The following is a 72089-nucleotide window of genomic DNA, read 5'->3' as shown; positions in this document are numbered from 1 at the left end:
AGGAGATCAAACAGAAGCAGCATGAATAGAAGAGTCATTAATTTATTTTCTGTGTTTTAAAACACAAACCCCAAAACTAAACAAACAGTATTTCTTACAGTTTCAAGAATATATTTTTAAGGTAAATAAATGAAGAAGATCACACAAGGTAATTCAGTTGCCAAAATTTCTTTAACTGTAATTCTATTGTGTTTGAAGGGAGCCTCCTCTGAACCCAAACATGATCAAAAATTATCAAATAGCTCTGAAAGTGATGAAGTTAGTTCAATTTTCCTATAAAATATGTAAGAAAATACCAGTAATCTGTGTAAACAATGACACCTTTTTTCCTTAATTAACCATTCATTTCACAAAGCTGATCTTGGAGGAGCCCTGACATGACACGACGACAGAGAGGAAATCTGGTCTGTTCGAGCATGTGTGCATTAACACAAGTGTCTTTTCAACATGCAAAAGCATAGGAGGTTGTCAGCGTGTAATACTTTACCTGTACTACCTGGAACAACTGAGATAATAAAACAGAAAATATAACATTTTCTTCCACACTGGATCTTTATATGGTGTAAGACACATGGGTGTGCAAAGAAACCAGAGGGGGATGATCGATTGATTGATTCAGTCGTAGCCCTTTTGAAGCTTAGAGTTTCAAGTCAGGCTGCTGTGAGCTGTGCTGTACTTCTGAGCTGGCTTTGTGTTCTGTCAACAGCACAGGGAGAGAAGAGACTGCACTGTAGAAAAAAATAAAATAAAATAAAAAAAAAAAACCAACCAAAACCAGGAAACCTTAAATAATAACCACTAAAAGGAACTTCCCATCTTTTCAACTTGTTGTTTTCTCTGTTCTGGTTTAAAACATCTTCGAATGCTCTCAATTTTCTGTGTCGTTATTCATATCATCATTCACATGCTCTGTACAGCAAAGATTATGCCAGATCTTATGTTTTTAAAATATTGTTAATCTTTAAATAGTCAGCCTTGAAAATTCATTTCAGGGAAGGGCTTTGCTTAAATGATCTTAGCTTAGAAGGTTAAAACCTGTTGCCTAATTGTTGCATCCTCTCTCCCCTCAGGATATTCAGCCACACACACTTAGCTGATAGAAAGCATTAGGTTTACTATTTTTTAATATTTTACAGATATAAGAGGAGAGAAATTAGAAACAATGTTAAACATAAGAACTGCAAGTCTTCCTTCCAAATTTTATGCTTAGCTCCTTCTAATCTTTCCAGTCAAAACATAGGGACTATAATTTACCTTCTTTTTTTTATTGTTATTATTTTTTCCCAGAATGGCTGTTTAATATAACCTCAATCATTTAGCTGAGTATCTGATAATTGTTATACTTGCCCCACAGCATTGGCATCTGTTCCTCTCCAGAATTTTTGCACTGCTTTATATTTGGCAGTATATCTTGGTAGCTAAATAATTTCAGCATTGGAACTACTTCAGTGCCTATGCAAACTTCTTGTTAAAAGGAAGAAGGTGATGTCTGAAAAGAAGTATAGTAGATTTGTTTCCTCATCTGAATGTTGCTACAGGAGAAGAATTCTTCCTCACCTGACACATAGCATAAACAGCAGTGTCAAAACTATTTCTGTCATGTTATGCTAAGCATGTTCTGCAGAATGGGTAGTTAACTTTTTCTCAGCCTGTTAAATAAGACTGCTCACTCACCTCATTTGAGTTTGGGTTTCACATGCCTTTAAGAAAAGGTTGCCTCTCTAAGAAAAGGCAAACTGTGCTCATTACATCATTTCTGAGTTTATGTTCCAGAAGAAAGTAAGAAAATATTTTCCCAAATATGTCCCTGTCTACAACACAATCTGTTAGCAGATTTATTTCTTTATTGTCAGGTTGTGATCAACAGATAGATGCCCCTGGATGGAAGCAGCGATGCTGCTGAGAAAGAGAGGGAAGGCAAATGTCTCTCTGGAAGAGGCCCTTCCAGCTATAAGAAGTATTGAACAGGAAGAAAATCTCAGGTATAAGCTTGGTACCTATAGACAAGGACCTTGGAAAAGGGATTGGAGCTGCAGCTTGGAGGCGATGAAATGACCTCTTCTTCGGGGGGTAAGGTATCACTGAGAAGGCTTTTTGTAATCTGAGAGTTTTTGGGTATTAAGTCTGAAAGCAACAACCTGGCTTGGAAAAAGAAAGCACTAAGTAAAAGAGTGGCTTACAAGTTTTCTTTTTCAAATTTTCTGCTCTCCCTCACCTACATGTTTTGATTTTTCTCAGTGTAAGAATTTAATTATTCCATCTTATATCCTAATGAGACCTTGTTTATTTACAGCTCTTCGTTGTTCTGTCACAAAATTCTTCTAAGGAGAAAGGCCAGGAGGATAAATTACAAAGTCAGTTAAATGTTCTGAAGCAATCTCTGTTCATCAGTGCTTATTCTTATCTAGAACCTATCTTAACATATTTTACCAATCTATATGTGTATACATTCAAAGTACTTAATTTCCATCCATGGTCTCTAAAAGAACATTCACAATTGGGAAAGTTCTGTGTGAACACCTCTACAGGTCTTGTTCTGGAAAGAAGGTCTTAACATTTTCTATTAGAAATGTTTGTTTTCTCTATTTTAACTATTCCTTTCTAAACATTTGTTCATATTGCACATTTTCTCAGCACTCAATGTGACAGGTTCCCAACTTGGACTCTTAAAGGCTATTTATATTTTGAAGTAACAATAAGTATAATAAATATTTTGTTGAAGTTAAACAAAAAAGTAATTTAATAAATATTCATTGCATTTTATCTTCATTATAACTTGTGCTGATGAAAAAACAGTCTTCCATATTTGCAAATAAAATGAAGATTTTGTGGGGCTTCTCACCAGGTCTACACCTCTCACAAATGTTACACATTTTTTTCCAAAACAATAGGATAGGGCAGTGTCATAGAACAGAGAAGTATCTTTTAAAACTTCCAACCTTCCTATCACACACAGTCTATCCATATTAAAAAATGTTTTCCTTCCTTCCCACATAATTTCTTTGAGCAGGAATAAGGATATTTCATGACAAAAAGTCTAAGACCATGAATGATCAAGAATTGTGAGTCTCTGAACTTGAGCTTATGAATATCTAGTCAAGGTTACACTGGTATTTGTTGGATAGATATGAGTTAGATTGCCCATAAAAGTCACTGTGAAAAGTCAGTGGATGTATTGTACTTCATTCTTTTACTCAAATAAGCACGGACATAATAATTTCCTTAAAGTTGTTCTTGTTTGACCACTTTGATATTATTCACAGAACAGTAGAAATGTCTGAAAAAGGTCAGGAAATCAGCCAGATTCCCCACAACATTAAAAGCATCTACAGGAAGCTGCCCGGTTTGTATGAGCAAAATGTTTCTGGCTCTCAGCTCCAAATGAAATCATCCTGAGTTTGACATCAGCTTCTGCTGCAAACTGTACAAATGCACTATTTAGCAAAATTTTCACTAATTTGAAATAGCCAACCAAAATTAGCAGGGAGACAAACAAAGGAAAATCTCTTTTTCTTTGTCACTATTTTTCTTGAAGACATTCTGTTCTTATGTTATATAAAATTTAGAGGTTAATTTTGGCTCAATCATTTTGAAGAAGGTACAAGTCTAAAAATACCTGATTAAGAATTATTGTGTCAGGTGAAGAACATGGCAACAACTATCCTTTATTTAGTTCTCCTCTGTCCTTTCTCATATTCAAGAAGAGAAGCAAAAGTTAGGTCGGATCAAGGAAAAAGGTGGAAGGAAGGGAAAAACACATGCTGTAAGTAAAAGAAAATTAAAACAAAAAAAATCAGCTGTAACTGTTCTCTGGCTTTGGACAACTTTACAAAAAGCTAATTCCTTTATTTATTCAAGGATATGAGCTAATTCCAAGCAATTGAATTGTGCAGTGTATAGTCCAAATATTTTAACTATTTCAGGTCTTCTTTCCTATCTCAAAAGGATTCTAGAAATTCCCTTTCTGCTCTGATGATTTCCAGAAGGAGAGGGATCTTTTACTCCTTATTAGCTGGTATCTTACCTCCTCTCTGTTCCTGACCTTTCTGAGTGCGATGATTTATGGAGCAGAGAGAGGGTAAGAAAAGAATGCCAAGCACTACTCAAACACCAGACACAAACTTCAGCTGACCTTTCCTGTAACTGGGTAATGTGAGGATGGCTCCTTTCTTTCAGTTCACATACAAGAAAACTGGTAAAATCTAATTTTTTAATAATCTGTCATCTCCAGCGTGAAAAGCCCTAAGTTTGGGTAGCATTTTAAGATTGCAAATAACATGTGTCTCTGCAGGTGATGTGATTTCATAGCTACATAAAATGTAGTTAGATAATGTAACATAACTTCCTTACTTTGTCAAATGCAAAAGGCTAACATATTCTCCTCAGACATAACTGCCTCAGACCAGCATATCACCTGAAATGAAAAGCATCATTACCTGTCTTGTCCAGCTATAATATTTCTATCTGCTGAGGTCTTACCTTTGTATGAGGAAGCTGAAGTCATCAGCATCCATTACTAGAGTGGATGATAGGAAATTTATCTCCACCAAAATTTGGGGCCATTGAAGAAACTTGATAGGATAAATTAACCTGGGATTTGACAGGGATCACTTGTCCTGGTGGAGAAAATGGGTCTTTGGGCATAAGATACCAGTACTGATCCCTAAAGTGGGCTTTAAACTAGGCACAGTGGGGGAAGGCAATACCAACAGGGTTGCAGCAGGTAAGCCAATGGTTGGCATCACATTGCCTGGGTGTGCCAATGCTAGTGGGAATATTTTCAATGCCCTCAGGAGCACTGAGGCCTCAGAAGCATACCTGAAGTGCTTGTACACTGATGCAGTCAGCATCAGAAAAAGACAGGATTAACTGTAAGCGTTGGTAAACTCCCAGAGCTACAATACACTAGGTCTTAGTGAGACTTGGTGGAAGGGATGCCAGGACTGGAGAGGTGGGATGAGGGGCTGTGGCCTCTTCAGGAGAGATAGGCAGGGCAGGTAAGGTGGAGGTATCACACTATACTTAAGGGAGAAGTTTGATTACACCACCCTTACAGTTACTGAGGATGTGGTTGAGATCCTCTGGGTGAGGATTAGGAGGATGGAAAACAAAGGATATGTTGTAGTGGGTGTCTGCTACTGATTCTCCAGACAGGATGTAAGCACTGATGAGATATATTTTAGGCAACTGGAAACCAAATGCATTTTCTGCATCTGAAACATGAACAAAGGGAAATGTGCCCTCTTTTCCTACATACTCTCTTTAAAATGACTTGGTCTCATTTTGAGTGCAATGGCTGTAGTTGCTGTAGTATGCAAAAGATTAGATAATCATTGTAGGTCCTTTTCAATTCAAATGGTCTGTTCTAACTTTTCTGTTGATATTTAGCTGAAAATATTTCGCCTGGACTAGATTATTCCTTACCCCTTCATTCCAATCCAGTATCTCTCTGACTACACTTCCTTGTGGTCTTTCAGTGGGGCAGATGACCATACAGCAGAATAGAACGTAGTTGCCCAAAACATACTATCAGAGCAATTCATGTTCCTGCATTTCCTCACTTTTACCTTCCCATCAATAAAGATGGGCTTCATTGCTCCAACTGTATATTGTTCCCACTTTTGCTCTCTAGTCACAGACATTCTAGGAAAGCAACCTCAGAAAATATGCAATTTCCCATCAGGTAGCAAAGGAAAAGTAAGGAAGAGAGCGGGGAAATGGAATGAAGACATTGAAAGTTCTCAGAAAAACTTGGCTTTAATGATTTGTGTTCACTGTAATAAGCAAGAAAAATGGCTGTGGAAACAGAAGAACTGGCTTTGTTCTGTTTTCCACTGCTACAAAGTAGGAGCAATGTGGGTGGTCACAGGTTTGCAGAAGAGAGTTCACAGTGGTTACAGAATTTATCGTTATCTACCAAGATGTAATAGGTCAACCAATCTTTTTCTTATCATTGACTCTGATAAGACTCTGTGGGGTTCCTTTTCATCTTCAATTCTCAGGTACATCAAGAAATCTATGTCTACCACATGTATTAGGTCATTACTCTGTTAATTTTGTAATGAGGAAGCAACAGATCAGGTGGAATAATTTGCTCAGATCCATTTCTCTTGATTTATATACCTTGACCAATGCATCTGTTTGGATCCACATTCAATTAACCAAATTTCTAAAACTGAATATTCCTATTAGGCCTTCAAACTTTCAAAAATTTTATGCTGGAAATATTCAGTTTGCAATTAATTTTTCCCATTTATTATTCTACTATTAAATATTTAATACAGCAACAAAACATAAAAAAAAAAGCCAAATATCACTCACTGAATTAAATAGCATTTATTACACAATGCAACAAACAATAAACTTCATCCTGGAAAGAAAACCTGGTAATATTTTTGCTAGCCATTTGTGAGCTAAACAAGAAACATAAATGTGAAAATCTGATTTTAATCAATAGCCATACTTACATTAAACATCAGCTATGTATCTGAATTTGTTGAGTGCTATCCCAGAAGACTTATTTCCTTCCTCATATAAAATTTGCTGATTTTTTTCTGAAGAAATATTGCTAGCTTAATATCTTAAACACACACTGTTTCTTTATTTTCCAGATGCCATGGGAAGTTTTACAAAATGTTTAAAAATTTAAATGTACACTTAAAAATTCCAGCAGATTTTGGAGAGCATTAAAAATTCAAAAAGAACACCCAATTTGAAATTTATAGATGAGACAGGCTATGACTCTTAAACTGCTTGACATTTCTTAGTCACCCCATCTCCTCTCTGGGGGAGGTACAAGGTATCATGGCTCAGTCATGGGTCTGAGAACATTTCCTGAAGTATTAAGCCTCACGCATCCCCAGATATATCAGGATTTAAGGTTGGCAACCTGAACCTTTTTTCTGATATGACAGTGTTGCATAAAAATATAATCTCTACTCTTTTTTTCTTCTTCTCCCCCACACCCCCCAGTATGGTTCCTTCTTAACCTGTCAGCTTTTAAGGCGGAGACAATGAATCAGCTCAGAAAGCATGAAGGAGTAGGAAATTCTTTCCTAAAGTTCATATTATCTTAGTTCATATTATCATATTATCTTTTTGGCCACCTGGCTCAAAATTCAGACAGAACAGTATTTTAAAGCTAACCCCACTGTTACTTCAAGGTAATGTAAGACTGTTTTTAACTTTTGGGAGGAGATAAAGTGTAAATTCATCATAGTTAAAACTCTAAAAACAGACTTCCTCTGACCTTGAGTACACATTGAATTAGCCATGAATTATTTTCAGTTCAGATGCCCTTTCATATCAAAGTACCAGTTGATAATGCTCTTTCCTCCCTTCTTTTTCCTGGGAAAAAAATTGCACTTGTTATTTCTTGCTAACTGTGACTTTAGGGAATCACTTTTTACATGGAAGTGGATTAAAAGTAAACATTTAGTTTCATAAGAGAAGAAAAAGGACTTAGACTCCTCCAAATTCTTGCTTTGATAAATTGTAGCTTTGCCATGAGAAACATGAAACTATGATTGTTTAATTACACATTACATGGTGTTACTTCTTCTGTAGTTTGGCTGCAAAGACTTCAGTGGAATTCATATTGATTTCCCCACTGTACAGCAAGGAGAATAGTTCTATAATTATATTATTTCTTAGATAGATTTGGGATTCGGGGAGGGGTTTAATTTCTCCTACATTCAAATAAAGGCAGGATTATATTTCCATCCTCTGTGCCTGGATGAGTAAAATATTATATTTAAATGTTATATAAGAGTCTAAGCTGATACCTCTTGCAGTGTAGAAAATGGAAAATAAAGAATGTTAAAAAAAAGTGATTTTAATAATTTTGATGGCTTTTGAATATGCCTTCATTCAAATGACATTATCAGAACCATATAGGATACATGGCAATCTATGAATGTTCCTTATTTTCTGAGAAACATAGTCCCTCATATTTTATGTCTTTCATCATGAAGACTAAAAGTGAGCATGCAAGGAATATAAGTGTCAATTCCGTATGAATTATATATATATTTTCACATATGTCTATAACTTAATGTAGATATAAAATATCTGACTGCTTTTCTATTGAAGTAATTTAAAAAAAAAAAAAAGAGGCAGAATTAAAATTGGCACTAAAATGTGTATAGTGATAAAAAGATGTATTGATTCAATATTGTTGCAACTGCACACACAACTTACTGGAAAATAAATATTGAAAAAAATGATGAGATATATAATGAAATATGAAAGAAATATTAGAGTGTGGTATGCTTTTAAGGTACTTAGCAAAATCAGATAGATTATTCAAGGCTCAGGTAAATAATATTAACTATCTTAACAAATGTTTTCTTTAATTTTGATGACTGAGCATGATCAAGATAAATGTAACTAGCTAACTGCCAAGAGAGAAATATGCAGAGTGGAGGATCTGCTTTGCTTCTTGTATATTCAAACACTTTGGCTAGTATTTGTCTAAAATGCAGTACTAACTTGTTACATTTTTTACAAGTGAAAACCACAGAGAAACATGGGGATATGAACCCAGCTGGAAAATTTTCATTTTGCGCCATGAAAGTTAAGAAGAAAAAAGGTACAGGCTAAAGAATACCTTCTTGGCGAGATTCATCAACTATTCTGTACTTTGCTCTACTTTGATTTGAGTATACATGACTTTCTTTTATTTTTAGAACACTAGAGGAGGCTCAGGAGTCAGGATTGTTTCTTTTTTTAACAGAATGAACAAATTAGAAAAGCAACTACTGTATGGTGTACTTAAGAATGCACTCATTGTTTCTTGATGCAACTTTAAGGCCTTCATCTTAGCTACATCAAGATTACTTCTGATCTTAGAGGACTGTGCTTATGTACCTAAAAAAATGCTCTGTAATAATTTTCATTCACTTGAAAAATGCACTCCTTTGCTTTTTCTCTTTCTGCCCCAGAAGGCTTAGGACATGCTTGGCATTGGTTTAGGTTTGTTTTAATTTTTCTTGTATCATTTAGTTTAACACTTTTGGCTATGGCTCTGTAATTTAGATTCTTTTATCACCCTAAATCCTTGCTATGGCTGCTATTTCTAAATTTCTTAGTATTCTGTTTATAATGTATATAGTAAAGTCTTATTAAAAAATCATACAGGTATTTGAAAAAATATATTCTATACAGGCACTAGCTTCTAGATGGTCAGCATTCTGAAAGAGCTTAGCAGAGTTTAATATCACAGATTTAATGCTGTCTAGGGATCTAATTGTTAAAGCGATGCATTCTGCTCAAAAGAATCACGATATATTTTCTATTAACTGTTAAATATAGAGGAGATCAATTTTACAACAGAATTAAAGTAAATCCTTGTCACTATGAACACAATTCCCACCACCACTGTTTTGCACCAAACATAAAATTTGTCTTAAGCATTTCTACAGAATCATAGTAAAGTATAAGTTGAAAGGGATCTCCAGAGACCATTCAGCTGCTTTTCACCCAAGGTTGATGTGAAAACACTCTGATCAGGTTGCTCAGGCTAGTGTCCAGCTGAGTTTAAGTGTCTCCGAGAAATCCTGCAGATCCTTGAGGCACCTGGTCTACGTGATTGACCACTGTTAAACGAAAATATTTCCTTTGTACCTAGGAAGAATTTCCCCATGTTCCAGCTTGCATCCATTGCTTCTCCTGCCTCCACTGTGCACTTCTGAGAAGAGTCTGGCTTCATCTTTCTGTATTGTCCCAGAGGTAACTCAGTGTTTTGTACTGAAAATCCCCAAGCCGAATTCAATACTTCATATTTGATCTCACAAGAATTGAGGGGGGCACAAAATCCACTGCTTGAAGTGTTGGTTGTCCCATTGTTAATCCACCCAAGCATGTGGATGGCCTTTATTGCTGCAAGGGTGCACTGCTGACTCCTCCAGTTCAGCTGGTTTTCCACACAGAAACCCAGGTCCTGCATTCTGCGAAGCTGCATTCTACCCAGGAAACACCAAGATTGTAGTCCTTCATTAATTTAGTCCATCCCAGATGCAGAAATCTGTTTACCAAAGCTGAACTTTATTCAGTTCTTGCCACCCCCTTTGTTCATGTGTTCCCTTGAAGTGTACTCCCATCCTCCAGCCTTTCTTTATGCCACTGTTGTCCAGAAATGTATGGGGCATGCACTCTGTAAGCACCCAGTTTGTTATGGAGGATTTCTCAGGACATGAGGTGAGGCTGATAAGCCTGTAGTTTTGTAGATCATCCTTCTTTCTCATCTTCAAGATGGTGGTATTGTCTCCCTTTTCCAAATTATCTGCAGCACCCTTGTGTTCATTCTGTCTGTCCCCTTGACCTTGTGTTTGTCTGTATGACTTAACTGCATCTTCACTTGATCTTACCTCTGTTGTTGGTAATGTTACCCAACCAATATTGGGTACCTTGCCTCTCTGCATATCATTTGTCACTATCTTTCCATCTCTGCTGAGTAGTCCTGTATTTATTTCATCTTCCTTTGGTGCCACTGTACTCATAGAAGCCTTTCTGGCTGTCTTTCACATCCCTCATAAGTTCCAGTTCCAGCTGAGCTTCCAGCTCCATCTCTGCAGGTTTGGGTAGTGCTTCTGTACTGTTTCCTTATCCCTGTTTCCAGCTTTGTGCTCTTCCTTTGTGTGGTTGAGGTCAATCAGGAGTTCCTTGCTGATCCATGCTGGCCTTCTGCCATGCTTGCTATGATAGTCCTTGAAATATAAGCTCTCACATTGGACCAGATTCTCTGCAATTTTTGAAATTTTAGCTCTTGATATCAGTTCAATTTTTAAAAAAATTAAATGTCAGTTAATTGAATTTAGCTACAGAGCTAGCTACAGGGAAATCAAAAGTTACACAACTGTGAAGCAGGAGTAAAACTGGAACAAGATGTCTTAGCACCACTTCTTATAATTACCTGACACTTCTCCTGGCCTCCTGCTTAGCAAAAGAGAACTTTGCTAAACCACCAATGTTTCAACTTCTGGTAAAAGTTTTGGATATACTTCACTTGTCTGTTTCTAAGAATAAGACTAAGGAGAGAGCCCAAACGCCAAAATCAAAAAACCCAACTTTTCCTTAAAAGGAAATCCATGCAAACTTTCCTTTGAAAAGCTTAGCACCACTGTGGTTGTATATACAACTGGCTTATCAGACATCAGTTTTACTTCTCTCTGCAAAATCCATTCAGACACTGTGAAGAGTGAAAAAATAGCCAGTGACTCAGTGGTATATACTGCAACACATAACTCAGGCTGTCCCTTTCATTGTTAATACTTAGCAAAAGCTAAGAAATCGAGACAAGGAAAAGGTGGAGAGAGGTATGTTTTTCTGAACACGTTGGTGCTAACATCTAGCACAGAAGCAAAGTATAGTTACCCAGTATCTCCTTCTGCAAAGCAAGGGCCCATGAAAGAAGACAGTTCCCTCTGGCTAATTGCCCTGTGAGATGTGAGCTACCACGTCCAGCAATGATGCATCAGGATCCTGTTTCTCTTAGGTTCTGCTTGCCAGCTGAACTGGTCATTCTGCAGTGCCTGGTGGATCTCAAGGGAAGCAATTGTTTTACCCTTTGTGAAGTTGAGGCTCTGGCTAGAATCCCTGTTTTAAAATATAATCATTTCACAGTAGCGGAAAGAGTCTTACCTTTATTTAAAAAAAAACAACAAAAACAACCAAACAAAACAAAACAAAACAAATCAGCACTGCTGATGTCATTATAATATTAAATTATATACATGTCAAAATGTACATAATTTAATCTTTTTTAATCTTTAATATTTTAAAGAATATTTTAAAGTCACCCCAATGTTTCATGATGCAATATTTCTTGAATGGGGTAAAATTTGCTTGACCACTGCCAGGAGGATTGGTACCATCCTGAGGAACAAAAAAAAACCCCAAAAAGGTTCATCTAGGTACTGGGCCTTTAAGAGAATGAATAGTTTGGTATAATATTAATATTAAAATATCTGAGGTACTTCATTGCAGCGTGCTTGAACCATGGTTCAGCATAAACACACACAGATGCCTAACTTGAACGCATCACGGCTTATTAGCAGCATCAGTGAGGTATTGTTAGACTACTTCACCACGCAGGTGGAGGGTGTAATTTTGAAGGCTACTGAGCACTGTGAATCTCCCAATGTATCACAATTACAGAAACACCTGTGTTAAATAACTTTGCGTTGATTCCTATGAAAATGCATGGTGTTCAACAGTCCTCAGAATTAAATGCCTTGCCAACAAGCCACAGGTGTACACCACAGGAGAACATGATAATGTAATTGTGAAGGATGTGATGACAGCTCTCCATTTATAATACCACCTTCCCAAGATGCACTCATGCATCTATTTTATATTTAGGTATTTTCTAACTGTAGTTTCAGAGTCATCTAAGCAAGCAGTATCAATTCCAAAAGTAGCACTATCTAGGAAAGAAAAAAAAAAAACAACAAACCCAAAACAACAACAACAACAAAAAAACAATCCAAGAAACCAAAACCAAAACCAAAACACCCTCATGTAATTCAGGTTTAAAAGTGTTTGAATCCAGTCCAGAAAAAGACCAACTGCAACCACCACCCACTCGCTCCTGAAAGACCCCCACAAAAAATACATGCTAATACTTTAAATAGACTAACTTTGATCCTGTAAAAACTGAGGGCCTGCCAAAAACCTTCCTTACAGAAATTGTTACTACAGAAACTACCCACAAAATAAATACTTCAAATCTGCTGAAATCTTTATAGAAATTGTATTAATCCCATAAGATCTACAGGTTAGTTTAAAAATTCTATGGCCATTGTACATTTCTATTGCAGAAAAATATGTACTGATTTTTAAATAAATATTTGGATTCTGCAGACACTGCTTTATGTCAGTCTTATTCTATGAAATAGAATTTGCTCAAGGACTGACTACCACTGAAAAAATTAAGGTGTTGCATGATGGGAAAATTACAGGAACATTTGTATATTTTGATCAAACATCTGTGAGAATTCTAAAGAAAATAACTAAGCATGGCTAGTAGGGAAGTTTCTTCCAAATTATTTCACAGTTACAAAAAAAAAAAAAAAAGGATGTATTATATGTGAAGGTTTCTGATCAGTAAAGATCTCAGAAACTTACAGTGTCCTAAAAGATTCTATAAAATGATAAAACTATTTGTGGCAATTTGCTAAGCAGTGATCTATCCATATTCACAAATGAGTACTGTCCTTTGTTTTATTGTTCTTTGTGGAGATCGTGGCCTAAAAGTTCAGTCAGAGAGACTTTCTCATGATTAAAATTAAGAGATCCTGAACTGCCAGAGTGGATGAAAGGACAAAAGCAGTCTGTAACTGTATGACTGGGGAATAGATGTGAGCTTGGCTAGATGTGAGCTCTAGTAAAATGAAGAGTGAAGCAAATGGACTGTATCCTCTTGCTGGTCTCTGCTTTTGGTGTTGCCTTTGGTTTGAATCTTTTTAACAGGCTTAGTCAGATCATGGCTACACTTACCTGTATAGAAATTTGTGTAGCAGTGAAACTGTATCAAATCTGAGCTCATGAGTTTTCATTTTGTTTTAATTACAGAAATTGAGAGCAGCCTCACTCCAAGTAGCTACAAATCTGTGAAAAATTCAGTGCAAGATCTTGCCATTACAGTTGAAACTTTGCCTTAGTTTCCTCCCTTGGTTTTGCTTATTTTCAGTAAGGATGGCATTCACTCACCTTTTACCCACTGCCTAATTGTTAAAATGTTGAGTAGAAATTCTTGGGGAATAAGAATGAGCAAATCTGTCATCCTCCAATCTGCAAATATGCTAAAAGAATGAATCATAGAATCACAGAAGAAACTTTTTCCATCCACAAGAGTTGCTGTGTATCAGATTAGTGCTATTTAATTACCTTAAATATGAGTCAGTAACTTCTTCCATTAACTTCTGTCTGATTTTTCACTGAATTCTGGTACAAACTCTTTCCTCAAAGTGCTGAGCACTGAGTAGGGGCAAGATTTTCTCTCACATTACTGCTCTGTAAATGCCTCCCTTTCCACTTTCCTCTCTCATACATGAAGGGCAGTTAGAGACTCAGTCCTTTTTAACTGCCCTCTCATCCTCTATCCCTCTCCCTCCCTATCTCTATCTCTCAAGGGGTGGGGGGTGGATGTGTGTCTTCTCAACAGAGTTCAGAGTGAAGCTTTAGAAAGAAGCATCTATTATGTCACAGCCTTTAAGGTATTATGATTTTAACAGCTATCAACATGATTGATGATTGATGATTGATATCAGCAAGGAAGATTTCAGGGGATTAAGCTATGAGACTGAAGTTGAAAATCTCTAGTAAAGCTACAATAAAAGTCACACTCTCTTTGATGGCTACAGGGATCAGATAGCACACACTGACCAATGGACTATGCAACTGCCACCTAATTTCTGTAGATTTGTTCAGAAAATTCAAAACACACAAAATATATTTTTCCTTATATTCAACTCCACACATGGTTGATTCATTATCTCTCCCCTGGATAAGCAAAAATGAATTAATGCCTGTGCCCAGAGGGTGGTGTAAATGGAGTTAAATCCAGCTGGTGGCTGGTTATAAGTGGGGTTTCCCAGGACTCTGTACTGGGGACAGTCCTGTTTAACAACTTTATTAATGATTTAGATGATGGGATTGAGGACATCTCTAGTAACAGACAATACCAACTTGGGTGGAAGTGTTGTTCTGCTGGAGAGTGGGAAAGCTACAGAGGACTCTGGGCAGGCTGGATCCCTGGGCTGAGGCCAGTGGAATGAGATTTAATGACGCCCAGTGTCAAGTCCTGCACTTGGGTCACAATTTCATGCAATGCTCCAGGCTGGGGGAAGAGTGGCTGGAAAGCTGCCCATTGGAAAAGGAGGCAGGGGGTGTTGGTCAACAGGCAGCTGAATGTGAGCCAGCTGTGCCCAGGTGGCCAAGGAGGCCAATGGCATCCTGGCCTGGATCAGCAATAGTGTGATCAATGGGACCAGAGCAGGGATTTTCCCCCTGTACTCATCACTGCTTGGGCTGCACCTCAAATCCTGTGTCCAGTTTTGGGCTCCTCACTACAAAAAGGACACTGAGGTGCTGGAGCATGTCCAGAGAAGGGCAAAGGAGTTGTAAAGGGTATGGAGCACAAGTCATAGAGTAGATGAGGGAGTTTGGATCTTTTGGCCTGGAGAAAAGGAGGCTCAGGGGAGACCTCTCTGCAGTGCCTCAAAGGAGGGTGTAGCCAGGTGAAGGTCGGTCTGTTTTCTGAGGTAACAAGTGACAGGAAGAGAGAAAAAGGCAACAAGCTTAGCCAGGGGAGGTTTAAGTCTTATACCAGGAAACATTTCTTCACAGAAAGATTTCAAATATTGGAACAGGCTGTCAAAGGGAAGTAGTGGAGTCACCATCCCTGGAGGTAATTGGAAGACATGTAGGTGTGGATTTTAGGAACATGGTTTATTTGTGGACTTGGTAGTGCTGGGTTACTGCTTGGACTTGATGATCTTAAAGGGTTTTTTTTTTTTTTTAAACTAAACAAATCTCTGATTCTCTGATTACCTGGTCTTTGCTTTTGCACTGTTAATATTTTCATGTAGTACACTATACTTCTCAGCCCAGCTTCTCTTCCTGTTCAATCTTGTAGTCAAACCTCAGTCCTGTTCTTTTGAACATCACAGTCTAAGGTAATTCAGTATTATGAATTCCTTTTCAAGTCACAGAAGAGGATAACACAGGTCATGAAGAAACAAATCTTTTCTGATGAGAAAATAGCTTTGATAACCTAATTTCAATCAAAACACGTGGAAATTTATTTAAGTAATATTTCATTCTTTGCTTGCATGCTTCTGATCAGTGCTTTCATAAGGTCATAGAATAATAGACCAAAGGTTCTGTCCTGGATCAGATTAAAAACAAGGCCCAAACAGAGACACAATAAATTCCCAAATTTAAATATATCTATCTTGTAGTCCCACATACTGGAAAGTCCATGGTCAAAAAGGAGACAGCTAAGCACATACCTAAGTCCTTAGAGGACCAGGGAGTCTAAATAAAAATCAATGTCTCTTTGAAGTGACTGCACTAGCATCAACTTCTACCCAAATTTTCTAAAACATAGCATTAAGAGATTCTCAAAGAGTGGTAAAGATTTTTAGAGGAATAATAATGCACCATACTCTGAAAATATTAATGGTTACCACCTATCCTGAAAAAAACCTTCCATTGTTTTGGGATCTAGTTAAGATACATTGAAGATTATAACATATAATCAGGAATACAGATGATATAGAATTAAATGGACACCTTAAACATATATGAAAACCTTATGCTGGTTAAAATATTGAGGCGTTTTAATTTCAGATATTTTATTAAGCTGACAGAATATAACACCTCAATGATGATGAGGTAAACTAGTCTTCCAGCAAATCAATTTATTCAAATGAAGCTGATTTTTATATGTTCATAATTAGAAGTTCCATCCATCCATCCATCCATCCATCCATCCATCCATCCATCCATCCACCCTTCCCTTCACCCACTCACTTTTGTTCCACTTGCTGTGGCAGAGCAGTGGGCACAAAAGTACTATTGAAATGTAAAGACATTTCCCTTTTTCTCAAAGAGATTAAAAAGAAATAGAAATATGAGAACTCACCCACCAAGTTTTTTAAAGTTTTTTTTAAAAAATTCTGTTCCACTACACATCACTATAAAAGAATCATCAATTTAAAGAGTATCGTGTGTTGCCTTCTTCTTTAAAGTATTTTTTGTCTGCATTCTTTCTTCTTTTATTCAAATGTTCTTTGGTTACAAAAAGTTTACTGGTCATTGTATTCATGGATGTTCACAGGCCTCTGCATATGTTTAAGTACAGTAGATGTTCATAATTTCTAAGTTAGGTCTGGTAAAACCCTAAAAATTGGTATCTCAGTGGATATACTTACAGAGTCAAAAGGTCCTGTGCAGCTGGACCTGTAATAATGGTAACAGTTAAAAATTAATTAATTCTGTTTACATTCTTGAAATTCATTTCACATCCAGGGACAACAGTGTTAAATGAGTTTCAAAAGATAGTTACATATTGTACTGTTAAATCATTTTAGGGAGAGACTTATCTTAAAGTAGATGGATAGTTTTGGTAATTTCTCCTGTGTATAGAAAGATAAAAGTAACTTGGATTGCACTCTGTAGTTAATTCAACGTTATATCAAACTGTTTTGATATTTTCTGAAATATTAACTCCATAAAATTAAAGATTGTTGTTTTCACATCCCCATTAATCTAAGGCTACATGCAGCTGTTTCTTGGAGGAAGAAAACATGAGCATCACACTGGTGCACAGGCTGCAAATGCCTTTATATTGGCAGCATGACCAATTTCTATCACTAATACCCAAAGCAGGGCTTATCATGATCTTCCTTCTTATCTGCTTTCTAAAGAAGTTTATGAATGCTGATATATAAAAAGAAAGCTGCATAAGAACAAGAATACACACACACTCTGGAGAATGTTAAACAGAAGATAAAAATGTTAGCTGTTACATTCTGGATATCTACATCCAGTTTCTGCCAGTGAAAATCAGTTTGATGGTTTCCTTTTGGTCTTAGATGCACAGAAGTATCACAAAATATTGATTTTAATGGCTGATTCCCTTTAACAAGAATGAATATCTTACGCATATCAGGATGGACGTATACATGCAGAACTGTGCAAAAAACTTTTGAACATTGCAATTTCTTCTATTTCATGAACACTAACCCAGTGTAAAATATTTTAAAATGTCAAATCTCAGTGAAGAAAAAAATTTCTTTCTCGTGTATCTACAGGCAGGTCTACATTCTTGTTCTCATAAAAAAAATGCTAACTACACAAGAATGATGTTTCTTCTGCAGGAAATTCTCTGCACTTTAACTTACAATGATTAAGTAGGAGAAAAACTTAAGTCTGTTCCACTTGTGAATGTGTCTCAACACTGAACTATTTCCTGCTTATAGAAACTATCAGAGAATGGATATCAGTGAACTAAGAAGGTTTATTGATACCCATCTGATTTCCCATCTTACCAAACATATCTTATGTCATCTGCTTTGAATAACCAAGATTTTATGTAAATTTATATCTGATGGGGGAGCCCGGATATGTAATTTCCTACCCTTCTACTTCTGTATCCCTGAACCTTGGTTTTAAGAGTGGAAAGGAAAGCCTGTCTATTACGACTGAAAGGGAACAGCAGTGTGCTCTGACAGCTTCCCACTATCGATCTTGTAGGAATCAAGGTCCTCACATGGGCCATGGTACACATCTGGTACTCAGCATAAACTCAATCTTTCTGTAGCTAGGCAACGATGTGCAGATGGTGATACTTGCTGAAGACAAAATTATCAATGACTGTGGAGTGTTCCAGCACCACAATAGCACAAAATTTGAGCAACTGGACTCGCTGTGATACACTTCTGTTTGGTAATGGTGCATCCAAATTTAGGTAAACTAGCTCAGTGTGCAGGCCAGCTGCCAATTTGTGATGGCAGCACAGAACATTACAGGTAGTGATGCAGGAGTTTTTTCTTCTTTTTTTGTTAGTGTGGAAGAAAACTCCTTCAAAACATATACATCTGCCTCTGTGTGTTTGTGTGTGTACATATTGATAGAAAACTATAATATGCACCTTGGTAACCTTCATGTAATCTTTACATGCTGTGAGATTTAATAGGATTTTCATGCTGATCTTGTAATTGTTTGCTTTTAAATCTTGCTGTTTTTCTTTGGGAGCAAATGGCCCATGGCTGCAAGAACCCAAAGTTAATGGCACTGGGTTATCTCTTAACCATCCTCATGTTAACTTGGGACCAGTTATCTGTGCATACCAAATTAATTACTAGGACATTACAGCTAAACAGTGTGGTTTCACTTGTTATATATGATAACCTCAAGTTACATGTCTCTAACATCCATTAAATTTTTTCAGTAAATACTGAAAGGCAAACAACCCTTGCAGACTGGGAAAAATCCATCAGGTTAAGGGTACAATTCAAGTTTTCATGGGAAAATAAATTAGATTAAACAGAAGATATAAGAATGTTAATAAATGAAAGTGTAATAGGAGTAGACATGCTAATATAGCCAATATTTACAGTGCTAAATCCAATACATAAGCAGAGAACCAAAACCCTATTCACTTTGGAAAAACAAGAAGGAATTTGCTCTCAGTGTTTCTTAGCTTCTTGACATCTCCTTTTCATCACATTACTAAAAAATGAATATGTCTATAATATCTGATAACAGCTTGGGAAAATGATATAGTAGTGAACGGAAGTCATAGGATTTTTAAGTCACTTACAAAATTATTTGAAAAAGTCAGTGTTCCAAAGACATTTTCCCTTCTGAGGTCTGATGTGACCACTGACAAAAAAAAGGACAAACAGTTTAATACAAAATTAGCAATAGAAGCAGGCAAGACCAAAAAAAAACCAAAAAAACAACTGGGAAGAAGGACCAGCATGGCAGGTGAGTATATTCTTTTGTGAAGGGTGAAAAAATACTGAATGGCCTTTTTAGGAGCCTGAAAGTTAGCTGGAGAACCTAGGAAGTGAGACAAAAGGGGCAGCAAAAAATATTCTGAGAGAAACATCAAAAAGAGAAGCTAGTAAGAAAATGCAGTTTGGAAAAGGGATTTCTTTATTCCCTAATTATTGCTGGTTCTTGAGCTTTCCTGCTTCAAAAAAGTTGGAAGTAGACATTTTCTTTCCAGATATAAGTACTGTTTTTTGTAGCTTATGCTGACTTTCTTTACTGTTGACAAGAACTTGATAACATTTATCAGCTCTCTGAGATCCTGATCCAGCACCACTTGAGTCAACAGAAGTTTGTCTAGTGACCTCAAAAGGCTGAAGATCACACAATGAATGAATGAAATATCTTCCACGTGTGTGCCAATAGTAACAAACTCATCCCAGACCCTGTGAGTATATCTGATCCAAAATCTTCCCCCTCCCCCAAGAGATAATGAAGTGAAAGAGATGAGTACAAAGGTGCAGCTGTGACATCTTAATGGATCGCATGTCAGAAGGCAATACAAAGCTATTAAAATCTCCCAGCATAAATCACTTGCTATGAAAGGAAACAGAACATCACTGCTTATACTTTCACCAAATACTATAAATAATAAAGTTGACTGTGAGACACATACCTGCCCATTTTAGGGTATTAGATTTGCCATCTTAGGAGCAAGAAAAAGAAAAAATAAACACATAAATGTTTATTAAGTGGAAAACAGCAGACAAGTTCAAAATGCTCTTCTGAGGTAATTTCCATGTGACTGCCAAATTTAAAAGAGACTATTAGGATAGTTCCTTAAGCTGGCAACTCTGTGTTAGTTTGTGCGAACCAGCATAAATTCTTTCCTTCATTTTTGCACATCAAAATTATATTTCAGATGGAAAACAACATTTTGCTCTTTAAATTGTAGATTATACCTAAAAAAGATAAATAATTCTTATTATTCGTTTTTCATACAATTCTGGTTCTATCTTACTTTGGCTAGAGCTATAATATTTTAATTTTACTTAACTTTCATTTTTACATTTAAATGCTACCTTTACAGCTATAAAGAGTTAGACCATTCACTCTGATGTCATTTGATTATTAGTCTCAATTTGAGAAATTAGAAAATAATCTCTAATAAAAAGTATCACTGTGATAAACTGTGTGATCTTATATGCAAGCTGTGTGTTAAATTCTTCACAAATATAATCACCTACATATAATACTTAACAATTGTTCATGATGCTAATAATATTCTTAATAGATACTAAATTAATTAAATAAAGCGTCTATTTAGTGACCAAACATAGGGTTATAAAAGCCTGCTACATATTTCAGAGATGAGAGATGAGTTAGCTGAAGAGGAATAAGCTGCTAATGCTGAAGATCTTAGATGATCATTAACTGTTTAATAGATTGTCCTGATTTGCACACTAGGATTTAATCTAAGGCTTTATCTTTTACCTCTTTCTAATCTTAGACAATAATAATACAGTTTGAAGTTGATTTGCAAACTGGCCACATATCAAATGCTGGGTAATAGAGCTGAAAAACTGCTAATGTATCATGACTGTAATCTAGATGCTACACTTTTTTAGAGTTTTTAGGAAGACCTTAAACTGTGAACTTCCTCAGTAGACCCAGGCTGCAGTCAGAGGCACAGGGGTGCATGTGGAGGGGTGAATATCACTCACTGCTTTCTCTCCGTTAGTATACGATAGACTGAAATAACCTTGCCCTTTAGTGTTAACTTTCTCCACAGAAGCTTTCAGGCAGGATTCTGTTTAAACAATGTATCAGGGGACAAACCTGCAGAAATTGTGTAAAAAGAAGAAATTGTCAGTGGTGAAATCTAGAGTTCATGAACTAGTCCGGAGTTGTTTTAAAAGTTCATATATAAATTTTAAAACTTGGGCCAGTGAAAAACTGAGAGGGGCAATGGATCACATAAGAGGATGTGACTTCATAGATAGTGATCCAAAATACATGTGAGATATGAAAAATGAAAGAAAAATAAGATATATTGAAGATAAAATGCACATATGCCTGCATATGATCATCTAAACATAAACACACATATTTTCAGGCACGAGAGACATTGTTTTGTTAGAACATTCCAGACATTTCACTTCTGCCCTAACCATTTGTGTATGCAGCAGTCAGATCAAAGCATCAAAATGTCACGCACTTCATGCCTGAAGTCTCCAACATGTTTTTGCTGCTGAGGGTAAACAGGCCAAGGAAAATGATATGCTAGTTAGCTTGAGAAAAAAGGAAAAAAGAAAAAGCTTTCTTTATTCACAGAACCATTGAACTGACACTGCAGTAATTAAAGAAGACAGGACTACAAAGCATATCCTTGGACTGTACCTCCTGACTCAGACTGAGTTGCATGTTAGGAAATTTTTGTATGAAAGGTCAGAGTTTAACTTGCTTTTTGTTAGTCATTTACTTCAATCTGCTGTTTATGACTATGTCTTCATGATTGTTTTGGAAGCTGAAAATATTATAAAGAATTTCATGACCTTTGTTTTGATGTACTGTTCCTACCACTTTGATTGCAGACAGAGAGGTTAGTTATTCTAGAATTTTTTTACCCAAAACAGACATCACTATTTAGTTTCCATACTATTCTTAAAATATTACTGAGGAGAAAACAATGTGAAGAACTATCTACTTTTCAATAAAGGTTAATGTAAGAAAATGCTCTCCCCGTACAGCTGCTATAGCAGGAACATGGGAATGCATGGACTCTGAAAAACTCATATTAAAGAATCTCTATTTTGCTTTCATTTCTTCCATGCCTGTGACTGCCATCCAGAGGGAGCTGGGCAGGCTGGAGAGGAGGGCCCATGCAAACCTCATGAAATTCAACAAAGTCAAGTGCAAGATGCTACACCTGGGTCAGGACAATCCCAGGAACACCCACAGGCTGGGCAGAGAAGTGTTTGGGAGCAGCCCTGAGGAGAAGGACCTGGAGGTGATGGCTGGTGAAAATCTCAGCATGAGCCAGCAGCGTGCGCTCCCAGCCCAGAAAGCCAATGGAATCCTGAGCTCCCAAAGGGACATGGCCAGCAGGTCAAAGGAGGCGATTTTCCTGCTCTACTCTGCTCTGGTGAGACCCCACTTGGAGTGTTGCATCCAGCTCTGGGGTTCCCAGAGTAAAAGGGCATGGAACAGTTGGAGCAAGTCCAGAGGAGAAACACAAAATTATTAAGAGGACTGGAGCACTTCCCCTACAAGGACAGATTGAGATGGGGCTGTTCAGCCTGGAGCAACCAGTGTCTGACTAAGATCTACCAGGAAACTGGAGAGGGACTCTTTGTCAGGAAGTGTAGTGATAAGACAAAGAGTAATGAATATAAATTGAAAGAGAGGAAATTTAGGTTATATATTAGGAAAAAAATCTTTACTATGAAGGTGGTAATATGTTGTAACAAGTTTCCCAGGAGGTTGTGGACACCCCAAACCTAGCCAGGCTAGGCAATGCCTTGAGCAACCCCGTCTAGTGGAAAATGTCCCTGGCAATGGCAGAGGGATTGGGAAGAGATGATAATTAAGGTCCTTTCCACCACTTAACACTCTATTATTCTATGTTTGTGTTCACACTAGTGATATTTGCCTCTCAAGCTGTGGACTAACACTTCACTGATTGCTAACATCTCCTGCACTAAAGAAGAAAGGTGTCTGATGCTAAAATCAACAGTTGGAAAAACTGCCCCAAATAATCAACATCCTGCTGAAAGAAGTGGTTATAAGTCCAAAAGTAAGCAGAGTACTTGATCCCTGGTCTTTCATGAAAATAAAGGTGTTTACTTTTACCATAGTAAATCATTTGTAATACAGACATGAATCAAGCTGTGTTGTTGGATGAAGTTTTAGATTTGCAATAGAAAAGAATCCAGTAAAATTTTGAGGCCTTAAAGATCCTTAAAGAAATTGAATTTTGAAGTTTTTATCCGGCTCCCTAGTTGATAGAATACTATATCTCAAAGCTTCATACATAATCGACAAAAAATTTTCTGTCAAGCTCAATTCTGCAGACTGAATTATCTCTCTCTCAAAAAGAAAAGACAATCCCTATAGATCAGGTTTGAATCATGGGTAGGATAGAGATTTTCTCAACCTCCCTGCCATCCCTTGTAAGCCCAAGGATAAATATAATACTTCAATGTCCAGTGATTTTATAATACCAAGAAATTTGCTCTATTCTTTAGGAAGGAGTAAATCCCCTTTTTAATAATGATGGAAAATGTGCAGCAAGGCCTTGGGTGTTAAAAGCAGTGTGCTAGGGAATGAAACAGTTTGCATAAGCGATAAAAATACTTTTGTAATAACATTACTTAAACTGGAATAAGTCTTCCTGAATCTAAAGGAAACTGCTTCACTCTAGGGTGATCTCAATCACTGGCAAAGGCACAGGCAACGCTTTTGCTCGTGCGCAGTTTCCTCTCTATCACAGCCAGTTTAATTCACACAGCGGTATAGGGTCCTTATCTAACGTAAGTCAGCACATTTTATTTTGTATAATCAGACTGATATACCATCAAGACCCAGGCAGGAAAAAACCCTAGGGAGCATTGCTTATCGTGCCTCACAATTTCTGGTTTAGGGATTGGATATACTCAATATACCTCTTCTACATATACCCATGTGACCACAAACGTTCCTACCTTGTCTCCCAAACCTCTACAAGAAGGTAATAGGAAGATCATTATGTAGGTACAAACACATAATCCACTGTCAAACATTATTTTACTAGGATACTAACTTTCTATCTAGTTCAGCAGTTTATCATCCTTTGCTCTTAACACATGATAATTTCAAATAATTTAATATTTTTATCTAAGGCAGTGAAATTACAGAATGGTATTTTTAGAATTCAATATAATGAAAAGAAAGTTCAGAATTAATGAGAAGAGTAAAGTGAGATATGGGAAGCAACTAAAAGCAGCTATGCAGCAAATTCAAAAAAACCCCAACAAAACAAAATTAGTTATGATCCAAGACACGGGAGGACAGCTATTAATGGCAACACGGCAAAGAGACATCAGAAAAAATGTTTTACAAATATATATGCAAACCCTTCCTAGAAACTTTTAAACTCCTAAAGTAAGAGAAACTGCAGCATCGGGGTAAGATTCAAGAAAATTGCAGATGACAATTTTTCCAGATCACTAAAACCATACACATGCAGAGGGGACAGAAAAAGAACAAAGGAAATAGTAAGAACAGAAAGATACCAGGCAGAACAAATGTCAGAAGTAAATGCACAGCAGATAAAATAAAAACCTGAACAACAGTGAAGGTCAGAGTATATATTTCTTTACGGAGCAAAAGGTGAGGGAGAAATAAATATTGAGACATAGATCAGCACAAAAATTTATATTAAATAAATATTATATTGTAATGTATTAAAGGAATTTACTGCATTAAAACTGCATTTTTAAAAAAATAATGCTGTCTCTATTAGACTACCAAGAAGTAAGAAACATGTGAAAGGTTCACCTGATTATGGAATTGGCATAGCCAGAAGGAAAGAAAGTCCATGTTTATTGTCCATAAGCAGGTATGTTCCTATGTTCAGCTTCAAAATAATTAAAATAAACCCATGAAAATTACATGGTCTTTTAAACTTTTCACTTACATTCTGCATGGGAGTGAAATGTTGCTAGTGATAAAAGCATAGACAGACAGTCTAAGGCCATGGAAATATGTGCTTGATTAGACAAATTTATTTTTTTAAATTATATTAAGCAATATTAGCATGTCTTAAATTTCATTACTATTAACAGAACTGAGGGAAACTTGAAATACTATTTTAGGTATTCCATTTTTTGACAATACACTTGTTCTTTTTCACTGTAGTAGCTCAGCTGAAAATCACTTACAGTGGTGGTGATGGCATTAATCTTATTATACCCCTTGTGGTATGACAGAAGCGCTGCCTGCAGAAGTGGAATCAAACCTGGTTTTCAGCTGACTTTGTGTCTGCTCTTTTTTTTCTGCTGGCATGAGTTCAATATATAGAAAATTTTGAATATGTGGAGGGGCTTGACATTACATCTGTAAATGGCAGCACAATACAATAGCTCTCTGCAGGCTCTGTGTGACTACCAGGAGCCATCGGAGGTCAGAAAGCTACCCCTGCTGTTAGCGTTGCAATCACCTAGGAAGAAAATAAACATTGCTATTCTCAGCTCACATCCACTTAACATCAGACTGATTTCACATGTTCTACTAAGTTGGCTACGAATCTTAAGCCTTTTCTCAAATGGCAAAAATTATTACTGTTTCTTAATGTTAAGTAGTTTAAACTTCTTATACCTTATGGGTATTGGTCCCTGCAGGTAGCTTTTTTTTTTTCAAAGTCCACATCTGTAAAAATTTCCAATATGGACTACATTTAGAGTCAAAATTTGTCTAAGGGCAAGATACAGCTGTCTTGCCTCCACTGCTAGGGAGGAACAACTTCTAGTCTGTTCCAAGCACATGGGGAGCATGCGCACAATTTACACAAAGGAGTGCACAATTGTCCCTCTTCTTGGATATTCCTCTGAGAGACACACGCTTAAGAAAAATACGAAATTTTTTTTATCATTCTACCCAAATAAGGGTTGGAGTGCTCTGATTTCTCTATTCCCTAATTCTCCTCAATCTCCTATTCTCAGAAAAGACAGAGGGAATTTGTCTATAGACTCCATAAGCACAACATGTCTGGGGAGAAGCAGCTTGGCTAACGAGGCTTCATCTTTCTAAAGAGGCTTTATGAGTTTGGATCTTGAGTTGGCTTGTGTTCTTCTACATGGGAAAGCACATGTATCATGTATCAACACGCAAAGAACTGTGCACATATACCTTTCTTTCTCATTGTTTGGTAGCTTATAAAAACATTCATGACTAGAATGACTACAACATTTGTAAGGCTGAAAAAAAAGCCTTAAAAAGTCTAATTTACTGACTTCACTGAGTGTTCCTGCATAATAGATTTACTGATTTGGTATGGCTAAACATGCAAAATTTTTAGTTAATTACTGACAGCAGAATAAACCTTACCTTCCCCTACTTGCTCCTGTGACATTAACATTTCCTTTCAGTTTTCTCTCATTGACTTGTTGATCATTGCTGAAGCTAACTTTGTTTAACTTCATCTTGAAGTTAAAATGAAAGGGTTTTCCTAAGGGAGTTGAACTGTTGTAATTATAATACCCAGCTCAGATAATGTAATTACAGCTTAGTTTCAAAGAGAGAAATGTCCATTTCAGTTGTGGTAAATTTCACGTATATTGGTTTCAGCAGAGAGGTTGAACTGAGTCATAAATCAAAAGTGCAATTGGAATGATACACGGCACCTACTCCCTTCTCCTTCATTTAAAGCATCTGCTGCTGACTGGGTTACTGCAGAGAGAAACATTAATTTTCCACTGTTGCTTCAATAACATGAAGCAAGGTGCTTCCCATAGGCCAAGATATTCTCACCCTTAAGTGCTGCTTGTGTGCTTCTAAAGCTTCATGTAGAATTGAAGGAACTGTTCAATACTGAAGATTTATCACATGCAAGTGATATTTTACTGGAAAGACTCTGAGTGAATAATTATGATTTTCTTTTTCTTGATTATTGTCAAATTTGTTGTGCTAATTCTACAGTTTAGATTATATTTTGACTTTTCTTCTAATAAAAGTCTAATGCATTAATATACTATGCTGTATAAATACACAGAAGGTTTAAGCGTGACACACATGAAAACTCCTTATGCCTTCAGCAAATGTATTTCTGAACTTTTAATAGATTTTTCCAAATCTTGCCTTTTCATTCCAGTTCATAACGAAAATGCATTTTGAAATGTATTTTGAAATGCTGAACTGGAAGCTATGAAAAAACTGAAATACAGCAATAGCTAAATGGCTGTACTTCACTGACAGTTACTTTTTGCTATTTCTGGTTTTCTTCTTGAACATTTATCAAGTGTCTGACCAGTTCTAATAAACAATGGCAGAAAGATCTCTAAAGGCTCAGAATTTCAATGGTGTTTCTGTGAGGAGCTAAAGTAATAAATTTATTTTTTCTTCCAAGAGATCTAATTTATTCAAAGAAATATTAAAGGAGTAGGCATATTATATGTTTTGTTTCTGTTTGTTCAGTTAGACTGTAACAAATAGAAATACTAGGATATCTTTTTGGGTACTGGGATATAAAAAGATCATGTTTTTATTGTCGTTTAAAAGATTATGTTTTTTATTGTCGTTTTAAAGATGTTTTTCCTGTTTTATCTAAACCAGTTTTCTTGCTTTTGTTTCTTGTCTGATTTTAGGAAACAGTAAACTTCTAGTAAACTTAGAAGCCTTCTTCACAAAAAAAAATTAACGAAATTTTAAAGAAAAAGAACGGTGAGTAACATTTAACCATTTCCCCAGTCTAAATCAGCACAAATTAAACACAAAAACACTAAATTAATACAAACCTTAATGAGTTCTGACTTGTAATCCATATGGCACCTGACGCTATAGAAAAGTGTTACCATGTAAATGTACAGAATTTAAGTTCGTTGTTTTGTTCTCTTTTGGCTCCATTTCCAATAATTCTTAGGCAAAGGATATCTACAGATGCTTTCTTAGAGACACAGTTGCTTTGAGCACCTGAAAATGAAATCCACAGTGCATCAATGCAAACTATTTCCCAAAAATGTGGCACAGCAGGGAATCATGTTCTATGTTTGACCCTATCTTCTTTTTTCTTTATTTCTATTTTCTCTGTGTGTTTTATGATTTACTTATGTGCTACATTTCTGAGGAAAACAAAACCAGTGACCTCAGGATTCCTTCTGACAGGATAATGAAAGCATATTTTAATAGCTAAAACAAAATACACACATTTGTTCCATATACTAACTAGGTCTCCTACTCTGCTACAGCAGAACAGGCACGGCATACAGGCAGCTCCCTGGTGGGATGCTCCCTGCCTGCACAGGCTGAGCTCACATAAAACCATAGGCTTCTACTTCGTCCCTTCAGGTGGAGCTTGAGGAGCAAAGACAGGGTTATCTCCCAAAAGGCACAGCCCCTGATAGTACAAGCTGCACTCAAAAGAACAAACACATGCTTTTTTTTGTTGCCTTTTCCTTGGGTTCAGATAAAAAGGCTGTCCCAATGTTAAGAGTGTCCACAGAGTAAGATCAAATGAAAAAGAGTCAAAAGGAAAAGTAGTTGTATTTTAATAACAAACTCCAGTAAAAAAGACAGAGTGCAGGCCTGCAAAACCTTGATGTGTTTTGTCATTAAATATAATCATCTGAAGTTCGAGGTGCTTATCTAAAGAACATTGTAAGACAAGATAGGCTTTCACCTTTCTTTGAGTCTTTGTGTGGTGCTGGCAGTGCTGGGCCTGTGCTCAGGCTGGGCCCGGCTGAGCCCCTCAGCCACGGGCGGGCGGGCGGGCGAGAGCCCCGGGGAAAGCCTGGCCAAGGGAGGGCAAAACGCTGCCCGGCAGCCAGGGCTGAGCCAGGGGAACCGAGCCACAAACAGCCCTGCGAGATGGGAACTCAAGAAAAGAAAGGAGAGGTTTCTCAACATCCATCTTAATTGACAAAATATTAAATTAGTTTTCCCCAAGCGAACATCTGGCAGGTCAGTCAGGTGACCTGAATTAGACATCCACATTCTTCCTCTGTTTCAGCGTTTCCTATCTGTTGGATTTGCTCCTAAGAGGTTTAGACAAAAAGAAGCACTAACGCTATGTATTTAGGCTGCCTAAGTAAAGAAGGAAAGGTTCAACCCTTCAAAGTACAAAAACGAGAGTTGCTTCCATGCCCTGTGACAATTTCATTCGATTTATACCACGTTACAACCTGCTATAGGAATTAAGAATCCTCAGACAATGTTTCACCAGCTCGAGTACAGCTCACACTGCCCTAGTTTTCGCTGATGTCAATCTATTTCCTTTGCTGATGTGCACGAGGTCATTGAGCTCTGGAAAGATTAAATCCAATGATAATATGAACTAGTCAAGTGGCTGGTAGGGCTGTTAAGTAGGTTTGTATGGCCTGCCTACAGGGATTTGAGGATCCAGTTAAAATCGGGATAAATTTTAGTTTTAATGAATCAGTAACCAGGCACTGTTCGTGATTATTAATTATTGATATTACAGCTCCATAGGTCCTAGCTAATAGGAGAGGTTCATTGTGCAGTATAACTACACCTGTCATGAGACACTCCTTCTCCTTACAGTTCAAATGGAGAGAGCTAAAGGCTAAGAGAAGAGAAAGGAGAAAAATCCCCACCACTCAAATATGAAAGTAGTTACACAAGACTGTGCTGCAAGATCAATGGCAGAAGAAGGGAGAGAAGCAGCTTTTTTATGTCTGAGCCACGTGATGTTCACACTGAGACGAAATATCCTTGCCACACATGAACAAGCAGGAACAGAGATCCCTTACTGCCTCAACCATTAGTTGTATTCTGCCCCTGAAAACTCAAATGCTTCCAAACATACTCACAGATTCTTTGCTTCCCACTCCCTCTGCTAATTCCAAGTCATTACACCACTGATGGATTTTTCCAGTAAGGAAGTGTTATCCTTCACATAAAACAAGACAGGCAAAACAGATACCTTACAGTATAAATGGAAAATAACGCAAGTGCTTCGGCAGCTCCATTTTCTGCCTGTGTCCACCAGCTCTGGAGAGGGAACAAAAGCATATGTGCCCTGCATATACTCTCTTGGTAGTGACAGCCAGAGATTGGCACAGAGGACAGGAGCTGTATCTGCATATGTCACGTTCCTCTTTAATCCTTGTAGAAGCATCTAGCCAGGTCTAAAACATGGCCAGAATGCATGATTTTATCCCATAGAGGAAGCTGCTCTGAAGTTATACACTGCATCTGTTGCCTTCTAGAGTCAGCTTTGCCAGTGACTTTTGTAAAAACTGGATCGGGTGGGGAGAAGGATGACTTAGCAGATACCACAGTGAATAGCTTTTAACCAGATACTTTGCAATTTAATAAAGAGTCTGTGCAATATTTCTAAGTTGACGAGGGCAAACCCTGTTAGGATTGAATTTTTAATTAAAATTGTTACTGCCTCTTTCCCCTTTTGGTGTCAAATAGATCATTTACATATTCAACATAATTTCCCTTAATATCTAAATAAATGTTCCACTTAATGAAAGCATTTAAGCAACTTTTTAATGAAACAGTGAAATATAATATATAGGGCTGAGACTAATTTTCTTGAATTTTAACACACACATGGAACATATTATGAACAAAGAAAAATATTTTGAACATGATGGGCTGTAAATTACAACCCTTGGTGTATATTAATTTTTAATTAATTTTCTTAGTCATCCTCCATAATCCTAATAGCTGGCTGAAAAAAACTGTAGATTCCTTGGGGTGGGTGGGGAGCAGGTTGAGAGGGGATTGTACATTTATATTTCTGAGATGTTTAATAAAAGCTTCATAGCCAACGGTAATAAATAAAAACCAAAATATTTCAAAGGTACACTCAGTAGAAAGTCTGTTCAGATTTTACTTTTATGTTAAACAAATATATTTTATTTCCCCTCCATGAATACAATTAGAGATTTATTTTTTCTTAACATCTTAAAATAAATCAGTAAAGAAATATGCACCCTTTGGTTGCATTTCTTGTTAAAAAAACCTGTGTTTAAGAAATACCACTACAGTGATTAGAGACAGAATACATTATCTACCTAAACAGGCACATTAAACCATAAGAAGAGTGGCTTAGATGGTTTAAACTATTTACATAACAAAACACCATTAGGCATAATAATGCAACTCTTTCTGCTCAGAAATTCTACCTCTACCAGAGCTTATTTAAGCTCTAAAGAGGCATACTACATAGATGCCTGATTTCTGAAGAAATCAATAGTTTTTGTTTTTCTTTTGAGACTTTTTTTACACCACTGGCTGATGTCATCTTCATCAGACTGAATGTTTTTAATAGATGTTTTTTGTCTAATTACATTTTACAAATACTGTCTCTTTAGAATTTTAATGTAAGTTATTTTATTATTTATGACAAAAATAGCTTGTGAAAGAATACAGAGGATTTTTTTTTCCACTGAAGGGTGTATACCATACAAACATTTCTAATAGACAGATTTATAAGTTATTTCCCTGTACAATATAACTTAATGTGATACATGCCTTCCAATGATCTTATTTTAGTGATCCAGAACTTGAAAGCTAGAGTTCACAACCTGTACTTTTCACCTAGCTTTTCAGCTTCACACAAATATGTTTCCAGATTAACTGCAGATCAAACAAGCTTCAGTTCATCTTGATTAGTGCAATATCACCTAGGGACCAATTAAATTGACCTCTATTGGGTAAGATTATAACCAGAGTTTCCTTTTCCTTTGACTGTAAGATAAAGATGTGAGTAGTCAAGAATCTTATTGCCATAAAAACATATACTTTGGGCATATATACAAACTATATTCATAATAAATTCAGTAACCAAGAACATCCAAGACTTCCAAGACTTAAAGGAAACAATTTTTGTGTTGAATTTTAATAAGCCTTTGTGTTGAGCAAAGTGAAAAAGTGTTTTTTTGTCCAAAACATCTTAAGCAAAGATTAAAAAAGATCCTGGGGTCAGGAACAAACAAGTTTGCTCAGCTCATCTCCAAGTGCAAATGCCATAAATGCCTGAGCAAAATCTTGTGACTTTACCTTAAGAGATGTTACCAGCCTGACTTCTGCACAAATGTAGCCTTTGTTACAAGCAATCTGCAGGATGGTTTGGATCTCAAGACCCATTCAAGTCTGACTAGCAACGATTTTTAGAGAATAAAACACACTGTGGATGGTATTTACATTCTGAGAATGTTTTCAAAAGGTTAGAGAAATGATCTTGGATGTTACAAACTTCTTTATTGAGTATCCAGAACTACAGAACAAATGTTGAAAGAAAGAATCAGTAAATGACAAGCAGAACAAAAAGCAAACATGGTTTTAGCACACATAGGTTGTGACATTTATCTGATATCTTTCTTTGAAAAAAATCAAGGACTTGGCTTTGGTAAGGATTTGCCAGGCTCAGAAAATCTATTTAACTTAGTAAGGGAACAAACTAAATGAGAGATAACAATAGCCACATTAAAAATTGGCATATGCAGTTCAAAGGCAGTTACAAATAAACTTTTTGAAGGTTGATGTTATGTTCTGACTTAAACATTCTCATTGAGGATCCTCGTACTACATTCAGCCTGATAATTCTGTTGATTATGTAAAGCAGAGGTACTGTCAGCACAGGAAAAGACCAGAATCTTACTCTGAGAAAAAGCAAAAGACCTTGAGGACTGAAACAAGGAAATGGCATGAGATTTCATAGAAAAGTGCAAGGTCATGCATTTGAGGATTAATAACAAGAATTTCCTCCTTCACATGGAAAGCCATTAGTTGGAAATGTCAGAGGAAGAGCAAGATCTAGGTGTATTAGTCAATTATAAGATTACTATGAACCATCTCTGTGAAGCAGCCATGAAAATGTCAAAAGCAATCCTAGGATTTTTCAGGCAAGGTATTTCACAAAGAAATATGGAAGTATTAATGTCATTGGAGCAGGCACTCCTAATATATCACCTGGAATGCTGCATATAATGCAGGTCCATCATGTTGTAGGAAGATGTATTGAATGTCAGGTATATTTCCACTGAATGTTAAGCCTGAACTCACTGCTAGCAAGCCTACTTACCACTGCTGTGAAGTCCACAGTCAGGAGGCACTGATATGAACTACGAGGTTGAATTTGTTATTCTCAGGATTCTCCTCCTCTTTCCCATTTATGGACATGATCTGATCAAAGTGCTGTTAACTGCAGTCAGTGTTTGGAAAATGTTGCATGAGCACAACCTGGAAGGGAAGCAGAGAAGAGCCATACTGATGATTACTGGAGTAAGGAATTTTTCTTGCAAGAGGAGCCGAAAAGATCCTGATCAAATAACCTAGAAAACCTGGTGAAGTGCTGTGATGGGATATATTAATTCCTGTCATTCATTCATTCATTCATTCATTCATTCATTCATTCATTCTTTCAAAATAATGAAGTTATCATACTTAGGGCAGAAAGCAGAATACATTTCTCTATCACTGGAGGAGGGAGGCAAGCAAACTTCAAATCTGAAAGAGGTCTTCTTTACAGATTTTGAGATTTCTGTTTTCAACCCCTTCTTTGCATATATATTTCCCCCTTCCCCACCCCATGCACATAGTTCTAGAGAACAGACACCAGGCTGCACTGTAATTTTGAATTTTAAATTTTGACATTTATAAAGCTTTGAATTGTACACTTGATTCAATGAAGTACGGTAAGAGCTGCATTTTCCAACTGAAGTTAGCAATATTGCACTGCAAAACAGCTGGCATTAAAATGTCATTGTTGTTTTTTTTATTTAGTGTCTTCTTCCAGTCTTAAGCCTACTCAAACACTCACAAAACAGGTAAATGTAAGTGTAAAATATGAAACTAGGTTTAGATTTTATTTTTGAACATATCATCTCAAGGGAATAACAGCTTCCCCATTGAAGGAATTTACAGTGTTAAAATATAACATTACATTAACTTAAATTGTTTGACTTCTGGAAGAATACCTACAAACCAAAACATTTGTCACAAATGGAGAGGTGGATGATGTGTAGTTACAAATCTGATCTTCACCACAACATAGACATGGGATGAATAAAATACCTGGGACTTGTGTCAATGTATTTCAGGCAGAATTTAAGTGAAATTACTTAGTATTTACTAACAGCAGCAGCTATATTTGATTAATTTGAAGCAACTTAAATGAAAGCTGTGAGTCTTCAAGTGAAATCCTTGTGAATTGCTCTGCTTTAGTATATCTGTGACACCAATTAGTCTCTCAAGATTTTCTAATTTAATTTTCACAAGGCATTTAAAAAAAAATCTTGGGTGAACAATTTCAGAAACACTTTTTAATTGTCTCATAAATCCTGAGCTGGAATTTGGAGGACATCTCTTCAGGCTTGCTGATAATCCTGATAGAGGCCAAAGTAACAATTGATGCTCACAGGTCCATATGACTCAACACCTTAAAGTTCCTAGACCTGAAAGTCTAGAACAATTTTTTGAAAGAAGAAAATAGCCACGTTCCCCGTGTGCTTCACTTCAATGTGAATGGCCCCAGACAGGCCCCAAACTTCTGTTCTTTATTATGTTTTTTGTCACAGCAAATTGCAGCACAAGACTTTTAAGAAGTAGAAATCACAAGTTTCATTTGCAGTATATTCTCCTGTTCTATGGACAAAATTACCAGAAAAACAGAGTTTCACAGAAGTTTAGGGAAGAATAGGGTGAAAAAGAAACAAGATCCTCTGTACCAGCATGGTTCTTCAGACTGTTTTACCATGCAGTCCCATTACTTGGTGTTTCTATTGCAGTTCCTCAAGCTGGAAACACGTATATGGCACAAATGCACATCCAGGAGGAAACTGCCTCACCACTAGGCCTGGAAATCTAGCTGGGTCAGCTGTCACTGACACTGCTCTTAGTAAGCCTAAGGAAAAAAAAGTGGTTATGCATGTAAGGACAATTTTATTCTTCGCTAGTACAGATATATATTTACCAGAAATTCCTTCCATTAACGACTCACATCAAATAATTTAGCAATACTATTTTCCATATTCCACTCTTAATTGCTATTTAATAACATCTCTTCAGATTTTCCTCAGCAAACCACTCTGTAACCTTCAAACTTCTTCTATTCTTATGACTTCTACATTCTCCAGCTGCTGACTTTACCTTTACTGCTGATATTAAAAGAGACAAAGGTAATAAGCTGTCTAATAGAAGAGTGAAGTTAGATTATTTAACTTTCTTATTGATTTTTTTTTCCTGTTGAAATTCAAGGAATACTGAGGGCTGTAATAAACAGTTTACACTGTGTAATTAGGTTTAGAATTTGCCATGGGAATATTAGATGAAAGGGGATTGGAATGCTTTCAGTAGTTTAGCTTACACCATTATCACAGAACAGAAGGTTATGTAGAATCTTCACAAGTGTGCTTCATGACTACTAGGAGAGTATTGTGTATAATCTCTGCTTCAAACTCATTAAAGAATGATACCAATAAGGTCTCAACAATTTGTGTTTTCAGTATTTTGTTTAAATTTATCTTAGTGTCATTAAATTATAGTCCCTCTCTGAGGTTAAATGATTTCTTTTTAAAATAGAGACATCTCTGTTTTAAAATGCCTAGTGGGATTATGAGTGAAAAAAAAAATTTTGCATAAAGAAATGGCATTCTGATTCTGTTACCAAATCATACTGCATACCAAACCTATTTCTGTACTCTTATCCCATTGTCATTCAATCAACAAAATAATGAAGGCTGATAAAAATAGTCTCTTCTTTTTTATTTTAAATGATCCAACCAGAGCAGCATGTATTAATGTATCAAATGCTTTGAAAAGAAAGCATAAAAAGGAAATCATCAAAGCACAGAGTACCTGCATCAAAGGTATTAAGATTATAGCAAAGCAAAATGAAGATAAATAAATGCAACTAAATCAAACCTCCAAATATCTAATTTAAAAAATAGCTTCTATTCCACAGTTTATTTTAGTTACAGTTTGACTGTCTTTGTCAAAATTACTGTTGTAATATGAGATGTGCAAAATAAGGAGGATTTCATTTTGAAGTGTACTCTTAACAGTTAATTTCACTTGAGCTCAGATAAGCTTCATCTAGGCCACTTTGGAAGATTTCTATTAAATGTCATGCATAATTACATAAAACTTGTAGAAATTTATAATCATCATACTTTTGGATGCTTTCAAGATTCTGGAGAACCTCTCAAGCAGTACTAGTCTGATACTCAGCTTTCCTGTTAAGCATCCAGCTGCCTTGAAATTCAATTTATCAAATGTTTTTCATTCATTTTCCAAGTAATCAGTTTAAACTTGAACAAAAATATTGAATTGACTGTGAAGAAATGTGGCTGTTACATTCCATAATAAAATATGGTAATTTGACATAGCCTTTTATTTGAGGTTGTTTTTCTTTAATATCATTCTGCAGAATTTTGATTTGAGAACAGGTTTCTTGTTTTTATTTTCCTTCTGTAGGAGTAAAAACCCCACTGTATCTGATTATTAAGGAAAAAATATTATTTTCAGAAAAAAAAAAAATTACCAACACTGTGATCAGTGTCATTATAGTGTTGCCACTCAATGGCTGTCTTACAAAGCAGTTAGCCCAGATTTCTCCTCTGTCCAAACTGATCAATGGCTAGCTCATCTCACGTGTAATTAATAAGCTGTATGTATGAATCCCATTTACATGGCTGAATAAAGGGCAATCAGCCTACATCTGAAAAAAAGTGTAAGGCTCAATACAGCTGGACAAAAGTACAGTACAGGCTAAAAGTACCATTTTTCCTCAAAATAGCTCATAAGGTTCCAATAGATAAGTTAAATGGTAAAGCATTGATATGATAGAGAGTATTATGAATTCTCAATAAATTAAGAAGATCGAAAACATCCTAAGTTAGTTGAAATTTTGTTTCAACATGAGTACTGTATTCATTGCATTCAACATAAGTGACTACATGTATGCCTGAAGCAGTGACCCCTATCAGTGACAGAACATCTACATTTCTGATGCTTAGATAAAAAGCAAATCATTAGTTCTGCAGATATACAAAAACCCACAAACAGAATGTCTTTTGGATAATACACAGGATGAACAGGGTCCCAATTCTGAGGGTCCTTTATTTCTGTCTATACGTCTCTAGAGCATTTTCGTCTCTAGAGCATTTTCCATATTTAAATATATCTATTTTATGAATAAACTACACTTTTACACTTTTTTTTTTTTTTTTTTTTTGTGTTGTGCTACACTTACTTGCCATAACCTAGAAGGTGACACAGTATTAGTTTGAGAAAACACACTTTCTGTAGGAATTGCATATGGAAGTTCTTTGTCTTCACCATTCCTCCTCCTGCATTTTATCTCTCAGTGGTCTGGTATAGACTTTGCAGGTGCCTTGTCTTTATCATCCATTAGGAAGCATGAGAATGTATACTGCTCACAATATGCAGATTTTCACATTATCTCACGTACTATGAAAAACTATTTCATAGGTCAGATGTGGAAGGGAAAACACTGTAAGAGGCACTACCTCCAATTTTTAAGTAGTTAATTGAAAAGACAAACAGAGCTTTGTTTCATATGGATAAGTCTTTTAACTTAAGTTTGTCACAGTTTAGCTCTATTCATGAAAAGCCTTGAATTTCATTAATTAGTGAGAAATTATATTTCTCACCATGATTTTTAAAATTAAAACAATCACTACACAGCGAGGTCCTTAGGGTTGACCATAGAGAGCTAGTTTGGGAGGGTACTGGGGAAAGGATGGTTTCTGTCTCTACAGTACAGGGCTCTATCCTAACTGCAGACCAGGACATTTTCAGTATTCACCCCTTAAAGCTGCTGCATGATGGGGGCTGCACTGCAGCCTGCTGAGTGCCCAAAGAGAAGATGTGTAACCAGGACCGTGACTGAGCTCAGAAAAAAACCTGACATTGTAGTCCTTTGTTTGAGCAATTTTGGCTGTCTGCTGCTGCCACCTAAGATCATCCTGAAGCATGTGTCAAAACATTTTGCCATGTTGTCATTTTTCTGGGTCTACATGTGCAGTACTGTTTAACCAATTCCCCTGTGTTTGTGTGCCTTGGTCATTGCCCTGTCAAGGTGCTGGGCAGTGATGCATGCAGCAGTGTTCCTTCTGTGCTAAGCATATCAGATTGGATTCTAGGAGGCTGACAATTTCCAGATCCTTTAAGCATCAGGTCAGAATCAATTACAACTTGTGCTTCACCAGAATGCCATCTTTGACTACAGGAATACCATCAAGTGCAAAACTTGATCTTCTGTTTGATTATAATGCTTTATTTGGTGTATAAAAAACAGTGAAAATGAAAACCACAGTAGAAATGTGGGGTGAGAGTGGTCTGAGCTGGGTTAGATAGATATTGCTATGTCTCTGCTGTCCCAAGGACTCATTGCTCTTCCCCTCTTGCACTCTGATTTAAAGTGCAGCTATTCCATGGATTTGTCTTAATATTATGGTAATCTGTTGTCTGATTCTGATTACAGAAAGTGCCACACGTGAGGAGTTGTTACACAGGAAGAAAGACCATTCCAGCTAGCAATGTGCTTGTTAGGAGAAAAGTTAGCTATAGAAAATGTTATATTCTGACTAAGAGAAGACTTGTTCTGAAAAGGATCCTAAATGTCCTGCTAGCTCTAGCCTAGAAACAAGGATATCTGAACACTTCCCTCCACGCTTGATTTTTGCCCCAGCATGTGCCATACAACCTAATTATCATAGATTATCACCTTATTTGGAGAGGTATAATATATCAGCAAGCAAAGGCAACCTGTTCCAAAGCAGTGGCAGCTTGCAATCACTGTATATCACTTTTTTGTGTGACGCTATTATACATAACTATGAACATACTCCCTGATGTCAGCTACAATGTGCAGGGAACTGCAGGTCCCTTTGAGCATCTGCTGACAACTAAAATATTGAATCGAAGCACAAAGCACTGACTGTTGCAGGTTGGAGCTAGTCAAACAAATCAAGTGCAAATTGAGTACATCTTGTAATTATCCCTCCTTTCAATATTCATAAGGGCGGGGGGGGGAGGGAAAAGGGAGGATTACTTTAGATTAAAGGATTTGCTTTTTTTTTTTTTTTAACAAAATATTCTTCCTCAAATGGTCTCCCAAGTTACCCAAGTGTTATTCAAATAGAGATGTCAAAAGAATTCTGACAATTTATTTTCCAATAAATATTTCACCCTATGCCTGAACCTTTGACTTTCCACCTACTTATGAAAAAAGTGGGGTTTCTTTGTTTTGTGTTGGAGGCAGCTCAGCAGCCGTACATAAGGAATAAATCTTTCTACAAATCCTGAATGACTCCCAATGCATCCAGAAAAAAATGGCCTAGGTGTTGCATTCTCCTTTCCATAAAATTAGACCATGATTTGATTTGGGACATATTGGGTATCCAAAGTTTCATTCATATCTGGTGTGTTATTTCAACACAATTTTAAATGTAGAGAGGTACTAAGGGTATGGTGGGCATAAGACACAGACCAAAGAATAAAAACTGAGACTCTTCACTTGAAAAACCCAGGATTGAAGGTACTTAGATAACCTATATAACAAGCTACAAATGAAGAAAAAAAAAGAAGATAATATATTCTGCTCCATTGACAATATTTGTCAATTGACAATTGATAAAACTGGTTGCTGGAAAACTATTTTCTCAAAATGTGTTCATTTTAAATAAAGACCAGGAATCCAAACAATGAAACATACCTCATTTTGTAGAGGTATTACAACAGTTCATTTTGATAAGGCTGAGATGTTTAATTGCACTTGTATGCATTTTCTGTTTTGCACTTGATTATGGTTTAAATTAAATATATTTTAGCATATTCTGAAATTCAGGAAGAAATTTAAGGATTTTATTGGAATAAAATGCTGTGACACAGGTAAAAAATCCCAACACCAGTATTATTTCATTACTGGTGTTTTCAAATCATGCATGCAGACTTTCCTCTAATTGAAGCAACTTAGAAGACTGAATACTGCTATTTGCAGATTTAGCAAGCAGAAGTAGTAATTACCTTGAATCTTGCTTAGAGAAATCAGCTTCAACACAGAAATAGAACCCAAATCACCACAAAATGGTGCATTGAAATTGTAGTGTATGAGAGGATGCAATTCTGTTTCATATGAAATGGCACAGATTTTAAATCTGTTTCCAAAATTTGAGAACTATCAATCTTACACAATCATAGAGACTGTAACTAGAAATGTAAACTACCTTGCTTTCAAAATTACAACTTTAACCCAAAAAATGATAATATCTGTAATATTTGTCTTTAGAGATTCCTAGAGTTACCTCTTTTAGGCTTCTTTCTTTTTCATCTACTTCATCATGGCTGTTAATATTATTAAGACTTTTTGTGTAAAAAATGTGTTTTATACCTCTATGTATTGAAACTTAAAAAAAAAAAAACAACTAAAAAAAGTCTCAACAAAACTGATATTAAAGCTGAAGATTATCTTACAGTTCCAGGATTACTAGGTCTAGATAATCATGGGGACAATATTCAAGTATGAGCATGTTTAAATATGACCACTGACCTGTAATGGCCATGAACTCAAGTGAGGCCATGTTTCTTAAACCTTTTGTGCCATTTAATCTGTCTGAGCTCTTCTACAAAGATTTTCCCTGACAGTGTGCAACAAAAGAAACAATGGCCTTTCCCTAAATAAAAAAAAGATGCAGCTTTGGGCAGCCTGCCTTTACAAGTGCAAACAACATTTCTTTCAAAGGCACCTGCTGTTACACATCAACCCTGGCCTGTAAAGGACAGCAACAATGACAGCATCCTTTTTTTCCACTCTGAGAAACTGGAGTCATGAATTGTATACTCATGGCTTTAATTTATAGCATGCAAACAAGGCTGGGTTTCTTTAACCTTCACAATCATGTATCATAAACATTTTCTAAGAGATTAAGGAGAAACAAACTCACAAAGCATTTGTTTTAGAATCATCTACTGCTTTTTCACTGTATATAACTGAGTTTGAGCTGCAGGTAAGACTCTCACACACAAAAAAACATAGATTAGCAGGCATTAAGATGTTTTCTGCTTTAGTATTTGTCCATAAACATTGAGCTTGGTTTTATGTAGGGATGAACCTGATGTGATGGTTGCAGGAGAAAAAGTATCATCACAACACCCTCATTTGAACAATGCCAATTCCCATGACAGCATGTCTGAAAAGACACTCTTGGTGAGAACACCAGGATTCATCACCACTATGCTGACAGAGTCAGGATTATTACTGGAGCTGTCAGAGATACTTTCAAGATTTTCTTTCTTTAAAAAGCCTGTCATAATGGAATCCTCCCTCCTTTTTTTATTATCCTTTTCTTTATTGTTTTACAAAATGCCCTTTTTGCAACTAAAATTGTCTAAATAAATCTATTTTCTGAAGACAAATGAGGAGTGATTTTAAATTTTGATTCTCACTGTGGTTCTCATCAAATTTGTCCTGTGATAGAAATGACAAAACCTGTATCCAAAGTTATGAGTACCTTCATAACCATGGTCTGCCTACCAGAGTTACTAAGGTGCACCTTCTGAGAAAAACTAACAAAAGAATGTAAAGTAACTAAGACAAGAAGAGCAAAGCATTCCAAACTGAAAAGTCTGACATTTACAGGTTTGAATTTCAGCTTTCCCAGTATCAGCCTTCAATGCCTGCATCATTAGCATGAGCTGAAGGACGTGGAGGAGAGGCAGTTGGTTAGAAGACGATGACTTTGATAACTGGAACTGCAGTAAGATCCGTATGTTAGGAATGTGTTCTTTGGATGTCATAATTTCTAAAGATTTTTTTTTTCTCTTATTTCTTTGTTGATTTTGAATGCTATATGTATTTTCCTGTTTTTAAATGGACTCTTAATTTCTCATGGGAGCTATTTCTTAGGTTCCCATTTCATTTGAAACACAATTGGTTCAATTTTTTTCCCCCTCATTAATACTCATATTGCTTGCAGAGGAAGCATATGCATCAGTCTCTCAAGAGTTCAAAGACTTTTTGTCCTTTGTTTTTTTGGGAAAGACAGGAAAGCTGTCTCCTAAAGCAAGAATATGTTTCAAAAGAGATCTTAGAAGGCACTTTACCTGCCATGAAGCAACTTAGGTAGGTGAAAGGGGAAAAAACATAAAGAAGAAAACCAAAAATCATGAATGCATAAGGAAAATGTTAAGCGATTCTGATCTCAGAGCTGAACAAGTTACTGATTTGATTACTACAATAAGGAATTTCTTCGAGGGTCACAATACTTTTCCACAGTTAAGATGTCAGAGGGGTAGAGCAGAGAAGGGAGAGCAAAGAAGCCATTATTGCTCTTTGTCTTATTGTGGTCCTAAGCATCATAGCTGAGGTAATCATTACATAAAACACTAGGATTTCTAGACCAGAATAAAAGTGGCCCATCAAATCTAGTCAAGTTTTTCTGGTAGTATGAAACACCATAACCTTCACATAATGATTTTACATGTGGTGTTCTATTGACAGTTATTTCCTCTTGATCCCAGCTCCTAATGAATTTATTCTCCGAAGAAATAAACTTAACTGTTATGAATTACAAGAGCAACCACAGTATTAATCAGCCTTCGTTTTCTTACTTTAGATGTGTTTTGTGTTCATCTGCACTCTTATGTGTGTATATGCAAAGAGAAGTTGACAGATTCACTGATCACTCATCATTTGTATCTTCAATTGTAACTTAAAGGGAATATTTTTTTTTTCTTTGATGAAAAAGAATACATAGTTACAAGACAGCAAGTATACAAAGAACTTCAAATTATATTATTATTATATAATTCATGCAAGTATAAGTACTCTGATTCACAATAACACATCAGCAATACAGCTGTTGGTTTTAATGTCTGAAATCCAGACTGTGGGCCTGCATGTAAAAGAGAGTTTTATATATTTATATATATATATAACTTATTTATGTATACATATATATATATATATAAATAAGTTATTTATATAAATATAAAAATAAAAGTTATTTTTTACCTGGAAAGCTGTCTTCATAGCTTTGAGCATAATATACAGCAGCTTTTGCTCAGACAAGTTTGTATTTTCAAAAGCAGAAGGTACGATTTCTTTCTAAATTTCATTGTCCTCTGGAAAAAAAAATGATAATTTTATTCCTTTAATTTCTGAATGAATTATTTGATAAGAAAATCATTCTTGCATTGGATTTTTTTTTTCAGAATCAATGTAAAGACTTTTTAATAATAGGAGAAAAAATGTTGCATAAACCGCATTCCATGTTTAGAATACTCTGGTATTGTAAAAGGCTGAAATACAAATCTTCAAAGCACTCCAGGGATGGGTTTCAGTAATGGATCATTTTACTATACCAAATAACAATTAACTTATTCATTACAAATTTAGAAACATGTCTAATTGTTTTCGTGAACATATCTAACAGTTATTAATTGAATTTCTCACTTGAGAAAAAAAAACTATTCAAGTATGAGCTGAAGTGTTTTCTTACATACTTACATCTCTCTGAAGTCACTGAAATGTAAGCAGGTGCTTTCATATGCAGAAATATTATCTTGGCCAGTGAAAATTATTCTACAGAAGATTGACACGTAAATAACTAGCGTATTCAGGGTTAAGTATCTTTAAAAACATGAAGAGGTCGACAAGAAAAAAAAGGTCTGTGCAACTTATTTTGACTTGTATATCATGGCCATTGCCTAGATCTGAACATTCATCTTCTTAGAGTGTTGAAATTAGAATCTAAATCAAGTTCATCTGAGTCAGAAACTTTATTTTTCCTTGCTAATGTAGCCTCACAGTGTGGCATTAGGAAAAAAATTACATGTGTCACCAGAGATATCAAACAGTGGAAAAATTAGCTTTTACATACTGGAGATTTTTAAGGGTTTCCATTTGGTTCCTGGTTCTTTAACTTCAGTTTCAGCTAGAACATCCCTATTTGTTACTCTGTCTTGGCTGTGCCACCACAGCTTCTGGGGATCTACAAAGTAAACGCATCTACTGAACTGACATTTGTTGAGAATAACTCAGGCATGTTGGTTCATTGATCCAGTCTGCCTCCCATCCAGTAAGGGGTAACATTCACACAGCACAGGTGTCAGGTGCTCTTTAATCTGCCTTGTCTCTCAGACATTTCCATCACTCAGGCCTGAAGGATTCATGCACTGCTCAGTCTGTCACCATTTTACTTCCATGTACTTTAAAGTGTATATTAAGAGAGATATAGCTGAGGATGAAGTGATCAAAAGAGGTGTATTCCTGTAAGTTATGGACCACAATCTGTCTTTACCTGTTGTTGTGGTTGATTGCAGTTGAATTAGTATGGATACAAACAGTAGCAGAATTTGCTCTCAGGTCATAGAGAAAAGCCCTGAAAAGTCCTGACTTGTTCCCTTTTTATGTGATAGTTCTGCATCCCTTCACTTTTGGTTTTATCTGTGGGTTATAAATATTTGGTCATTTTTACGGAGCCTCAGAGAGACACTGATCACGGCATAGCACGGATTTTATTCAGTGCAAAACAAAGAATCCTTCCAGGAAGCATAGGTTTGGGGGGAAAAAGAAACAAAACAAAATAATGAAATGTGTTTTTGGGAAGGACATCAAACATAATAAATCAATGACTTTGTTGTCATGCTCTGGCAATCTAATTTGACCGAAACAGCATTTACAAGCAGGATGCTTAAACAAACTTTAAGCCTTTCTTCTGCTATCTGAATGCCATGTAAAAAAGTATCTGTCTAAGCCCAGAGGACAAAATAGAAGTGGAGATACGATTGATGACAAAAATCGTAAAGCCTGCCATATTTTCTAGCATTCGATATTGGCAACATGGCTTTCAACCCAAATGTGTAATGCTTAAGAATCGTCCAACAGTTTGCATTTACTTGATGAGAACTGAGAAAAAAAATAGAAGACAGATGAATCCAGCCCTTGACTTTAAAATATGTCACCATTTGATATAGAAGATACTCGCAGCACTTTGAAGTGTTTTGGCAAAACTTTGTAATAGGCAAGACTCCCAGGCTGCATCTGAGCTGGCAGAAGTACATAATTTATAAAACCCAATAGAGCACTGACATTTGCATGACAGGATATTTTATAGTAGTTCAGAAATTCCACTGTATTTTATCTCTGGCATTACAACTTTTTCATTTAGACAAAAAATTGCTATGGTGGACATTATAACCAGTGCATTTTAGTGTTCACTTATTCAAGAATTGTTTTTCAGCACTTACAGACGACTCTGGGAACATTGGATCCAGTACCTTCCCTGTCATAAGAGCACTTCTTCTTTCCTCCCTGCCAAGGTTGCAGAGTAGTCAGAAGACCAAGACGTCATTTTTGAAAAATTTTTATGCGCATGTAATGAGGCTCTTACATACCATATGCAAAGAGAAATATTTATGGTCTATTTCTCTAACTATGGATTTGCTGAACCAATGCTGAAGAAGGCAACTTTTTTTCTTCTTTTTGTATAGAATTTACATTGCTTTATTTATCTTTTTTTAGTTGCTGAAAATTATATAGAGTCTGTAGCTGAGGTTTAAAATTTTGGAAATATCAGTGTCTACAGTGTGAGGGTATAAACTCTTCAAGAGCTTTTTGACATATTTTCTTTTGGCTGCAGTTGTAAGCTGAGTAGCTACTCCCATGTGGGCCCTTCTTCACTGTCCTGTTGCTAGTTGCTGTGTCCTGATTCATATACATATATATACACATATTTGCCAACAACATGATAAAGAACAGATTTAAAGGTAATTTGGAATTCTCCCTTGTAAAAATAAAAATGGGAAAATAAAAAAGAAACCTTAAAAAGTGTCTGTTTAATTATGGTGATCAGTTATTTATTTAAGAGCCAGAGAGTGTAACAGTCCTTTTTAGTTTAAACAGGTACGAGGCATCATTTTATGAAAGAAAAAAGGCTTAAAACCACAAAAAGTGATACAGTGAAATGCAAGGAGACATGACCAGATAAATATATCTCCCTGGAAAGAACACTATTGATTTTTATAGTGTTTTTTTTTTTTCTGCAGGGATTCCTTATTCAACCCTGGCAGCCTTTCAAAATCTGCATTCAAACAAATTTTTTTAAAGTGATGATCCTGATCCATTTTCTCAATGTCAAGAAATAAAAGTGTACTCTTAATCAAAAAGGCACTCTAGATATAAAATATTTAACAGATTCATGCTAGAATACTTGCTGGTTAAAAAAAATGAGGTGGGGGTGCAAAGGACACTTAATTTTTATTTTTTTTATGCCAACACCAACAAGCAATTCAGCCAAGAGGAGACTTAAAACCAGTACTTCATGACCATCCATCAGGCCCACATCTTTATTGAGAATCATGCTTGAAAATTATTGATGACTCAAGGTGCAAAGACCATTTCAAGCTTCCAGTTTCCAGCTCACACAATGAGAAAGTAACCACAAAGATGTCTGTTCATTGATTTCCTTCAACTCCTTCTTGCTTCCCCCTCCTTCCCCAGGAGCAATTTACCTGCTAGTGGTCTTTCTGTATGTCATGTACTAAACAAGTGATGATGACAGCCGGTTTTAACTGTAGAATCTTATTGTTAAAAATAATTCTTTCTCTTGGTGACAAATGTTTACACACTGCAGTGACTTTTCCAAGTGTCTCAATGTTCAGTTTACACTAAAGAAGAAAAGGGACAATACAAAATCTTCCTGCCTCTCATGGTTCCCTTCTTTCTCTCTATTTTCCTCCCTCCCTTTCTGCATATATTCTGCACATTTGGTAAGAAAGTTACAATAGTGAGATTTCCATTCTTTGCTTGTCTATTGGTCAATTCAGCAAGTTTTGAAAGTCAGAATCACATCAAATTTTTCCATGTGCTTCAAACAGGTCCACTTACTGCCCCAGACCACATTGTAACTGGGATTATGGTGAAAAAGAGAAGGAAACCTTTTCTAAGAGAAAAGATTACTTAAGATTAAAAGATAAAGAAACTACACTCTTACATTTACTAGCCCTTCCTTCCTTCCTTCCTTCCTTCCTTCCTTCCTTCCTTCCTTCCTTCCTTCCTTCCTTCCTTCCTTCCTTCCTTCCTTCCTTCCTTCCTTCCTTCCTTCCTTCCTTCCTTCCTGCCTTCCTGCCTTCCTGCCTTCCTGCCTTCCTGCCTTCCTGCCTGCCTGCCTTCCTGCCTTCCTGCCTTCCTTCCTGCCTTCCTGCCTTCCTGCCTTCCTTCCTGCCTTCCTTCCTGCCTTCCTGCCTTCCTTCCTTCCTGCCTGCCTTCCTGCCTTCCTGCCTTCCTTCCTGCCTTCCTGCCTTCCTGCCTTCCTGCCTTCCTTCCTGCCTTCCTGCCTTCCTTCCTGCCTTCCTTCCTGCCTTCCTTCCTGCCTTCCTGCCTTCCTTCCTGCCTTCCTTCCTGCCTTCCTGCCTTCCTTCCTGCCTTCCTGCCTGCCTTCCTGCCTTCCTGCCTGCCTTCCTTCCTGCCTTCCTTCCTGCCTTCCTGCCTTCCTTCCTGCCTGCCTGCCTTTCTGCCTTCCTGCCTTCCTGCCTTCCTTCCTGCCTTCCTGCCTTCCTTCCTGCTTGCCTTCCTTCCTGCCTGCCTTCCTGCCTTCCTGCCTGCCTGCCTGCCTCCTCAAGCAAGCTGAGCAAGCTGCAGACAGGAACAGAAGGCAAAAGAGGACAAGGCTGAATACAGTTTCCAATCACCTCTTCAGATCAGTGAAGGAGTTGCAAGCTACAGTAGGAAGCTAGGAAGCAGAGGGTAGGGAAATAAACAACGGAAAAAAGACTTCTTAGGCTTTAAAATTCTCCAAAAGCCTCCTGATTCTCACTCCTTCCTCACAGTCTCTTCCGATGTCTCTTTCTCCATTTTTCTCAACTACTCATGCCCTTGGCCTACTAGCCTGAAAATCTCCACTCACTCCCTTGTCACTATTCACCTCTGCTGTTAAATTGGTTTTATACATACTGTTCAATGCCCTGAGCTGCCTCGTTAGGGATCTGCCTGGAAAGGGGACTTTAAATTCTGTGTTTGCCACCATCTATTGTCAGTACAAGAGGGATCACGTTATTTTCTTCATTTCCTTCCCTAGCACTCCCTTGATGTCTTAAGTGCTTGCATTTAATCTCACTAATCTGAATTCTAGAGTACTGTATAAACATCTGTGTATGTGGAAAAGGGAGTATGAATTATGCCATGCTGAAAAAGCAAGAAAACATCCATAAGTAACATTTTATCAAAATCAAACCCACTTCCATGCAAATAAGTCCATGAAGGAACTGAATGCACCCTGGTTTATGCCTGTTAGGAATTTGTATATGTGGAGATATATTTGTGCTTTTTTGAGCTGGATTATACTTGAGATTGAGAGATGGGGAAGTAACACAAAATGAAATGAAGAAAAAGAGTTCCCACAAGATAGCAGTGTCATGTTTCCAGCTGTTGAATCAAATCTACCTTACAATGACACTTGCCCCTTTAAAAATCTCTCCCAGGAATTTAAAGACTTGAAAAGTCGTCAGGCTGAGATGCACTATGACATTCAATCCAACTACACTGAAAATCAATCCATACTGTAAAAATGTTGTAAACAATGTCAGCAGCAACTATAACAAGAAAACAAAAGATTGTACCTTTGTTAGAGGTATGTATATTTAAAAAATTATTTGGGATATATTTCTCATTACGAGTTAATGTGATAGTAGAAATCTCACTGGTGAGAGGGCTCTTGCTGTATAAATAAAATGAAATGAATATGTAAGTTTTTTTTCAAGATTAGCCTCTTTATCATGTCCAAATACTGTGGCTTTAATTATGTGGCTTTAATTGTATGATGTTGGAAAACAAATTGTTTCAAATAGCAGTGGGTAGGTAAATATGTACAGGAAAGACTTAGTTCTGTATTAGCTTAATTTTTTTCCTTAATTAAGGATTCAGGGTTTTTCTATACTAACTTAAAAAAGGGGTGCATTAGGAGATATTCATGAACACAATTTGACAATAGAGCTAAAATTCTTATTTCACAATAGGAAAATACTGTCAAATTATACACATCTTTCCTTGGGAGACTTAGAATTGTAAAGAAATGGTGAAGAAGAGAATTATTCATGGCATATTTTACAGAACACATTCTTAAGCCTGACAGCAAGCTACAGTCATTTTATTTTCCTTGAATGCCTTCCTGGAGTACAGCACAGTAGGAGATAGGACCTAAATTGTTCAGTGTCTCTTTGGCAGACAGTGCTGACAACGTGATCTTCCTCAGTGGACAGTGATTTTTATGCTATGTAATCTAATAGCGACAGCAGGCACAGTAACAGCAGGTTTTCTCTCTGGCATAAGGCAACACAAGACAGTCTGTACTGGGGATGTCTGAACTAGTCCATTAGGTCATTAAAAAGAAAGAGTAAAAGCATACTAAAAAAAAAAATCCAGACACTGAATAATGGAATAGTCTTTAAACTGGTTAGTGAGGATGGGAGCAACAGGTAACATTGTAGACTTGTATTATTAGAGAGATTCTAAAGTGCCATGGACATGAAATCATAGTAATTGCCTATGTAAATATAATAAAAAGATGGCTCATTGTTGCAAGCAGTTCAAAGATTATAGCCTACATCTATAATAGTACTTTCTGAGAAAGAGTTTTGAGAATATATGTGCTAAACAGTAAGCTTAAATCAAACCTGGAATTAAGGAGCTAAATTTTCTAAGTAATTCAGTAATACCTAAAGTTATTCCCTGAGTTACTCTCCGAAAAAATGTTATGAATTTAAAAATGAATCACATCAAGTGCATAAGCCTCATAGCATAAAAAATGCAGAGTGTAGGATACAGAAGTAGCAGCAATGCAGTCTGAAAATTACAATATTAAGTGTTATCAAAGGTTGCTAAATCTGGTTTTGATTTTTTTTAGCACCTATTTCCTTCCTTGTTAACAGGACCTTTGATGAGTGCACTTACTGAGTTATTTCACTGGTCCTCTGGACTACAAATCCAGGGTAGGAGATTTTGCCAGACTTACTCAGTGGTACATCACTGTGTTTGCCTAATTAGTTGAGTCCCCTGAACGTGCTACCTCAAAGATTAAAGTGCCTCGATGTCTTTGTAAAATACAAAGCAAAGAAGCATACCTTTTATTTTAAGTAAAGTTAATAAAGTCACAAAAGGCTTTTTTTGTCTGCCAGCTGGAAGTTTCTCCTTGAGGTGAAACATTGGAAGCAACTGAGTATAGATAAGCTCCAAATATAAAAGACAGTTTCATTCCAATATTTTCAAGGGGAAATAGAGGGTTCTGGAGCCACTGAAGTAGTCCTGATTATGCCTCTTTTATGAAGGTTCAGGTGTGTCAAGGGAATATAGATGGTGACTTTGCTATATGTATTCTTTTGGCCAACAAGTCCCTTACAAAAAATTTAAAAATTACAAAAGTAATTTTTAATTAGGATGTACTGTTGCTTAACTTGATTTGTCTGCTGTGTGACCACGGCATTTTTAGAACTGTTCAGTACTTTTGCAGAATTAGAGAACAAACAGAAATAAGTTCAAAAACTCATGTTTTGGCTCACATTTCAATGACAAACTGTACATTGGGAAATCATAAATTTCAAAACAGACAGAACACAGATCTTAATGGTGGGGGGAATCATATAAAAATATATGTCCTTATCAGAGAACTGAAAGAAATACATGAAAAAATATAAATTGAGGTCATTAAGGAAACATAATTCATTTTAGTCTTTGAGTGATGCTAGTCCAGGTTGCCACTGAGTAATTGTGCTTTGAATAAGACAAATCTCCTTCTAACATTACATTAATTTTTAGGTCAGGTAATCTGAAAGCACTGGAGTGATACCATGGAAGAAAGGCTAAAAACACTACATTTGTACACCTAACTATAAATTAATTATTCTGTTACTGTTATCCAAAAGTTAAAAATAATTTTGTAGGATGTTTTTTTGATTGTTAACAGGTAGACAAATGTTACAAAAGTGATTCCTTCCTTCTGTCAGGGTTAAACAGACAGGAAAATGTCCAGGAAGTGCACTTTGATGCTTGCATTAAAAGGTTCTCCAAGGCAGTGCTTAATAGGAAATGAATCTTTATGCTTTTTAATATGTTAGTCTTAAACAACCATAATTGAAATCTTCTGTCTGGAATAAAAACAGCCTGTGTTTTACTTCACTAAGCAGACATGATTACAGCTGCTCTGTCGAAGCCCTGTTGCTTAACTGTCTCGGGCTTTCAAATCAAATTATACATCCTCTCCCTCCACTGCATTGAAAGACGATAAAATAAACAAGGCAGTCGCAAAACATTCTCATTTTTTCCCCACTGGTCTAGTAGAATCCAAAAGAGAATGAGGTTGAAAAAGAGAGTGTATTAATCCCCTCTGGACCCTCTGTATTAGATAAAGCAGGCTAACAGAGAGAGGAGTGATCACTTTACAGCAGAAATTAACTTCTCACAGGAAGTTTGATAAATTGACATCATTCCAGGCAATTTGAGGTAATACAATCTTCATGTCTGAACAGTGTAATTACTAGATATGTTTCCAGCATTTGAAAACACTCTGTATCAATCACCACCGACAGTTTAAGCAACAATTTCTTCCAACAGAAAAAAAAAAAAAAATAGGAAGAGAGGGAAAATAGAAAAAGACAGGTGAAAAAATGCTAAACAGCAATTTAGATATTTTTAAAGGTAAACAAAATATTAGAGCTGGAGGAAATATATGCCACCTCAATTTGAGGCAATGATGTGAAGACCTGATGGAAGTGAGATGGTCTCAGAAGGGAGGCAGCCTATCTGATGCCTGGTAGATGGCTGTGCTCTAGAATAATCTAGCCTCATCTCCTCAGTGAACCTGCAGCAACTTTGATGCTGTCAGTATGATCCTAGACTAATTCTCCTATCAATCTCTGTATATCCTGTGGTTGGCACATAAGCATTTTGCCCCATGATGTGTGATGTATCAATAGTGTCCCGTTTTCAAGGGAAATGTGACAGTAGAAAAAGAGCAAAACAACACAGAAACAGTAGGTGAAATAAATCCATTGTGTGTTTACACCACAAACTGAGTATGAGAAGGTCATTTCTGACATCTACTCCAAAGAGAGAGATAAGGCTGTTTGTAGGGTGGAACTGTAATAAATGGAAGCAGCTCAGCTACTGGCCTCTTTCTCCCATCAGTCATTAAGAAAATGTTTGACCCACTGACATTTTAGATTAATTCCCAGCAGCATTTTTTCATATAACTCTTCTTTACTCAGTTTCATATGGGGTGCATGAGGTTAATTTTTCAAGCAAGATGTAAGGTTGCAATTAGTCATTTTTCATTTATAATGACATTTATAAAAGTGGCGAGAACCACCAATAAAACATGTACTAATTGACTTGTATTTGTAATGTCAGATAAGAGGGAAGCAACAAAAAAAATGAACGACTGTGCCATATAGGCCATGAAGAATATGTTTATATGAAGACAATTCATTGTAATTGCTCTGAATATTACACTGGTTAGCATGAATAGGTTCTGAACAGACATTCAAAAAGATTGTCTGGACTATGCTCCAGCTGTTTTAAATTCTTAAAAAATTGGAACAGGTCTAAGGTTCCTGTTCCTTCCTGTTGAATTCACAATGCTCCACTCTGTACAGCCTGCTACTGTGTAATATTATGTGTGTTATACGATGCATTGTGTATTATATGAAGAGGCTGGAGTTTGGCTTGACCATATCTGTAATTTGCCAAAAACGTTACTTTAAAAAATGAATCACTTTTGAAGATAAAGGTACATCGTCATGTAAGAGTCATTCTTTGCTACATTGACATTGGCAGGTGTTTTCCACTAATATTACTCCTAAAAGAAAGTTATTTAGCTTATAAAAAAGAAGAAATCCATGTCTTGACAAATACATCTTACCTCTCCATTAAAGACAGAAGTGTAGCTCAGTTCTGGGCTCAGTGTTAAATTCCAAGGTTTACACGTAAACAATTGTGGATCGTAGTCCTCTGAGCAGAAAATTATAAAAACTGAGATATAGTGCTCAAGTCAGATTTTTTTTTTCAAACTTATATCTGGTAATGACGGAAACTTTAGGTCCCCAACAGTGAAGTGACAGGTACTTCTGATTTCAAGGCAGGTATCATCAGTCTTACCCAAAATAAGCATCTACAACCAACCAGAACAAGTGGAGGCCATGCCCTTTTTCACTGTTCCTTTTTGTAATGAGCCTTACTGACTCAGAATGAATATGGTAGGGATCACTTTGAGTTCTACAGACTCTTTTCTAAGGCAAAGCAATGAGACTTCCTATTTTATAAAGTGTATTCTTCTAGTGCAAGCTAATCTAAAGGATACTTTTCTCAGTAAAATGATTGTGTGTTTTTATACATTAAAAAATGGAATACAAATTCATTCTTTTTTCCAAAGTTAAACTTATTATCCAAATGGAATTTATTTATGCTGGTTACACAAAGAGAGAAATTAAGAAGCCTAAAGTTATGGATAAGGTTAAAAGAAGGTGACAGGGGCTGAAGATACAGGCAGCAGAATTTTGGCTACATGACAGGAGAGGAAAAATTGCTTCATTTAAACATCCAACCAGGAATAAAAGAAAAGATACTAGAAGAAAGAGGCAAAAGTAGACATAAGATTCCAGGAAGGAAAAAGTGTCTGTGGCTTTGAATACTCACTGAGCTGTGTGTTTCCATGGGGCTGCTCTCCAGCTTCTCACTACCCAGTCTGTATGTACATTACAGATTTCATACTTCATAGACTTAATATTCAATTCACCTCAACAGTATATTTTCTGAAAAGTATGAATAAATTTCTGGTTATTCTATAACATAAGTTGAATGTGATTAAACTATGAAGTCTCTAGAAATCCTTGAAGTATTATCTTTTGTATGAATATGCTATTTCCCAGGATACTTAGAATATGTGCAGGAGCAGCATTTCAAGAGAAGAAATTAAGGGAGAAAAATATTTGTGTGTGAGAAAAAAAGGATAAAACCTCAATGCCTACAGTATTAAAATCCATAGAATCACATTTTTATGTATTTATATATATTATATACATGTATATTTGTATATGTGCATCTACATGTGCATATGCACATATGCAGATTTATAAAATATGCATATTTTTACATACACACATAGACATGGAAATACATATATATAATATTTTTATATATGACCATATATACTTACATTTTTTTTGCAGTATGTGTCTTGATGTGTATATCCACATACAGTGCTGAAATTCTTTCGCCAAAGCAGATAAAAAGTATCAAAAAAGTGACAGAAATAGAAACTTCAAGTAATGGTAACAAAAATAATTAAACACATGAGGTCAGCCTAGCAGAGTGAAGAGTGGAAAAGATTGCAGAAGGACCACTAGTGGACAGTGACGAAAAAGAGTCTGTACCATAATATAAGGTGCTAAAATCTCAAAAATCATTGATGTTTCTTCTCCTTTCTTGTAATTCCGGGAAGTAACTACAAAATAAAACCTGAGGTGGATTTACAACTAATGAAAGAAATATCTTTGACATCAAAAATAAAAAGATAAATAAAACAAATAATCCTTGCCATGGATGTTACAGTTTGATCAAATAGCTGGAGAAATAAATTAATAGTAAGAAAAGATGAGAAATTATATGATCAGAATTACTCCAGTTAAGGTATATAAACCATCAGCACAAGGATCCTGTATGGGTTTAGAAATCCATATGCTGTAGGCAAACTTTTCTATAATAACTCTTCTATGAACTGTTATTACATTGGGTGATTCTGATTTTTCAAAAGTACATTGCAAGTAGTACTTTTTTTTTTTTTTTTCCAGAAAAAAGCCTCACATTCAGTTACATGGAGTGCATTTTAATGGTGAGGACACAAATGTTTATATAGTAAATAATAAAATTAACAAATTTGACTATTAGAATGTTTGGCTTGGAAGGGACCTAAAAGACCAACTAGTTCCAATGCCCCACCACGGGACAGATGGCATGAGAAGGGACCATGAGAGGAGACATCTTCCACTAAAAGAAATTTCTCAAAGCCCCATCCAGCCTGGCCTTGAAGACTTCCAGGGATGGGGCATCCACATTTTCTCTAGGCAACATGTTCCTGTGCTTCACCACCTCTTAGGGAAGAGTTTCTTCCGTACATCTAATCTAAACCAACTCTCTTTCCATGTAAAACTATTCCCTCTTGTCCTATCACTACATGCCCTCATGAAAGGTCCCTCTCCATCTCTCTTGTAGGCTCCTGGTAGGTACTGGAAGGAGCTTTCTCTTCTCCAGACTGAACGGCCTCAGCTCTTTATGCCTGTCTTTACAGAATAGGTGCCCTTATCGTTTTCCCAGCCTTCCCCTAGACTCGCTCCAACAGGTCCATGTTCGTAAGCTGAGAGCCCCAGAGCTGGATGCAGAGCTCCAGGTGAGGTATCAGGAGAATGGAGTAGAAGGGGAGGAAATCACCTCTCTTGACCTATTGGCCATGAGTCTTTTGACACAGCCCACAATATGTTTGGCTTTTTGGGCTGAAAATGGGCTTTGCTGTCTGGGTCATGTCAAGATTTGTGTCCACAAAGACCCCTGATTCCTTCTCCTCAGGGCTGTTCTAAATTCATTTTCCACCAGATTGTAATTGCACTTGGGATTGCCTGGCCCATGTGCAGAACTTGGCCTTATTGAACTTTTTGAGGCTCACATGGCCCTGCCTCTCAACCCTATTGAGGTTTATTACTGTTGCAAGCTGGGGATACAAGCAATTTCCCACTTTTATCCAAGTCTGAAAACAGACATATCAACAGAGCTCCATCTAATTTTTGAAGACTGGATATAAACATCTGGTGAAACAGCCTGAGAATACGAATTAACTTCAACACCATTTTTTTTTTTTCCTCAGCTGCATCTTTTACCTAGGGAGCTAATGACTAAAACTATCAGGGCAATGGTATTATTGCTCCTTCTGATTTCTTCAGCCATGCTAAAGTTATGACACAGCATAGAACTACTAGTAGCACTGCTAGGTTCTGTAATTTGCTTGCAGTTTGTGCTGTCCTACTAGCTGAATTTGCATCTTGTGTGACCGAGGAGTGAAAGATTCACATACACAATCCATCAAGCTGCAGACACCCTCAAGATTTATCCAAACATGGTTTCTTGTTATTGCACTGTGATCAAAAGATGAGCATACTGAAGCCCAATTAAAGCACACAGCAATTAACTGGAAGCCTATAGAAATAAAACTTCAGAAATAAATCATCTGAAGTTGAAAAGACCACTGAGTGCAGCAGCTGTTACCATCTACAGTATTATTACACCCTTTATCACTGAGAGTTTATCAAGATGGCAGTGAGGTACATGAGATATACTACTTAGCTTTAATAAACATTTTAAAGATCCAAGCAGTTATGTACAGGACATTTTCACATCTATCAGCATGCACGATAGTTGAAGAAAATATCCCACTTCCCATAATTCTTACAATTTATTTAAAATACTATATTTTGATTATTGAAAAATATAATTTATTAATGCTGCATTTTATTTTTTTCTCTGAAGTATTTACAGATTCTCTCCATTTGATGTATACTATTTCCATAAATCATTAAAAAAAATTGAGATCATGGATAAGGTTTTGTAAGTTCCTGGTACTGTGTGTCTGTGCACACTTGTGTGTGTGTGTCCGTGTCCATGTCTGGGTGTACGTGGTTGGAGGAGCCAGATTAAGCAGGAACATTTACAATTCACTCCTTATGGAGATGCTAAAGTTATAGCCATTGAAAATTTACCCAGGAGGAAAAATGAACCCTTCCCTGCCTACATCATCCAGCACTGAAATTTCATTCTTTTTTCTCATCCTCCTAGAATACAGGAAATATTCCTTATCCCTACAGCTGTATATAACCCACTAAGAAAGTGACAGACACAGCTATTTCCCTCCCCTCTTACTCTTAAATATTTCTCTTTTTTTTTTTTTTTTTAAAAAAAAAGAAGTAAAGAAAAAATATAATAGTTACAATATTTTAAATATTCTTGTACTAGGTACATTATTATGTTCTAGGGCCCTCCTTTCTTCTTTTTCCTTTGCAAATATACACCACAATAGGCCACCCCAAATATTTAGATACTAACAGAACCACACTATATGTCTGCTTTTTATCTCATGCTCCTTTCTAACGAGGAAGAATTGCATCATCAATAACGTATACCAAACCTTAAAAAAAAATTTTAAGACATAGTCTATTAGTGTCAAATATTTTCAAATCTCTCCATGAACATTTGTCATTCATAAAAATATATAAAATTAGAAGTTAGATTCACACCAAATCCTGAAGATTTATATTTTATTTACACAAAAGTCCATCTCTGTATGCTAAATTAATTCATTTAGTAATTTTTCTAATGAAATACTCTCCACAGAATGTTCTAAGAAAGCAGACAATGGCAGTTAACAAAACAAAAATCTTCTAATGCTGTTATTTAGAGTTACATATTTATATTTAAACTCAGTCTAAGCAATTCTGTTCTTCAGAAGGAATCACTGTATGATAATTAATTTGACTTTCTATGGATGCAAAGGGAAAATTTCTTCTTGTAACAGCTCTACACCCAGCAGGTCTATAGAACATCAGTGGACTGTGGGTTTTAGTTTGATTAAAGTTTTAAACCCGTACAGCGTGGGGTTCACTAACGATAAGACTTGTAAAATGTCTATGCATGTAAAATGAAAGCAGTGTGATTTGTCTGGAGGCAAATCAGCTTTCAAAAGTAAAATGGCAAAAGAGCAGTTTTACTCCATTAAAAGTTTGTACTTACTTTTTTTTTTAATGTGTATATATCCTTAAATCGATTGCTAAAATGCTCTAAAAATATATAATTATGTTGTTCAGTGTTAAGCAATTATTTCTAGTTTTAAGGCCTTGCTTCTATAATATGCCTAAGGCAAACAGTATGTGCATTCATGAATATTGGAAAGAGTAACTCATAAATCTATAATCTGAACATAAACATTTTTCAAGCTGCCTGGAGTCCAGGGGTTTTTACTTGTAGTAACATACATTTCCTTTGAAGATTGCTGGTTTTATTTGCCCTTCCCCAATTTCATAGCTTGTACAGGATCTTACCTGTAATTATCCTTCCACCCCATAATTTCTAAATTAATAAGGGCTGCCAAGGAATGAAAAAAGACAAGAACACTGTATGTCCAATCTTGTTCACCTTCAGTGATGCAACTGCAATGGAGATTTTGTCTTGTCTTTCAAAAGTGCTCACAGTACAAACCATATTTTTGGCTGCATTGAGCAAGAACTTAGTAGAAGAATGAAAGTTTCTATACCATTAGAGCAATTTAAGGTTTTGTCAAACAGAGGTAGTATTACACAAACTTATTCATGCAAATGTCATCCCTTGTGGGAGCTGCCAGTGGTCAAATAAGAGATTTTCAGGCTTCAGGCACTAGCTTGAGCCTGTGGGAAAGTCAAGTACACAACTTTGTCACTCTGGTCTGGGAAATCATAAGGAGGAATCCAAACAACCCTTGGAAGGTGAAAAACTGTTAGCAGGTGATGTTTTCCTAACTTGTTATTTACTTGGAAATAATGGTCAAGGGGTGTTGTTCTAAATGACCAGTCCTATTCATTGTACCCAAGTGCTGTATAAAAAGAGTGGGCTTCTAATAAACTTTCTCTATATGCCCTCCAATGAAGGCACGGAGCCTCGTACTGTAATTTTGCTGTTCCGAATCATAACAATAATCCCTGACACAAATAACAAATCCTAGAGCCCTAGTTTGCATTGGCTTGCGTTGTACTCTCCCAGAAGAACAAAGAATTGACCTTCTCTCAAGTAAATTAGTTCTTACACATAGTTCCTCTTTAGCCACAGTGCTCAGGAGATCTGTATGGACCATTCATCTTTTTTACAGCTTACTGTTGAAAACAAGCATTTTCTCTTCTGTCCTTTCTTAAATATTGACAGCTAATGGAAAAGGAAGAAGGAAAGGGAGGAGGGAACAAACAAACCAGACAGCACCAACCACTTAACCTTTCCTTTATTTTATCAGTGAACATTCTTTTCCCCAGAGAAAATGAAACCCAGGAAATGAAGCTAACAGCAACAGGGGGGAATACACTGTGCTTTCAACTGGGAGCCACTGTCAAGGCAGCAAGCAATGCAATACGTGCCATAATTTGGTAAATAATACTGTCAGACAGAGAGCAGCAGTAATATTTCTCTTATGTTTCTCCCTGGATGATGACACCATGAACACAGAGGTGCTCCTGAAGTTTTCTTCTGCTCCAAAAGCACTCAGTTCACGGGAAACTCAAACAAGAAAATCTGTTAATTTTGTTTTTGCAGTTATCTGTTGTCCTGATAGTCTTCCTTACATTATTTTTAAGACAAGCCATTTTCTCAGGTTGCTGGAACCTATGTACATACTGTCCCACACACAAATAAACCTCTGAGGGAGAAAATTTAATATTTCCTCATTCTTCCTGACACACAAGCAAAAGAGGGAGAAAACTAACCACGAGCAGACCACATCTGCTCATATTTAAATTCTTATTCCCTTGTGCACAATTATTTTCAGAGGTAGGTCTTGAATGTCACATCCATCATAATAACCAAATTTGCTCTTCAGTAACTGTTTTGTGATTCCTGTTACAGCAGTTAAAAGTTTTCATTTGTATATCTGTAGGAAAACTTGAAACAGAGGAAGCTTCACCCAACCTATAGTAACTGAATTTTGATTCTTTGTTTGCTCTTCTAATCATCTTTAAGCAGCCACTGAGGGTCAAGTATAAGGAAAAGCAGAAGCATGAGAAGTTCAAATTAACTGAGAAATAACACATTTGTGAGGCAGCCCATAATGCCATAGTTTTAATATCAGCATGGGATATGTATCCAGAGGAGGTGGGGCATTATGAGAAATTAAATTCATAAGTGTAACATTAAAGATCTGGTTTAGCAAAGTTCAAAAAAAAAAAGCTAGGTGATTTCAATAGGACTTGAAAAATAAATCTTAGGAAGTAGATGAAATAACTGTATCTATTTTACAGATAAATACAGTTAATTGGTGGATGTTTTCAAAGGATTTGCTATTGCTGCATCTTTCAGACATAGAAGTGACTGAAGAGGAAAAAAATAAAATTTTAAGAACATGTTTTGATAAATGTAACCAGGGTGGTATGGCTTGAAAGGAGGATAATAGTTAGAAACCACTGAAAAAAATATAAAGTGATATAAGAGATAATGTAATCAGATTGGAGTGAAAAGAAAATACAAATCACGTGGAGTAATATATGCCTTCAAAAAGGAGACAAATGGCTATTAGGGACACATAAATAAAACCTCCTGCTGAAGAGCTGCATTCTCAAATACAGGAGTTTGAATATCTCAAAATGGAACTAAAAGCTGGCAACATCTGTCACTATAATTATTGCTTATTACCTGTATTACAATAGTGCCTGAGGCCCCAATTCAAGTTCATTCCCCATTGTGACAAATACCTACAAATACATGATAAAAATAAGAATCCAAAGGTTATTGAAGGAAGTAGATGAATGGAAGAAAAACTGAGATCTCTTGTTTGCTTAAGGATTGAAAAAGCAGAGGTTAACTGCTTGCTCAGTGTTGTAAAGGAGGATTTAGATGCTTAAATTACTGTAGCGCTTAAGAAAACTTTATCTGTGATTGCAAATGAGGAAACAACAAAATATGGGGGAGATATTATTCACTGTGTTTTATTTCCTAGCTGTTGAGGCTGCTTTAATACAGTAGTTGGATTTTTCTCTTTCAGTTCAGAAAGCACAATTACTAAGTATTTCCCTACTGGTGATTAACTGTTTCACAGAAGGAAGGGATCAAGTTTAAAATAGCTCCATGTAAGGGGCCTAGAAATACTCCCTTTGTGTTTGACAAAAATTTCAGGTGCACAAGAGGTAAGATTGCAATGAGGCGTTTAGGGGCCCTTTAAAAATTTGAGGAAAACTGTAATTTAATGACAAGTAAGTATAGCAATAAAAGAGGTCTTTCTGAAGGCAAAATTGGAAAAATTTCAGAAGCCAAGAGAATAAAATTAGTCTTTACTTACTGCCTGTAACAACAGATTATTATGCAGAGTAATGTAGAAGAGCCCCGCCAAGTCAGGTAGTAACTAGAAATTATCTAGAATTTATCCAAAATATTGCTATTACTTGAAGGCCATTGTTAAAAGAAACATTTTTTAAAGAAACATCCCATCAATTACTAAAAAGTGAGATTTTTCTAGAAGTAGAAAAGACAAAAAGTTAATTTAGGAGAAAAAGAATGTTTATATTTTCTAAAGCAATAATTTTCATTTTTGGAAGTGCCTAAGTGTTTTTAAAATGCCAAGGCTCTTTGTTAAGCAAAAACACATTGATAATTAGAAGCCTAAAATCTCTTTTAAATGAGGACTGAGTTCCCAACACATGACTGCTGAAGATCACTGGATGCTAACTGAGATTTTTGATGTGCTATGTCTCCTAATTTGATCAGAGGCAGTTATAGCTTAAGTATAAACATATTAACTCCTTCCTGCACTTCTAAGAAGCCAAGGCAGGTATCTCAGATCCATTAAAGGAACAATATACATTGATTATGAGTTGGGGTTTTTTTCTCCCCATGAAATGAGCTCATGAACCAGAGCTGAATGCCTCCGTACAACGTAACGTGAACAGAGACATCGGTGCCCAGTGGCAGGACTCATAGTGATCAAGTTTCCTTCACAGTGAAATGCATAGGTGAGCCAACAAAAAAAATCATGGATAGGAATGATCTGCAATGCTACCTCCCACTTCTAAGTGCCTAAGTGCAGCCCAAATTATGTGCTTATGTGAAAGTGGGATTCACAACCTGGAATCCCACCTGCACTTAAACTCCTTTGATTATGGAAAATTGGTTCACTCTTTTCACTTAAAACCTGTCTGTCTAAGGAGAAGGAGGAGAAATTAACGTTAAAATTGACTAGAGAATACATCAGTTTCTAAGGAAACCAAAGTCAATGCCCTCCCCATGCAAAATGAGCTGAAATTCATACCTCTCACCTCCCACAGGAGTGCCCCCTCCACTGCTCACCTAGGGCTAGGCCTAGGGCTAAGACGCACATCAAACACAACACGTACAAAGCAGATGCTGTACGGTAAACGTCCAGGTACAGACCCTCTAATCCCATTATAAAATCCTTTGAGGCTATAATCCTATAGTTCTGAGGTAATCATTTGATAAAGAGCTGTATCTGCTGGTGTTGTAGCACTCATTTTCAAATTAAAGAAAAGATTAATGAAAGGCTAACACCACACAGAAATTGATCAAGCAGCAGGGAAAAAGTAGGAATGCTGCACCCCCAATAAAATCACTTCAGTAGCATGGGAGCAGTAAGTGTAACACTATTATTAGAAAATCATGCAGAATCAAAAATAAAAATAAAAAAAAAAGAAAATTAAAGAAAACAGAACTGTGACAAATAAGAATAATTTCTTGCCAGAAACAAATATGCAGAAAATATTTGATATAATACAGTTATTGGCCCTCTTTTAGAATAAGAATACATGCTGATTGAGTTATTTACCATTAATTAATGGAGAAACTGAAGCTGAAAAAATGCTGGAAAACCTTACATTATACTGTAGGCGTACTACACATTCTTTTCTCAGAAAACTGTATACTTAATATGGAAAATTAGTTTTAAAAATAGTTGAAATGAATAGGACTACTTTTAAAGCAACATTTCTGTTATAACTGCACATACCCTGGGAAAGTTTGATCAAAACATTAAATTTTAGAGCAGAAGCAGAAGAGGTACACATGTCCAAGTTAAGCAAGGCGAAACAAGAACAGATGTTCCAAGACACTGGGCGTACAAAGAAATATGAAACTGAGAAGGGGACCATGAGGGCACAGAAAGTACCAAAAGCTAGAATAGAAATAAAATAAAGCAAAGTATGATGCCAATACAGAATACGAAGGAAAACTGTGGAAACAGAAAAAAAATCTAAAAGTTAAGTCTGATGATAACTAACAGGCATCTGTTATCAAAGGTAAATGTCACATCCCTACGAGTATTATTAGCTCTGCATTAATAATTGCTGTTCCCAAAATGCCAGCAAATGCTAAAACACTAACACCTCAAATACATATAGCAAAAATTAAAGGTTCAGCCTGAATGGAACTTAGATGATTTGCAGGGTCTTGAGGGAAGAGATGGGGATTGAGCTTGAGGAAGGCACTCAGTCTCCATTCATTGACCCAGAATGAGAATTGCACATCCGTACATGGCAGCAGCAAGTGCTGGTTTTATTTCCCAGCCATGGAGTGTTCATGTGTTTAACATGGAACCCAGCAGTAGATGAAACAGAATTTGCTGCAAGTCAGGGATGCTTAGATATAAGTAATGTCATCACTTCTGTAGGAGTCACGAAGTTTAGCCCAAAACCTACTGAAATTCACTGGACTTCTCCTTGCTTTTATATGTATTTTATGCTATTTACTGCAGAATGTCAGCCCCAGGCCTATTCTGTTATTGCCTCAAAAAGTTTCTTACATTCCTTAGAAAGCAATCTACTTCCTTAAAAAGCCAGCTTATCAGGACATGTTGCTTTAATGACTAGGCACTTGCATATAAAACTACCAGGGACTGTAAATAGCACCTGCCAGTCACTGAGCGATAAGATGCTGCATAAAAAGCAAAGTAAAGTTCAATGGGAATATGTTCTGAGAGTCAGGAAATACATTTTTTAGCAAGAGAGATGCATCATTTTCTATTCTCCAAGTATTTGGCACCAGATCTGCATTTTCTTAGAATGTGTTGAAGTATGACAAACTGCCTTATGGAAACAGCCACACACAAAAGACCTTCAGTAATTATAACATGCAAAATGTGCCTAGAAACTCCTGATTAATAATCATATTTTGTTTTCAGAGCTCATTTGCCAGCAGTGTTGTACTTACTGCATATTGTCGAATGCTGGTTGCTGGGTTAATCTGTATCACAGTAACCTGACGTCTGAAACACCCTGACAGTGCCTGTACTGATACCCATGAACTACTTTGCATGTGCAGTGTTCTGTAATAACCAAGAAGACACAACTCAAGGTCACTACTATTACAGCTACATAAACCACAGAGAAGAAATAAAAAATACTGTTTCAAAAGCAAAGAAGGCTCCTATGAATAGTATAGTGAAATATAAGCAAAGGTTCACCCTAATAGTACATGAAGGTATGCAATATTGTTAAATATTATACTTAGGTTAATAAATTAACAAATCTTTCCCTTATTATCCACTGTGGGTGCCCAAGTTTTAAGAATGTTTAGTTTAGCATCTCTAACATTAAGGAAGCCTAGGGGTGGTAGCTGATACTTCTAACAAAGAAGTACGTGGGTGTACAAGATCTACATGAGTGTATTTGCTCATACAAACGCAGCAAAAAAATAAGTGATCTCCACCTCCACTCTCAGCATGCTAAACATGAGGTATAATCAGGCTGTGCCAAGCATTATTGGGTATCCTGCCAGTTTGTGTCCTGGCTGTTTGAATCCTTGCTTAAAAGTGGACCAGAGCCCTCCTTGCTTCTAACAGAACAACCATTCCCTGGGGACAGTGAGATCCTTCCTCATCTGACTCAAAATGAATGGTTATTCTCTGGTGTGCTTAGAAATATTTACAAAATGTTACACAGCGTTATTTGCAGCAAAAAACTGCAATAAACTACTCATTACATATAAATGTTCATTGTAACCAGGCAGATCTCTCTAGATCTTTATCCCATTGTCTCCATCCTCACTTATTTTATATGCTCTAAATTTATTTAATAATAGCAATAGATAAGAAATCATTAAAGCAGAAGAAAGATCTTATATTTGAGTATGTATATTTATAAGATTCTTGAAGAGTTTTGAATGGTATAATACTTGCAAGATGGATTCTATTCTGTTTCAGGGCATTTTTGAAGTTATTCCTCATGTTCAATTTCATTTACAATAATTGTAATTCCTATGAACTATTTAGATAAGAAAATAATTGCTTTGCCCTTTTTAGATCTTATTATGAAACACTGTTGAAGAACAAATAATAGATGGGTCTACTAAAAGATCAAAATAAAGCAGCAAATCAGACACTGAATGTGCAAGTTTAAAGTCGTCATTTCTTAAAAATGCTAATGTTGCTGATGAAGCTTCTAAGGTCACAGTAATGAACACATATTGAGAAACCCCATCTGTTTCAAAATGTTATATGTTACTGTGCAGTACAGAGACCGAGATCTAATTGAATAACTACCAGAAAAAAAAAAAAAGGCAGAGTTTGTAAAGACAAAAAAAAAAAAAAATTGTAAAATCCTTGGAAAGAAATAAAACATTAAACAGAAGTTTTTAGTTTCCAAGAAGAAACACAAAAAATAGTTAAAGTATTGCATTGAAAGTTGGGTAAGATATTATCATCCAAACTTTCATTTGTGAATTACTAATCATTCTTAGCAAAACCTCTTGCAAGAAGAATTAGTCAAAAAAACCCCAAAACAACAGCCCTATCAAGAAAAGTTTTCAGGTTTACAATAGAGAATTTCCACAAAAAGTTCAACAATCCAAACTCTTGAATTCCCAACCATGCTTCTCAGCTAGAATATTTGAGACCTAATGTGCATGGAACCCAAAAAGTATTTACATCTACCTCTACCACTCACAATAAAAATTTTGAAATCACAACAATTATTTTGGAGAGAGCTATTTTTCTGACCAAATATTTGCAAGGATTTCTTTAAGTGAGAAGGAGAAGTAAAAAAACTAAAATCTCAAAGAACTTTTATTGATGTGCAAAGCAGCTTCTATCCAATACTAATTGCAACAGTAGACACTTCCATTTTGCTTCTTGGATACTTTTTTCCCCCCCCAACATTGTTAAGATTTGTATGTGTTCTGCTGAACATAAACATACTAAATTATTTTTTTAATCTCATTTCCCTCAGATGGAATTTAAAAACAATCTACTCCTATTATGCTGCCCAGTTTCTACTTGACGCAGTGTTTTCTGGATGAAATATTTTAATAAAAAAGTCACAAATCTGACTGGAGGGCTGTCTATGAAATTCTAATAATTCCTCCCTCTAGACTATTCCAGCTGTTTATCCTATGAAGTTATTTTACTTATATTGCACATAATTATAGATCCTATAGAGCAGAGCTTTGCTTTGCAAAAATAAATATCCAGAGGTACTTTGTTTTCTCAGGCTGTTGAAACGTCAGAATTCTGAAGTACACACCTGTCCTTACACACTGCTTCTATAGCATGCTCTATGCTCTCTCTTCACCTTTTTATCTTCTCTAGTGTTGGATAGATGAGGGGTCCTGTAAAAATGATGGCTTAGCCTGCTTCTGAAAGCTGTTGCAGTGGTACCTTAGAGATTTATGTCCTGAAAGATCTGCATAGCAGCTTCCCATCCTGCTTTGAGAGGACAAAGCAGAGTAAGTTTTCTGCAGCTTTCCTGACCTTCTCTGTCCATTCCTTCTGTGCAGACAATTCATCTTCTTCAGTGCAGTCTGCAAGCAGAACTCCATTGGGCCAGTAGAGCCATGACAGGGATCTCCCTGGCTGTCTACCCCTTTGCTCTTTCCCCTGTGCTGTCACAGCAGAGAAATGACACTATGACAAGCTACAGATTATATTTTCTGCGAAGCAAGGCACAAACTGTGTAGGAATGAAAAAAAGAAGATAGAGTGATTGTGTGTAGATTTGAGGAGGGGAAACCCTGACTGCAACATATAAAAGGCCAATACCCTCTCATTTCTGTGTTGTGCAAATTACATGTTTTGCTATACCCCAAGTTATTTTATAGAATGAATTCTTGCAATCTTTGAAATTATTACATTATTTGTGCAGTATAGCATTATAGCTTTTGGTGAAATGTCCTGCACATAACAAAAACAAAAGATCTTTAGAGAAAGTGTATTAGTTATATCAGATGTAAAAAGTCATTGAATCTGAGACCAAATCAGCTTTCAGTATAAACAGGAATAGACTGTGCCACTACTGTTAGGGCTCCATACTGCTCCCCATGTCTCCCTGTGTCACAGCCCATCCCTGCTGTGCACAGGGTGACAAGTAGAGCTTGCAGGGAGTGCAGGAGCAGAGGAGGAGCAGCATGGCAAAGCTGCAGCCAGCAGCATGGATGCAAAGGACAGTGTCATGCAGTAACAGACTGGCAGCAGTCAGATGCAGCACCCCAGCAGTCAGCAGCAGACTGGATGAAGCGTCACCACTGCAAAGTCCCAGACAGCACAAGACAGGAAGAAACAGCCGCCAGCACTTGCTAAATTCAGGAACAGTGGATTAATTAAAATGACGAAGGAATGAATCACTATCCATTAAATCCTCCTGGTGATGTTTAAGACTGTAAAAGCAAAGCAACAACAATGAGCACCAACATTAATTCAGTATCTTAACCATTGACATTTTGCAGACAAATCAAAGCAGTTTTCAAGCTGATGCAAAATGTAAAGCATTTTTCCTGCATGTAATTCACATTTATATGGAGATCTATAAGATCCTATCTGTTCTTTTAATGATATGTCCAAATTACTCAAAGCCTAAAAAAATGGTTTTTTAAACCAAGCAGCAAAAAAAATTAAGATACTGGGCAGTCAAATGAATAAATATAAATGTGGCTGGAAACCAAGGATGCATGCTAGGAGATAAATTAAAAAAAAAAAAAAAAAAAAAAAGAAAATTAACCTGAGTAGAATTGTAAATTAAACTCAAGAGAGAATTTAAACATAATATCATCAGAAATTCCTCATTTTATGACCATAACCACTGAGGCAGGTACATCCTTTCTTCAGAGGAATTACATGAAGATGTCTTTGCCAACACTTCATCTCTTCTCTCTGTTCTTCCAAGTGCCACCCACAGAGTCTTCCCAGGACAGCAGCTTGTAGAGCACTCTTCAAATACAGTCAGTGAAACAGTTTTGTGGAACTCACAGACACACAAACATACTTCAAAACCATATTTTTGTAGACTTAACATGGTTCATTTCAATGATCTGCTTCGCAACACAGTCTTACAAACAGGCAGAAAAACCAGGGTGATAACTCACTGTAGCTATGTCAGTAAAGACTAGTCCTGAGTCTGTGTCAGGGTAAGGGTTTATGTTTTTTAAGAATTTTTTAACCCAAGTTTACCACCTAAGAAAATATAGCGTATAATGACATTTTGGGAATGAATGCTTTTAATGATATAACAATCAGTTATACTGAAAATTATGGAAAATACAGAAAAAATTCACCCCCTTTACCAGCCCAGAAAGTGCAACATTCAAACAGGTGTTTGAAATGAAGACTAAAGGATTTAAAGAACTCCATTCCTTTCACAGATCTTACACTCAATTTAATGACTTCTGCAGCTAGAAGTGCATTGCTGTTATCTTTTGAAACATTTTCAACACTGAATCATAAAATGCTTAAACATTTGTTTAACATGATGTGCTGTGAAAAAAAGTGCAGTTAATACCCACGTAGATAGAGGCTAATATAGAGGCTAAAATACAATTGAAAGAAAATCTCTTCATTAAAGCCTTTCTAAACACACAATCAATCTGTGGGATGAGGCCTCAACCCCGGACAGTTAACTTTGATCAAAGGACCAGAGCAATGTGCAGTTTTCTGCTGTAAGTAAAGGAAGACTCCCTGATAAAGGAATTGTGTATTCAGCAGGAAGGGCTCCTTTGTAAATCCTTATGCAGCGTGTGTACTGTGGGTGGTCCCATGTCACATAACACTAAAAAGGTACAAGGTTGTGTCAATTCACCAGCTCAGCCTAAAGGGAATGGTACAGTTCAGTCTGGCTTTCTGGACCATCTGTGTCATACTTCTGCCCCCAAGCTGCAGACCCCATTCACTATTATTAAAAGGGAACAAAATTATTTTAATTCCTATATATTTGAACAGCTGAAAATGGGAAATAAAGGCAAATGAAAGTGTAATCCCGTTTGAAGTAACACTGTCAAGTAGATCTTCAAACACATTCATTTACATACCAGACAGATCCTTATTACTAGCTCCAACTGCCTGACCCAGCCCTGACAATCACGGGATTACAGAAATAGCAGGTCTGGTGTCATTCACCAGATTTAAAACAAAGTAACACTGTTAGTGTCCTGGGACTACAGCTGTACCAAGAAGTGTGGCCCAGCTGAAATGGAAGGCATAAACAGAAATACAAGTTTGTAAATGACTAAAACTTAATGATTGCAGGACTTTATGGATATATTAAATATCCTCTGAATACTGACAGTGTTAAGAATTACTTCAGTTATTCACAATTTTCTTTAACCACAATGTCATGTAATAATCCTAGGTTTCTTTGTTTATTTCTTATTTTCTACTCTTTCTTTTTTTTTTCCAATTATATATTACTGTTAGAGTTTAAGCTATTAAAGAAACATACATTTTCTTTCATAAGTCTTTAACATTTTTATGAGGGGAATTGGAGGGACAGATACTGATCCTTTCACTCTCTTGACCAGTGACAGGGGTCAAGGGAATGACATGAAGTTGTGTCAGGGGAGGTTCTGGTTCAATACAGGAAAAAGGTTCTTCACCCAGAGGGTGGTTGGGCACTGGAACAGGCTCCCCAGGGAAGTGGTCACAGCACCAGCCTGACAGAGCTCAACAAACATTTGGGCAAAGCTCTCAGGCACAGGGTGTTCTGTGCAGAGCCAGAACTTGGACTCCATGACTCCATGACCCTGATGGGTCCCTTCCAACTCTGCTTACTCTGTAGTTCTGTTCTACAGGTGAATTATTATCTTGGAACTTGGAGGCCATAAAGTATTTTTAATTGATCAAACATTTTTATCCTTCATATGTGCTACTACAAGCCTTTTATGTGGCTCACTAAGGCAATCAATCTGGAAGTAAGATATTCAAGGAATTATTATAATTGCATCTCTTTTTTGAAATGTGTTTGTTCTGTTTTTGTAAATATTAGCATGAGATGCTTGCTGTATCACCATTGTCAATTACAACAAAGGTATTTGGGGTATAAATTAAGTGAAAGAAACCTATCTACCAGCTATGCTTTAGAAAGAATGTGGAAATCCAAGTGTCTCTCTCAATAGGGCAAGTGGATAATTTACGGATAATTCATTAGAAAACAGAAAGGAAAAATGCACAAAACAGAGTGAGAAAGAACCAATTAAATGCCCGTTTCTGATAGGAAATTCTTAACATGACCAGGTTTCCTTTTAAGGTTGTACTTTCTCAACAGGTTGCATTTTCTCAACATTGTAATTTTCAACATTTCTTGTTTTCAATAGAAATATTGGAGGACAGTATAAATATTTTTTCTAAAGTAAAATAAATGAATACATAATAAATGAATGCACATGCTGCATTTCTTAATGTGTGCAATAATAAAGAACATGACTACTTACATTTAAAAATCAATAGAAATAAGAATTTTGTCTGTAAACTCAGCTGTTTAACATGTACCATTAATCAATTTGAAAAGAAAATCGTTACAGTCTCATGTCATTTTTTTTTTCCCTGAAAGACACATACTGCATTTGTGCAGTAGTGGGTGTGTAAATAAAGCTATCTAATTTTGTCTTAGTTTTTGTAAAGCTACTTACATTCTAATTCCAAAGAAAAATAGAAGAAACTTTATCTCATTATCTGTCCCTCTTCAGAACTAGATCTAATGCTCCTGTCTGTCATAGCACAAGATAATGAGAAACTATCAGATTTCTGTTTCTCAAAGATTCCAAAAGGTACCAGGCTTTCAAACATTCAGTGAAATACTGCCCACTTTTAATTACTCACACCTTCCTGGAGCAAGACTAGATGTTTCAAGGAAAAGAACAAAAACTTTTCTATATAAGTTTGTCATTGTCCCTTAGATTTTTCTTGTACTTTACTCATTCTTTCTTTTTTTCTTTATTCAGCCTACACTGACCTACCTTTAAAATTGTGTTAAACTCCAGCTGGAGATACCCAACTGCAGTTTCTGACTTGGCAATAATAATCATGTCTTAAAATAGGAGATATGAGATTGTTCCCACATTAAGAGGTGTTAGTAGACTGAACATTTGTTGTAAGAACAAAGTTTCTATGTAATGATGACATTTGACTGCATATTTTGAATATAAACTAGGCCTTAATCCATCAAGTCCTTAAGCATGCATTTAGGCACCTTCCCTTATCCCACTGCTCACCAGTTAAATATGGCATTAAGTAGTTCATTAACTATAGCCAAGGGTGGCAGTTGGAAAGTCACAAATAACTCAGATTCACAAATCAAAATTTTTACAGCCAATTCATTTCTGCTTCTGACTGCTTCACAAAGCAACTTCAGTTTCTTTACAATGTATAGGACACATAATTTTGGGGTTTATTTAGTAAATGAAAATGCTTTGCACAGAAAACAGCAGGAAAAGCCATGCCATGAAAGTAAGAAAGCCATTTTAAATTAACATTATTATTTTTCAAAATATGTTTCAGGTTCAATAAGACTTCCACTAGACTTCATCTGAAAGCTCAAAAATTATTCAAAAGATATCATAGATTTTTTTTTTCTGTTAGGCTAAGCAAATTTAGCATATCAGAAGAGTCATATGCAGCCATATGATAAAATATATGACAGGAAACGTGGAAACATTTTTCATTCATAACTTTAGTTTTATCAGTATTAAAATATATTGATACATTGGTTTTTCTAGCAGTCTTTTGGACGCAAAGAAGATTCTGAAAACATAGAAACAAATCAAATTACTTTTTTGGAGCCAGAAAAATTAGGAGATTTAGATAATTTCTGTTTAAGTTCATAGCAAACTATCTTAATAATAATGAAAATATTAACATAAAAAAATATGTT

Source organism: Cyanistes caeruleus, chromosome 1 (assembly GCF_971803275.1).
Source record: "Cyanistes caeruleus chromosome 1, bCyaCae1.hap1.1, whole genome shotgun sequence".
Classification (NCBI taxonomy): Eukaryota; Metazoa; Chordata; class Aves; order Passeriformes; family Paridae; genus Cyanistes; species Cyanistes caeruleus.
This window is presented reverse-complemented; position numbering follows the sequence as displayed.